The sequence below is a fragment of the Chlamydotis macqueenii genome, chromosome 6 (genome assembly GCF_036417535.1).
Source record: "Chlamydotis macqueenii isolate bChlMac1 chromosome 6, bChlMac1.mat, whole genome shotgun sequence".
Taxonomy (NCBI): Eukaryota; Metazoa; Chordata; class Aves; order Otidiformes; family Otididae; genus Chlamydotis; species Chlamydotis macqueenii.
In genome coordinates, this window is record NC_141561.1 from 43,522,897 (window position 1) to 43,591,498 (window position 68,602).

At 56.3% G+C, this 68,602-nt stretch overlaps 1 protein-coding gene across 1 annotated transcript; it reads left to right on the plus strand.

The window, feature by feature from the left end:
- The first annotated feature begins 20,029 nt into the window (after positions 1-20,029).
- LOC147600341 (axonemal central pair apparatus protein HYDIN-like) lies at positions 20,030-59,655 on the plus strand. The gene is made up of 42 exons (XM_086751231.1): positions 20,030-20,102; positions 23,152-23,215; positions 23,397-23,655; positions 25,568-25,711; positions 26,863-27,006; positions 27,842-28,155; positions 29,765-29,912; positions 30,616-30,825; positions 31,709-31,846; positions 33,525-33,702; positions 33,892-34,022; positions 35,081-35,214; positions 35,696-35,832; positions 36,688-36,815; positions 36,924-37,115; positions 37,502-37,651; positions 38,313-38,552; positions 38,831-38,999; positions 39,542-39,727; positions 40,567-40,743; positions 41,381-41,557; positions 42,731-42,924; positions 43,663-43,815; positions 44,115-44,298; positions 44,756-44,897; positions 46,160-46,310; positions 47,073-47,486; positions 47,589-47,816; positions 48,299-48,511; positions 48,773-48,975; positions 49,153-49,335; positions 49,582-49,701; positions 50,074-50,233; positions 50,339-50,515; positions 50,643-50,837; positions 51,765-51,872; positions 52,211-52,792; positions 57,347-57,412; positions 57,987-58,650; positions 58,751-58,964; positions 59,190-59,399; positions 59,511-59,655. Exons 1-42 carry the CDS (start codon positions 20,030-20,032, stop codon positions 59,653-59,655), a joined length of 8,199 nt encoding a protein of 2,732 aa, XP_086607357.1.
- Positions 59,656-68,602: the final 8,947 nt, after the last annotated feature.

The window sequence follows — 68,602 nt, forward strand, 5'->3', positions numbered from 1 at the left end:
TCCTGTCGTTTCAGATGATACCACTCCTGCTCTTAAGTGGTGGGGATCTGGAAGCGGGTTATTGGCAGAGGTATGCCGAGCAATGGCACTCGGACATCTGTATTCTGATGCATGGCCTGGCTGACCCAATCATCACCTGTGCAGTAGGTTTCCGCACGTCCCCTAATGGCACCTGCATCGAAGGCGATGCCAGCTACAAGAAATGCACATTGGCTGACATATCCAAAGCAGTCAACCTCTGGAACTGCAAATACAATTTCACAACGGTGGACGTTCAGGTCAATTTCTCAACGAACTGGAATGCCACGGTCCTCTGGGAAAATTCAAACAGCTTCAACATCACACTTCACAGTGACGTAAACAGTACAGCCAGCAAATGGACCAGGTCAGAAAAACGTGTCATGGGCGGCTGTTATCTGTGCGGCACCTTTGAGCTGCTAAGGAACGCTACTCCCATTTCAGCCGCGGAGCTCCAACCACCTTGGATCACGGAAGGCATGCTCCAGAATCGCTCGGTACCATGGCTCTGGATAGGACCGCCTGGTCTGTCGAAGTGCCCTATGGACTTTTTACTGACAGACGGCGTGCATAGATGGTCTTTTCCGATGAAAAGCTCTAGCAAAGGCAGTGAGGTGGAGACTTCTATGCTTGTGCCTGGGTACCAACCCCCACAGAACATCCGCCTCCCAGAGCCATGGTGGCTATTCTGTGCAAACGGCACTGGCTGGAAGACGATAGCGAAGAACACAACCTACGACCTCTGTTCTCTTGGGCTGTTACGTTGGCCTGACGAGCGTACGGCGGCCAGAAAAAAAGCGAGAGATTACAACACAGACAACAAGCATCGCGGCAGACTGCCAAGAGCGCGTCAACCTGCCGAAGTCCGGCCTCCGTATTTTCCTCTCCATGTTTCTGCCTCCTCTCCTTTCGGCCTGGACCGCCAATAATGTTGATAGCCTTGCCTGCATTGTGGCAAAGAACGCAAACCGTACGAAAGAAGTTATTGATGTGCTCACGACAGCGTTGCAAATCTGGAAAGATGCACATACACAGGCTATTGATTATGCTCTTACTGCATTGGGCTCTGGTTGCTCTGCATCGCTGCCGCCAGCCCTGGCTTCCTACTGCTGTGTTCGCGCTAACGGCACAGTCGAAAATCTCTTAGCTCGTGCTACGGCAATGGGCCAGGAACTGGGCGATACCTCACAAAAAATTAGGTACCTAAATGGATTCTCTTGGAGCTGGACCTGGCTCACAGGACTCATTGATACCATACTGACGTGGGTTATCATTGGCCTCCTCACTATTTGCCTTTTGCCTATGCTTCTCCGATTCCTGGAAGGTATGATCCACAAACACGTTGTAGGCATTCATTCTATGATGCTTCCGGTAGATGTTGACACAAATAAAGAGCGTGAAGAGTCAGAGGCACAAAAACCCGAGATAACTCTCACATACAAGCAGCTCTAATAAAGGCAATTTGCTCAATTAGGGAACTAGCAACAAGAATGTAGAGATTATGAAACGGTAATGGGGGTACACCGCAGGGCATAAAGAGGGGGGAGATGCGGGATACAGGGCCAGGCGGGTGGGAGGTGCCTGCGAGCACCAGGGGGCGGACCTAGGGATCACAGGGTCAGGGGGCGGTCGGGTGTACGAGTAGCGGGGGGGTATATAAGGCTTTGTGACGCAGCAGTAAATTGGCATTCAGAGCTAGACACCATGTGTCCGTCTCTTGTGTCCCTGCATAGGGAGGTGTGCAGATGGACGGGCGCCTAAGCCGTGTTGCCGATCGGGAGGCGACACTGACAGACAGCAAAACCACCTTCCCCGATGTCTCCGGCAGCCCGGCCAGCAGCACCTCCTTCAACCAAGTCCCTGACTTCTTGGAGTCCAGGCTGGAGGGGGGCTGCCCCAGGGACCGCCTGGCGAAAGCCATGCTGGGGGATACCGACCCCTTCTGGGGAGTGGCGGCCTCCCCCTCGCAGGACCCTGAGGGGAAGCAGGGCGGGCTGGCGGCAGACCTTCCCAGCTGGCTGCCACTGAGCCCCTGGGAGACTTCCCGGGAGAGCTGGCCAGAGACTTCTGCGGAGAGCTCTCCAGAGAGGTCTCCAGAGATTTCCGCCGAGACTTCAGAGGACAGTGCTGGGGACAGTCCCCGGAAGGCTCCTCTGAAGTACCTTTCAGAGGGTCCCCATCTAAGCCCCCTGCGCATCCCACTGCTGAGTCCCCTGCCCAGCCCCCCGGCTCCTCCCAGCATCACCCGCCATGCCTGGTCCAGCTGCTGGAGGAGGCGCTGCGGAGGAAGCCCCAAATTCGCTTGCCGCTGCTGCCGGCCAGCATCTCCTGCCAGCTGGCACCCACAGCAGGAGAGGCGGGCGGCAAGAAGGCCAAGCGCCCCGCGCCAGCCAGCGGCTCCAAGCCACAAGAGACCTCCCCGTGGGACAACAGCTCACCCAAGCAGAGGAGGCTGTGCCACGTGGGAAAACGCTCGGAAGCCCCGTGGGAGGGGAAGCCAGACAAGGACGGGGTGGAGGCAAGGAGCAGCAGGCAGCAAGCGGGCAGCAACAAGCAAAAAGCAGTGGATGGCAACAACGTGCCCAACAAGCCAGCCAGAACCCGGGGGGGCTGCCGGGGGGAAAGGTGCCCCACGCCCCCCTGACCGCTGCTGGTACCTGGACAGAGAATGAGAGGAGCACGAATGCCCCACAACACGTCACCTGCACTCACCCACTTCAGCCCCAGCCCTCTCCCAGACCTCTGCTTCTTTCTTAACTCGTTACAGGTTGGATGTTTGTTTCCTAGCACCTCTGTCTGCGGCCATTCCTGCAACAGGAGGGGAGGGGCTTAACGCAGTCCCTGCCGCACGAGTAGCTCTGACCCTCCACTTCTGCCCCCAGCCTAGGAGGAAACCCCGTAGGTCCGCATGCAGACGCTTGGTCAGAACCTTAATGCCCAGACTTGGGGTAAGGAAACTAGAAAGAGCTCTTAAAAATCTTCCGCTCCCATGGAACCACAGACCATTGCACAGCAGATGCCACTTGAGCCTTGCAGCAGGAAAATTCTTCTGTAGCCCTGAGAGTAGGACCGACCCCTCTGGGACTTGAGGTGCTCACCCTGCAGCAAGGAGGTGTCTGTGCATCCATTCATACCGCCTGCTGCACCCGCGTTAACAGCTCAACAAACCAAACGCTGTGTCCGGGCCATTTCAAACATCTTCAGCCCAGCTTCAGTTTAATCTCTGCTGTGAAAAGGCCCAGTAGTGGGGTCCTCAAAACCTCCTGCACTTTCCGGGGGACAACACAAATCTACAAGTGGGCTGTAAGCGCAGGCGGTGCCTAAAGGAAATGACAGGAATTCAGCTTCAGAGCTGTAGATTTCCAAGGACTGCTTCACTCCAGCGCCAGGCCACCAGGCCAGGCCAGTCGTTATTCATTTTAAGCTTCATCGCACTCTAGGAATTGCTAACTGCTGCTTCATTCTTTCCCCTCACGCTGCGGAGACCGCTGCTGCCACTCTTTCCTTCAGGAAGCCGTTCAGGTCACTTCACAGCCGCACAGAGCGACGGGATGAGTCAAGGCAGCGGCTGAAACGTAAATAGGCAGTCTCAGCCGCGACACGCGCTCAGAGCCAAACCGCTTCTGAGCTCTGCTGCACTGACTGAGCGCACTGGTGAGTCAGGGTCACCCTGGGGAAGCCACCAGAAGCCGGTACCTTCTGCTCCAGCCCCGCTGCAGCAAACCCCGCTGTCCCAGCATCCAGCCCAAGGAGCAGCGGCTGTCCTGGCTGTCCCCTCTGGAACCCACGGACACACTCGCTGTCCTGGTTTCGGACGCTGCGGGCGAGGAGAGAGCCCGTGGCGCGTGCCCAAACGTGGGCCTGAGCCATCAGCAGCCCGAGCTGCGCCCCCCTGGCCAGAGCAGGCAGCCCCCCCAACACGAGCAGCCCTCCCCGGGCCGGGCACCGCGCAGCAGCACCCACAGCCGGGCCTGGCGCCGCCGCCACAGCCCAGGCTCCGCCCAGAGCCGCCCTGGCCGCGGGGATCTGAGGAGCCAGCGCCGGCCTGGGGCACGCAGCCACCGTCGGGGAGCGGGCGGCTACAGCCCGGGGCCTGCACCTGCGGGGGTGCCGGCTCTGATTGGTGCCCTAGGCTGTCACTCTGCGCGCATCTGCCTCTGATTGGTACCGGGGGCTGTCATTCTGCCCTTAGCTGGCTCTGATTGGTCTGCTGGGCTGTCACTCTGCCCTCCTCTGCCTCTCATTGGTTTGCTGGGCTGTCACTCTTCTCTTTTCTGGCTCTGATTGTTGCCTAGGTCTGTCACTCTGCCCTCGTCTTGCTCTGATTGGATCCTTGGCTGTCACTCTGCCCTGGTTTGGGCCTGCCTGTGTGGATGCTGCCTCTGATTGGCCCCCGGGGGGGTCAGGCTGCTGGGCTGCAGTGCCCGCCCTTCACCTGAGGCGCTGCGTCCTCTGATTGGCTGCGTGGGATGTGCCCCTTGCCCCTCCCATCAAGTGATGGGTCAGGCAGCTTATCAATCGTGCGCGTGCTGCTCTCCCGCCAGCCGTGATTGGTGCCGCCGGCACGCCCCGCCCCGGCAGGCGGCCCAGCTCTCCGGGCTGTTCCCACCTTTCCTGTGGGCCTCCCAGCCTGAGCGGGCGTTTGGGTTTTGTACCCCCTGGCTCCCCGCGGCGAGAGCCGCATCCTCGGCCACGCTCCCTCCCTGAGAGCCCCGGGCCCTCCCCTCAAATAGGCAAACAAGTGCATCTGCAGGAGCCCGGGGGCAGCTGCGCCTGCGCTCCAGAGACGCCTGAAGCTGCCCTGAGCCCCAGGAGGCCCTGGCGCCTCGGCCTGCGCTGGGCCCTGCAGCCCCGCGGGGCCTGGCAGCGCTGGGGAGCCCCCGGGACAGAAGGGAGGGGCCGTGGTCGGCCCCCCTGGGGAGAGCGAGGGCTCCGTCCTTCCTTCTGGCCGCAGGAGGGTGCCCGGGGCGGGCACAGGGAACTGACTGCCTGCGAAATAGCGCTTGATTTGGGAGACCGACTGCGAAATAGCGCTTGATTTGGGAGACTGACTGCGAAATATCGCTTGATTTGGGAGACTGCCTGCGAAATATCGCTTGATTTAGGAGACTGCCTGCGAAATATCGCTTGATTTAGGAGATTGACTGCGAAATATCGCTTGATTTAGGAGACTGACTGCGAAATATCGCTTGATTTGGGAGACTGACTGTGAAATATCGCTTGATTTGGGAGACTGCCTGCGAAATATCGCTTGATTTAGGAGACTGCCTGCGAAATATCGCTTGATTTGGGAGACTGACTGCGAAATATCGCTTGATTTGGGAGACTGCCTGTCTGCGAAATATCGCTTGATTTAGGAGACTGACTGCGAAATATCGCTTGATTTGGGAGACTGACTGACTGCGAAATATCGCTTGATTTAGGAGACTGACTGCGAAATATCGCTTGATTTGGGAGACTGACTGCGAAATATCGCTTGATTTGGGAGACTGCCTGCCTGCGAAATATCGCTTGATTTAGGAGACTGACTGCGAAATATCGCTTGATTTGGGAGACTGACTGACTGCGAAATATCGCTTGATTTAGGAGACTGACTGCCTGCGAAATATCGCTTGATTTAGGAGACTGCTAGACAATGCCTAGCAATCCTGTTTGCCTTGAAACTCACTTCAGCTTGTCAGGGACTGGAATTTGTCAAGAAACTGGTATTTGTCAAGGACTGATATGTCTAGCAAAGGACAGAATGTCAGTTCAGATTCGGTCAGAAGTCGGAAACTGCTGAAATGCCCCAGTGAAAGGAGAGCGTGGGTGAACGACTGAAGCTCATCTCCAGGAAGATCAGACCCCTGGAGAAGGGAACGACCACCAGAGACAGCTCTGAAATGCTAACGCAAGTGGTTTTTTAATAGCCCCGCCTCGCTCAGGCACATGTATGTCTGTATTGTGCAATCCTATGGATGTGTGTACCTGCACCAGATAAATTTTGGATAAAATGTGCTGTCGGTGTGCGTGCTTTTGGAGGAGCGATCCCCCACGCACCCGGCGCCGAATAAACATGCCTGCTTTGTAACTCACTCCGAGTTGTAGAGTTTGATCCGCGCGTCACGCTGACCCGGGGTGTCCATGCAGTAAAGCCCCCGTTGCCCCACTGGAGCACAAGAACCCGGAGGGGAGGAAGGGGAGAGGCGCGTTAGGCAACCTGCCCCCTCCTGAGACAGCCCACAGCACGAAAAAGCACTCGCATCCTGCCAAGTTTGTCCCCGTGCACAGAGGTGGGCACCTCCTGTGTGCTCTGGGCTGGCACAGCCTCCCCGAGTCGGATCTGGAAAGTCTCATTTTTAAGGGACAATGTGTCTTTCATTACCCACAGCAATTTATTTCGCTGTCCCATACCCGCGGTGTCAAAAGGAGGGCAGGAAAGCTGGTGGCGGGGCTGACAGGCGTGTCCCAGAGGAGCAGCTGAGGGCTCTGGGTGGTGCACGGCGCAGAGCCATTGGGCACCAAAGCCAGCTCGGGTCGGAACCAAGAGGTTCCCCTCGTTTTCAGGGCCCAAAGCGCCATTTGTAGCACCAGCCCATCCTGTCAGTGCCCACCGCCCCACTTTTAGGGCCAAAATCCTCACTATTCGGGTCCCAACCCGTCTGCTCTGACCCCCGGCCTTTTCTGGGGGCCCAAATTCCATCCTGAGGGCCTAAACGCGGGAGGCCCAGCCCGTTGCCTGGCAACGCCCGCCCAGAAGTCAGGGGGGCGCCAGTGGGCCCAGGACAGCCAGTGCCATTTGAGTAGGCGGGGCCAAGTCACGTGATTGACAGTGAGCAAAGAGCCAATCCCAGGAAGCATCGCCCCGGGGCAGGGCGGGCACTGTGCCTGCAGAGAGTGACAGCCCGGGCCGCCAATCAGATGGAGGCCGAGCTGTGCAGCGCAGCGGCCTGGCCGGCAGAAGAAAGAGGATTTCTTGCGCGCTGAGGCCAAATTCACCCGCTGGCCTGTGCTCCTGCAAGAACAGCTGGGCGCAGTGCTCTGCAGCGCACAGTGTGCCCATCCGTCCCCAGCCTTTCCGTCTGCAGCGCCGTCGGTTGGCGTCAGACCAGGCCAGAGGCCGCTGCTGCTGCTTCAGCCCCAGGGAGGTGGGGTCCCTTGAAATGAGAGCGCTGGCGTGTGGGCAGTGCCAGCCACGGCGTCTGTGGGGACACAGAGCTGTGCCTGTGGCTGAAACGGCCGCTTCTGCCAAGCTCGTGGGCCCCGAAGGGCCCCTCTGGGCCTGGATTTGTGCTGTTGAGCCATCTGAATTCTCCAGGTCCTGGCCCAACTGCCCTTGTGTGAAGCCCTGCCTTGTGCCTACAGATCCTTTGGCTGTGTGACCCTGCCCCATGTCATGAGCCAGGAGGAGTTCCCAGGGGAATACTGCTGCCGTGAAGAGAAGAGGTGAAGGTGCTTCTCTCTGCTGCTAATGTAGCTCCCGGCCAGAAAGACTGACCTGCCTCAAGCTGCTGCAACCTCTGTCAGGTCTTGAGGGGTCTTCATCTGGATGAGAACATGCAGGGAAATAACCAGGCCGTGGTATCCAGATGGCAATGTCTGCCTGGTGAAACGGGGCTGAAGGCGCTGTCCTTTGTCTGCTGCTCTGAGGCTGACGGACGGAAAGCAGTGGCTGGGAAGAACTGCAGGTCATATCTTGCCCTGCTGACCCGACCTGGGAGCCCTGTGTTTCCCTGTGTCTGGCTCATCTCTGCAGCAGCGTAGGGAAGAGAAGGAAAAACGGATTGGCCCACAGGTAACATCTGACTCTGAGCTGAAAGGATGGTGGGCGGAGGATGAGCTCAGGCCGTGCTCAGGATCGCAGTGCACACGCTCCCAGGGGAAGCGCGTTAATGACTGCGGTGCTTCTCAGGGCCAGTTCTTGAGGCAAGGCCTTTTTGTCTGAGAGGAAACGTGGGGAAGATGAATAGCCGACACGCTGCTTTTAAGTATTTGCCGCTTGGACGTCCCGTGGGATTTGCCCAGGGCTCAGGGTTTGCAGTGTCGTGGACGGAGTCTTACTGAAATAGCGGCGATGCTCCCTGTGAAGCAGAAGTTAATCTGCAGAGACCTGGTTTGGAAGTGCTCTGGTTTGCCATCTTATGCAACTGGAGTTTCCCGCTGTGCTCGTGACGGCCAGCCAAGCAGTTCTGTTTCCTTAGCTGCAGAAGCATCTCTGGCCGTGAGATGAAGATGAGGGATCTGAGCCACAGTCAGCAGGCACTGACCTCCCTTGAGCCCCGTGCCAGAGCCTGCCCAAGAGCCCTGGGCAGGGGCACTCGGGTGAAACGCATCCGTTTGAAGGGAGCCCCGGTGCGCAGAGCGATGGAGCGCGGAGGCCGTGTGGAGCTCCTGGGTGAGGGAGTCAGGGGGAGCCTGGGTTCAGGAGAGAGTGGAGAGCTGTGTGTGTCAGGCTGTGCTTCTCGGGGTGCTTCGTGAGAGCGACAGGGCCGGCTGTGCTGGGCTGTGCGCGTGGGTGTCAGCCTGTGCCCAGAGCCCTGCCACGGGCAGGCTGGGAGGTGCGAGGTGCCAGCAGAGCAGGGCAGCGGGCTGAAGCAGGGTCCAAGTTATCACCAAGCGTGCCGGAGAGAAGAGCAGCTGGCCCCTTCTGAGGGCAGCGCTGGCACCTCTGTGGGCTGTGTGGGACTTGGCTTTTGGCATATTGGGCCAGAGTGGGTGTTTGCAGGTGGTGTGTGGCTCTGCTCACGGTCAGTCCTGCAGGCTAGCTGGCTTGGTCTGAGCCCTGGCACAGGTGATAGAGCTGGGAGGAAGCCTTTGGGTGCTGCCATGAGTTTCTCTGGCCGCTGCTGTGTTTCAGGGTAACACCCCGAGGGATGTGGCTGTGCTGGAGCGGGGAGGCTGTGCTGGCGGCAATGTCAGAGATGCCTGCAGTGGCCATTGTGTGCTTTCCCTGAGCTGCTGTTGCTGCTGTGAGATGAGGCCCTGCTAGCCAGGCGCTCTGGTGTGCGTGCCCCAGCAAAGGAGGGAAGAGCGGCTGGTTTCTGTGGCGCCGGGGCAGCAAGGAGCGGGTCAGAGATCCCTGCTGATGGCGTGCGCTGCTCCTGCGGGAGTGGGTGGGCGCTAGCGTCCCCGTCCCCTCTGCCTCCTTGTCCGCCATGGTGTTCCGAAGCCGCCTCCTCCCCTCTGTGTCCCTGCTGTCGCCATGGCGGTGTTGGGATGCCCTTGTTGCTACGGGAACGAGGGCAACAGTCCGGCTGAGAGCTGGGATCAAGCGGGTGAGTGTGCCTCGGTGTCCCCGTGGCGTGGGAAAGGTGAGGGATGCTGGTGAGCACCCCCGTGCTGACGTGGCTGCGTCTTGTCCCCTCTGAAAGAGGGAGGGCAGCCGTCGGTGCCGCTGAGCCCAGGCTGCTGAGGGTCGGGAGGAGGGGCTGGGGAGCGCGGCCGGGCAGAGACCCAGGGCTGTGGGGGAGCTCGCGGAAGGCTGACACCCCCTGTCCCACGCAGCGGTGTGGAGGCACCCCTTGTGTGAGAGGGGGGAGAGAGGCAGGGCTGCGCCTGGGCCAGGGCCACCTCGGGCCTGACAAAGCTCTCCTGGGAGCAGGTTGTGCTCCCGTCCTGTGGGATCCCTTCCCCTGCGACCAAGCTGCTTTTCTGGGGGAGGATTTGAGGGGTGAGGTGGCCTGTGGAGCAGAGTGGGGGCTCTGCTGCTGCCTGAGAGGCACCTGGGGGCGGCAGCGCTTTCCGTGTCAGGGCCTGGGAGCTGGAGCCCCTTCTTCCCCCGCAGAGCTGGACAGGGAGCAAGCTTTGCTCCCCAAAAGACAAACTGCCAAAACTTCTTCCTTTCTTCCCATGGGATGCCCTTGTGACTGCATCCAGGCTGTGGGTTAAACGTGGAGGGGACAGAGGCTGCCTGCCTCGCTGCTGCTGCTGTTGCCCTCCTCATCTTGCACGTGGCCTTTTGCATGTCCTGGCTCAGCCTGTCAATGAGGGGTGAGATTATTTGTCCTTGCTCTGTCTATAAAATGCGGTGAAGGCTTATGATGAGAAGTGCAACAGCTGGCCCAGCTGGAAGGGACTGCAAAGCTGACTCACCGCGACTCCCCTTGCGTTTTAAACCCGTGGGTGGTTTTCTGGGGAGCGGTTCCTGCGTACACCTAGGGAAAACAGCAAGGCTGGACTGCTCCAGGAGGGTGCAGATTGCTCGTACCAGGTTGTCCAGCCTTGCCCCCCGACTGAAGGGTGGGAACGGACTCGGTGAAGCCAAAGTGTGCTCTGTAACACCTGGGGCTTACAGCCAGTGCTGTAGCAGTACAGCAGTAATCCCGTACATCCAAGATTTTTCCTGTCCTGGCAGCCAGTAGTGTGTGTGTGCTGGAGAACTGGGTGCGAGGCTGGAGGCAGCCAAGGTGGGGCTGGGGGGTGGTATTCCTGCCTCTGCTTCCGGTGGGTTCCCTGTCGTCAGTCTGGCACCTTTGGATGCAATGCGTGGTTCTGTTCTTCCAGAGGCTGAAAGGCCTTTGTGAGAGCTGGGCATGAACAGGCAGAACTGTTTCACTGGGAAGGTTCTGAAGCTGGAGGCTGATCCAGCTTGGCTTGGGTGGAGGTTCACAGGACCATTTCAGACAACGGGGCTGATGCCTGAGCTCTCAGGGTCCTGGCTGGTGAAGGCAGCTGGTCAGGATGTGTGCGTCGTGCAGGCTGTGCTGTGCGCGTCGAGTTGATGCTGCAGAAGCCAAGAGACAGTTCAGAACGGGAGAGAGGGTGGTTTTTCAGGGTGCTGGCAGTGCCCCTTGTCCCAGCATGGCTGTGCAGTTCCCTGGTAGATTAACAAATCCTTGCGTGTCAGCAGAGCAGAGGTTCGTGTGCTGTAACCCCCAGGGAGTACAGGATTGGTCATTGCATCTGAGCTCTCCTTTGCAGGCCAGGGTAAGTGTCATGCCAAAGCATTTGCTGTGGAGTGAGATGTGTCCTGTGTGGAGACAATCTGATACCCGTAGTGTTCTTCTCTGGGCTCCTCTCCTCAGGAGGTCCCGAATACTAGGGCTCAGACCCATCTCGTCTGCCCTCCCAGAACAGGGACTCGCAGAGACGGACACATTGCATCTAGCTCCGAATGCCGATTTATTGCTGCGTCACACAGCCTTATATACCGCGTGCCACCTGTACACCCGACCGCCCCAAAAACCCACGACCTCCCTAACCCGCCCCCTCTCGCCCCTGTTTGGCTTTCCCCCTTTTAGTTCCGCCTCCCTACCGCCCCGCTTCTGCTATCCTGTATTTCCCCCCTCTTTATGCTTGGTCCTTCTGCTGTAGCGGTTGATAATTGGCCATAGCATAAGTGGTCATAGCTACTTTACTAGCGACTCCTTCCACCACGCGCATCAGCATTTTTAAGAGTAATGGCAGTAAACACATTGCTGTTAAGGTGATTACTAAAATCGTCAAGCCCATAGATGTTACGTTTGACAACCACCCAGGCAGGCTGAACAGCCCTGAGAACCACCCCCAGTCTTTTTGGATTCTTGCTTTGTTGCCTGACTCTGCTATCTGTTTTGCTTGTTCCCGCACCTTTTCGATGGCTGTCGAGGTGTTCTTGTCAAAGTCCAGGCAGCAGTATTCTCTTTTTATTTCTTCTGTTGTGTCTTCACAACCGATACCCAGTCTGGACAGTGTATAGTCCATAGCTAGTTTTAGAGTCATGAGCGCCTCGCCGTGCCCTTCCAGGACATCCGCTAGCGCGCTCACCGCACTGGCCGTGCGATTGGCATTTTTCAAAGCCCAGCACGCTGAGTTTTTCAGGTTGCCCGTGTTACGCACAATTTGCGGCCACGTGAAGAATGTCTCGAAGACCATCTGTGTCGTTCCGGTCAGGCTTATCTGGTCGTTGTAAGTTGGGTCTAATGGAATGCTTTCTCGTCTTGTTCTGTTGCTTGCGGCGCTTTTGGTCGCCCTTATGGTTGTTGGGGCTATGGCCAGGAAACCGCTGCTGCAGGGTCCGCCCCGAGGCCTCAGCGGAATGGTCGGATACACCATGCCTGATCCACAAATGAGGAACATCCCTTCCGGCAGTCTTAATGGCCGATCGTTAGTTAGTGTCAGTTGTATTATGGTGGCACAGCGTCTGTTTTTGTAGATTCCCTCAATTCTGCCGAGAAACTCTAAATCATTGGGGCCAATGTCTTCCCAACGGGCGTCTTCACTGATGGGGAGAGTTGTTTTCGCTTATGTGCTGTTGAACCATAGCCAGCCCACCGTGGAACCTTTTGGGCGCATCGTCCCTAGGGTCTGCCATCTGATGTTTTCTCCTGTTGGCACCTCTTTCCCACTGAGGATTAAGGCAGCCGTAGCGAATCCACTGAATTGTCTATAATCAGTCCATCCACTCCTATCGATCCAGCCTTTAGTCCTCTGAATCCAGCGATCCGAGTCTTTGAATATACATATGTCGTTATGATTGCAGTTTTCGTTTTTCATCTTCCAAACGCTAGCGAACCATTTGACATTTTTGTCTTTGCTGTACCGGTCAGACATATTTCCACTCTCCGACATTCTGATATTCCGTACTTGTATCTGTGGTGAAGTAAGCCATTGACTTGCGTTGCCTAGTCGGTCTGAGATGTTGCTAAAGCGTACCCCGATGGCACAAGTGGTGAAAGGTGCTCCCACGCTTTTCAGCGCCAGGCAAACCTAATGCTCATGAGTGTACGATGCAAACTCCTCCCAGAAATTTGTCGCTGTTGTTGGGACGATCATGATTGCTGGCAGTCCCAGCAGAAGGCGTTGGCTGCTCACCTGTCAAGACAAAACACACTCTTGGCTTTCATTATTAGGGCTTTTACAAATGCGTTCACAGGTTTTCTTAGTCGCTGGGTGTTGCATTCACAAGAGCTGGCCGGATGCATCTGGCCGGATACCGTTTCGGTCCTGATGCTGTTTGTACGCAACCATAAGCGCGTCCCATTACCAGCAAAGGCACCGGCTTCTTGTCCCACATTCCTGAGAGGGGGTCTCTTACCCGCACTATCCCTATAGGGTGCTGTGGGCCACCAAAGTGGTCTTTAATGCGTCCCTCCAGATGATTTAACGAGGACAGTGCTCTATGTAGCATTGCGTGAGGACACCGCTCCTCCCTCTATAGTCCTCCCCCCTCTTTAAGGCATTGTAGACGCTGTTTGAGTGTTCGATGGGCTCTTGCTACTGTTGCTTGTCCCTGGCTATTACCTGGGATACCGAAAGAGTGTCGTATCCCCCACCTGGCCAAAAATGCAGCAAAGGTCTGACTGCGGTAGCTGGGGCCGTTATCGGTTTTTACTTCTACTGGAACTCCCAGTACCGCGAATGCCGCGCGGAGGCCTCAAACACAATGTCATAGAATCATAGAATCATAGAATGGTTAGGGTTGGAAGGGACCTTCAAAGGTCTTCTAGTCCAACCCCCCTGCAAGGAGCAGGGACATCCCCGACTAGATCAGGCTGCTCAGAGTCTCATCCAGCCTGGCCTTGAACGTTTCCAGGGATGGGGCATCACCACCTCTCTGGGCAACCTGTTCCAGTGTTCTATAACTCGCATTGTAAAAAATTTTTTCCTAATTTCTAATCTAAATCTACCCCCCTCTATTGTAAAACCATTACTCCTTGTCCTATCGCAACAGGCCCTACTGAACAGCCTTTCCCCATCTTTCTTGTAGGCCCCCTTGAGGTACTGGAAGACCGCTCTCAGGTCTCCCCGGAGCCTCCTCTTCTCCAGGCTGAACAGCCCCAACTCTCTCAGCCTGTCCTCATAAGAGAGGTGCTCCAGCCCTTTTATCATCTTTGTGGCCCTCCTCTGGACCTTCTGCAACTCCTTCTCCAACATCTTGCCGTTTGCCCTGTTTCGGCCGTTGCCCAAATGGCTCCACGGCAGGTATCTACCACTACATGAAGGTAACGAAAGCGACCAAATATGGGGTATTCCGTGACATCTCCTTGCCAGAGATCTCCCGGTTTTAAGCCACGGGGATTTACTCCTGAAGGGAAAGTGGGGAGTGACGTGCAGGCCTCGCATTCTTGAATGATGTGCCGTGCTTGCGCTAAAGGAATATGGAACAAATTTTGCAATGCAATTGCGCTCTGGTGGAATTGAGCATGCGAGGCGCGTGCGAGATCTAAGGACGAGATTCCCACGGCCATGGCGCAGGCTTTGTGGGCTCTGCGGTTTCCTTTTGTTATAAACCCAGGTAAGGAGGTGTGACTATTACAGTGCATGATAAACACGGGGCATGCACGTTCACTCAGCGCCTGATACAGTCGTAGCGCCGTGGGGGTGCGAGCCCCACAGCAGTCTTTACACAGTTGTGCCATGCAAAAGCAGTATTGGCTATCTGTCACTGTATTGACCGGGCAGGCAGCGAACTGCTGGAGCGCTGCGCACACTGCCGCGAGTTCCAGCTGCTGTACTGAGGGGGTTTCAGGTGAATGTACCACACGTTGTTGCCATTGCTTCCTCTGCAACCAAACGACCCCATACTTTGGTGTTTTTCCTGCGGCGTCTGTAAATACCGTCGGCCCATTTACCGGCCGAGTTGCAATGAGTATTTTTGGTAAGACACGAACCACCGCCAGGATTGTGCCTACTTTTGTGGGCGCAGAGCCGATTAGCAGGCCAGGACAGTCGGCTAAGGCGGCTTGCACTGCCGTACTATGTTGTATAACATGGTGGAGGGATGTTGCCTCCATTTCTACCTGGATTTTCTGAGGTTCCTCCCCGCATAATTGTGTGATCTTTTTCCAGCCCCAGGAGATGGCTCCGGCCAGTACTGCTGACCACTGGGGTAACGCCACTCTTGGAATTCCCACATACCCATACATCAGGGGTGCTTCCGGCAAACCCTGAAATATGAGTACGATTGCTCCCTCTTTTTGCAGAATGATGTGGCGTCCCATCTCCTTTTGCGGGTCCCACCGCCATAGTCCGCCTTCCTGTAGTCAGCGGAAGAAGGTGGACAGCAGGTTTTTATGCCGAGCTATGCGGGGCTGCAAGATCTTGAGTCCCTGCCAGTTCGTCTGTGAACGGCTTCATCTCTTCAGGTGAAAAGAGGGTGAATTGCCGCAGCCATTGGATTGCCCCCACCAGTTTTTGCATGTCATTTAAGGTATGCACTTTAGGGTCTTCTATTACTATCTTTTGCGGAGAGATAAAGCATTGTTGAATGCGGGCCCCCAAGTAGTTCGTGGGACATACCTCTTGTCTTTTTCCGGGGGCTACTTGGAGTCCTGCTGACTCCAAGGTCCCTACAACCTCAGCACGCAGAGTGCTAGGCCAAGGGTCGGCTGCTGTCAGGATGTCATCCATGTAATGATACACAGTCCACTCTGGATGTTTCTGGCGGAGCGGCTCTAGTATCGCAGCAATGCATAACTGGCATAAGGTGAGTGAATTTGTCATCCCTTGTGGGAGCACCACCCAGTGATACCTTTTTGCGGGTGCCGCATTATTGGTAGTGGGGATGCTCATCGCAAATCCTGGAGCGTCATCTGGGTGCAACGGAATACTGGAAAAACAATCTTTTAGATCGATTACTAGGGTGTGCCAATTATCCGGTAACAGGGAAGGCCAGGGAAGACCAGGTTGTAAAGGGCCCATGGCTTCTAACACAGCGCTACCGCTCTCAGGTCATGCAAAAATCGCCACTGACCTGACTTTTTCTTTATAAGGAACACCGGGCAGTTCCATGGACTCGTGGTAGGGACTAAATGTCCTGCTTTTACTTCTCTGTCCACTAATTCGTGCAAAGCTGCCAGCTTCTCTTTTGTGAGGGGCCACTGGTCCACGCAGACCGGCTTATCGGAAACCCATTTCATCCGCTGGCAACTCACTCCAGTGGCCCCTAACAAAAATGTTCCCCAGTGACAATTTGTGTTTGCATTTGTGAGAGGACATCCCTTCCCACCAACGAAATGGACAAACTCGGGAGGACGTACGGCCGACATCGGCCCTGTCCCTTTTCTCCTTCTATCTGAATTGTAATCATTACCTCTGATTGCCTAGCAATCGCCATCCCGCCTACCCTCCCAGCTGTCGTGCTGTGCTCAGGGGCCAGTGTTTTGGCCAAACACTGGCCGGTACCGTGGTGATGTCCACACCCGTGTCGATCATTGCTGCAACGCGTGTTGTTGGATCCTTACAAGGCCCCGCTGAGCACGTCAGCTGTAGGAATACCATGGGTCGGGCGCCTTTCACCTGCATGGCTAGGCCTACTAACGGGCACTCTCCCGGTATTTCCCCTTCTAGCCCTACTGATTCTACTACCACCGTGTGTCCATTCGTTATTTGAGGAGGGATGTCCACCCCCCAAGCGTGTGCTCCCGCCCCATATACCACTGATCCAGGCTCCATGGGAGAGGTTATTCGCACGAGTCGAATTTCACCGGGCGCGACCGTGATAGGGGCACATGTTAGTTTTCCTCTTGGTTGGGCCCCGGCCAGGGTCCCCTCCAGGGAATGAGCGGTGCCGTCAGAGTCGTAGCTTGGTCTCGGTTCTGGGCCCGTGATCTTGTCGCAGCCACCTGGGCCCGCGGTTGGCTGCGGCTCCCGTTTCCTGCCACGATATTCCTTCCCTCTGCACCTTTCCCCACTGCCGAGGCCTGCTTTCGTTGTTTGCAGCTCCGGGCCAGATGGCCCTGCCCCCCGCAGACCCCGCAGCGGGCAGGCGATCGCACCCCGGCCTTTCCTTGTTGGGGCGTTCTCTTTGCAGGTGTCCTTCTCCCCCACACCCAAAGCACTTTGGTCCTCCTCCCCCTGCTGAGAGGCTGCAGAGATGGCTGCCGCCAACGGCGCTGCCTCTTGTAGCTTTTCGAAATCTACCCCAGCTTGTAACAATTCCCCGAGACTTGCCTCCCATGGGAGACGAGCCGGTGCCTGTTTAAAACTCTGCATGCAGTTTGTTCCTACGGGATCTTTTAGCACTGTGTTTTTGCCCCATCATCTAAATTACTCGCCTCTATAGCCGCAGACAGCCGATCAACGAAAGCCCCAAAACTTTCCGTCGGTTTTTGTTTCATCAGGGTATACGCAGGGCAACTACTTATAAGCGCTCCCATTTTGTCAAAAGCCTTGCGAGCGGCAGTCGCTGTCGCCATCAAAGTACCCACCGGCAGATGGCACAGGACCTGCGGGTCTGTGAAGGCCCCCCTCCCCGCTAGCTGCTCCTTCGTGGCCCCACACGCGGGGTGCGCAGGATTATGCTGTGCCTCTAAGAAAGCGCCCTCACAAGCTGCTTGGAAGGCGTTTTCCCAAAGCATACATTGTGCTGGGGAGAATATTGCTCTGGCCATCTGTCTGCAGTCAAAAGCACTCGGACAGTTTTGGAATACCCTATCTAGGAGCAGTTGAGCCGGCCCCCCTTGTATGCCCCCCTCCTTTATCTCTTTTCGCAGCTGAACCAGAATTTTATAATCTATAGGATTCCACACCGGCCCCCCCGGGCCCATGGTAATCGGGTATAACAAGGGAAGGTCCCCTCCCCCCGCTTCCAGTCTGCAGCCCGCCAAAATGCATTCCCGCGCTCGCAAACGCCAATTTTCTGCAAGATCCTCTAATTCCCCCAACTTTACCCCCTCTGCTGCTTCTGCTCTCTGAGCCGCTTGCTGGACACTCTGGGCTGCCTGTTCGGCCTTTTCCACCATCTCGCTCGGTTGCCCCATAAGATCTATCATTTTCCTCACCAAGTCCTGTCCCCCACCCGCTTCTCGCTCCTGTTGTTCCCCCTTTTTATCCGCCTGTTCCCCCCCCCCGGCCCAAATACGCCGGTGGCGCCGAGGCGTCTAACGGCTGATTTGTTCCCTCCTTCTGACTCTGACTCCAAGAGGAGAATGGCGGCGTGGGGAACGGAGTGGGGAATGGGCCTCCCCCCATCCCCCTTCCCTCCGCAACGGGGTGCGTCCACCCTGGGAATCCTGCTATTCCCCCGACAGAGTTATTTTTGTTGAACCCCTATACTGAGCGTGTTTTTCCTTTTCAGCCGGCGCTAACAGTGTCTCCTGCTCTCCGGGGTTTTCCTCGACCACCCCCCCTTTCCCCGACTTGTCCTCCGACTCGCCCTTCTTGCTCTCCTTTCCTTCCGCGGGTGTTCCCGTCCCTTCCCCCGGGTCAGCGAGGTCCACGACCGCGGCAGCTAGCGTGTCGCGGTGCTCTCTTGGCGCCTTAAAGGTATCTCGCACAGCTCCCCATGCCGAGATTAGCCCTGCAGCCTCCTTGTTTCCCGCACAAGCCGATTGAAACAACTCCTCCCCCGCCTTTTCTAATACGCTCCGGTCCAGGCACCCCCTGGACTCGAAGCCAGACCACGCCGCATCATCCACTGGAGTAGCGCGCGCGTCTGTTTCCCATGCACCTCCGTGCCTGCACGAGATGCTAATGTCTTTAACGTGCTCACCACCGCCTCCATGGATGCCATGGTTATCCCGGGTGCCACACGCGTTGCCGAAGAGCGCGCGCTACCCACTTCGAGAACCCTTCCTTTCTTCCTCTGGAACCGTCCTTCTTCTCTTGTGGCACACAGCTACCTCAAAGACCCCTTCACCCAGCCGGGCCTTTATCACGTCGGGGTCACCACTTGTAGCGTTCTTCTGTGGGCTGCTCTCCTCAGGAGGTCCCGAATACTAGGGCTCAGACCCGTCTCATCTGCCCTCCCAGGACAGGGACACGCAGAGACGGACACATTGCATCTAGCTCCAAATGCTGATTTATTGCTGCGTCACACAGCCTTATGTACCACACGCCACCTATACACCCGACTGCCCCGGAACCCCGTGACCTCCCTAGCCCGCCCCCTCTCGCCCCTGTTTGGCTTTCCCAATTTTTGTCCCGCCTCCCTACCGCCCCGCTTCTGCTATCCTATAGATGGAGTCTTACTGAAATAGCGGCGATGCTCCCTGTGAAGCAGAAGTTAATCTGCAGAGACCTGGTTTGGAAGTGCTCTGGTTTGCCATCTTATGCAACTGGAGTTTCCCGCTGTGCTCGTGACGGCCAGCCAAGCAGTTCTGTTTCCTTAGCTGCAGAAGCATCTCTGTCCGTGAGATGAAGATGAGGGATCTGAGCCACAGTCAGCAGGCACTGACCTCCCTTGAGCCCCGTGCCAGAGCCTGCCCAAGAGCCCTGGGCAGGGGCACTCGGGTGAAACGCATCCGTTTGAAGGGAGCCCCGGTGCGCAGAGCGATGGAGCGCGGAGGCCGTGTGGAGCTCCTGGGTGAGGGAGTCAGGGGGAGCCTGGGTTCAGGAGAGAGTGGAGAGCTGTGTGTGTCAGGCTGTGCTTCTCGGGGTGCTTCGTGAGAGCGACAGGGCCGGCTGTGCTGGGCTGTGCGCGTGGGTGTCAGCCTGTGCCCAGAGCCCTGCCACGGGCAGGCTGGGAGGTGCGAGGTGCCAGCAGAGCAGGGCAGCGGGCTGAAGCAGGGTCCAAGTTATCACCAAGCGTGCCGGAGAGAAGAGCAGCTGGCCCCTTCTGAGGGCAGCGCTGGCACCTCTGTGGGCTGTGTGGGACTTGGCTTTTGGCATATTGGGCCAGAGTGGGTGTTTGCAGGTGGTGTGTGGCTCTGCTCACGGTCAGTCCTGCAGGCTAGCTGGCTTGGTCTGAGCCCTGGCACAGGTGATAGAGCTGGGAGGAAGCCTTTGGGTGCTGCCATGAGTTTCTCTGGCTGCTGCTGTGTTTCAGGGTAACACCCCGAGGGATGTGGCTGTGCTGGAGCGGGGAGGCTGTGCTGGCGGCAATGTCAGAGATGCCTGCAGTGGCCATTGTGTGCTTTCCCTGAGCTGCTGTTGCTGCTGTGAGATGAGGCCCTGCTAGCCAGGCGCCCTGGTGTGCGTGCCCCAGCAAAGGAGGGAAGTGCGGCTGGTTTCTGTGGCGCTGGGGCAGCAAGGAGCGGGTCAGAGATCCCTGCTGATGGCGTGCGCTGCTCCTGCGGGAGTGGGTGGGCGCTAGCGTCCCCGTCCCCTCTGCCTCCGTGTCCGCCATGGTGTTCCGAAGCCGCCTCCTCCCCTCTGTGTCCCTGCTGTCGCCATGGCGGTGTTGGGATGCCCTTGTTGCTACGGGAACGAGGGCAACAGTCCGGCTGAGAGCTGGGATCAAGCGGGTGAGTGTGCCTCGGTGTCCCCGCGGCGTGGGAAAGGTGAGGGATGCTGGTGAGCACCCCCGTGCTGACGTGGCTGCGTCTTGTCCCCTCTGAAAGAGGGAGGGCAGCCGTCGGTGCCGCTGAGCCCAGGCTGCTGAGGGTCGGGAGGAGGGGCTGGGGAGCGCGGCTGGGCAGAGACCCAGGGCTGTGGGGGAGCTCGCGGAGGGCTGACACCCCCTGTCCCACGCAGCGGTGTGGGGGCACCCCTTGTGTGAGAGGGGGGAGAGAGGCAGGGCTGCGCCTGGGCCAGGGCCACCTCGGGCCTGACAAAGCTCTCCTGGGAGCAGGTTGTGCTCCCCTCCTGTGGGATCCCGTCCCCTGCGACCAAGCTGCTTTTCTGGGGGAGGATTTGAGGGGTGAGGTGGCCTGTGGAGCAGAGTGGGGGCTCTGCTGCTGCCTGAGAGGCACCTGGGGGCGGCAGCGCTTTCCGTGTCAGGGCCTGGGAGCTGGAGCCCCTTCTTCCCCCGCAGAGCTGGACAGGGAGCAAGCTTTGCTCCCCAAAAGACAAACTGCCAAAACTTCTTCCTTTCTTCCCATGGGATGCCCTTGTGACTGCATCCAGGCTGTGGGTTAAACGTGGAGGGGACAGAGGCTGCCTGCCTCGCGGCTGCTGCTGTTGCCCTCCTCATCTTGCACGTGGCCTTTTGCATGTTCTGGCTCAGCCTGTCAATGAGGGGTGAGATTATTTGTGCTTGCTCTGTCTATAAAATGCGGTGAAGGCTTATGATGAGAAGTGCAACAGCTGGCCCAACTGGAAGGGACTGCAAAGCTGACTCACCGCGACTCCCCTTGCGTTTTAAACCCGTGGGTGATTTTCTGGGGAGCGGTTCCTGCGTACACCTAGGGAAAACAGCAAGGCTGGACTGCTCCAGGAGGGTGCAGATTTCTCAGACAATCTGATCCCCACAGGAGTCTTCCTGTGATTTCCAGGAACTTGGAATGGGCTCTTGACAGGAGCCCCTCAGGAGTGGTACGGCTTCGCTCACCTGCTGCTCTGGATTCAGCCATGCACAGTCAGCTCTGACCGCGCGTCTGGCTGCTGGCTGCTGCCCTGGGGATCCACTCATAGTCCTTTGGGTTCTGCTCTTCCCTTCCAAAGTCGCCAGCTGCGTGGGAGCTCTGATGCATTGTGAACCAAAATGAAATGTGGGCCAGATGCCCGGCCAAGAGTGAATAAAAAGGCAGAGCTGGTGCAAGTTGGGAAGGCAGGAGAGCAGAGGGAAATGCTGGGAGAAGAGACAGTCGTAGTGTAAGGCCTTAAGGCAGGAGCCATAGCTGTACATGACAGCATGTGGAGCTGTGGATCTCCAGCAGCCTCTTGGAAGGGAGCTTGGTCCACCTCAGTGTCAGCTGAGAGTCGGCGTTTGTTTAAAGAGCGAGCAGGAAGGTTTAACACCAGGCTCCTGGTCATTCTCTCAGCTGTGCTGGAGCTTTTGCACTGAATTGCAGGGTGACAGTGCCGCAGGGAGAAAGCACAGAGGAACTGGAATAAAAGGTGATAACAAAAGGGAAATCGTGCTCCTGTGGAGTGGGCCGTTGGCCTGGCAGGGCATGGTGGTCTGCGCTGGGTCCCCCTGGGGAATGCAACGCCTGGCTCCATCCAGACAGCCTAGCACCATTCCTCTGTAAGAGTTTCTCGGGTGCAATGTCCTGCGCGGCTCGTTGGCAAGCTTTGATAAATGAGCTTTGCCAGTTAGCAGCCTTGCAGATTCACCTCTGGAGCAGAGCCATCAGGTCTCCTTTTCAAGCGAGCTCCCCTGTGTCAGCATGAATCCCAGGAGAAGTTGTACATTAATGTCAATGAAAACCTGCCAGCTGCCAGCTGGGTATGAAGGTGTTGGCTGGGTAGCCCTTGGCTGATGGCAGAGCAGTGGGTGCCTCTGAGGCTAGTGATGGGCTCCGCACGGGATGCAGAGACAAGAGAAGAGGGCTGGTGGGATCCTACGTGGTCGCTGAGGCCACTTCTCTTGTCTGCCTTCCTGGGGTTGTGTGGATCCCTGGCCTTTGAGACAAAACTGCATCTGGTGCTGATGTTTGGGTGGTTTCAGGAGGCTCAGTGGCTGTGGTCTCTCTGGGGGAGCAGGCAGAGCTCTGCTGACAGGTTTTGCTTTGGTTGTCGTCTTCCAGAAACAGAAGTGAGTGCTTCAGTCCTTCAGGGGCTGTTGAGAAGCGCTACCTAACTCTTGGGAAAGAAGACTTTGGTGCTTTTGATCAACCGGTTTTGCAGAGCTGTTCTTCATGCTCTCAGCAGTATCGCCCAGCCATGTGGCTGCTGTGGTGGGATTTGAGCAGTCCTGGCTTCCTCTGCCCTTGAGCCTTTGTGCAAACCTGGCCACCCTTGTTGGGGAGCCAGCAGCGATAAAGTAGCTTCCCTTGGCGCGCGCTCCAGAAGAGAGACTGGAGGGGGAAATAACCTTCTCCTGAGGATGGGCATCCCTTGGGTGGGCAAAACCGGGTTATTGAGGTGAATCTATTAAAAGACACAGTGAGTGTTTCTTGTACACGAAGGAATCCATTTCCATTGCATATTCATTTTGCTTTCTGTCTAGCTGTAGTTATTTATCTTACAATGTCACTGCAGCGTTAATCTCGGGGAAACGTCTGTTGATCCTGTGTTCTCACAGTGCGTCTTCCTAAAGCTCAAAGCAGCTGCACTGTTGAGGCAAAGGGCGGTAGGTGTGGGGCAGTGGCGGTTGGCTGTTCCCTAAGGGATGGGGGGCCGATGTGGATAACATTGGTGCCAGGGCAGGGACCCCACCACGGGGGCCAGCCCAGCATCCAGGTGGGCAGATGATGCTGCAAACCCTGCAGCTCCCAAATAGCATCTTCAGAGGAAGCCAGCTGAGGCAGCAGCTCCCAAGGGGAAGGTGAAACGGCAGCCAAGCTGTTCCGCCATCCAGGCAGCCAGGACAGGCCAGCTCGGCATCCGAAGCAGCGAGACCTGCAGGAAGCACCTTGGAAAAATGCTCTGGGTCTCAAGCACCAAAGGCTGGTGTTGCTCTGTCCACAGCAACTGAGATGATGTTCTTCACGCAGCTTTCCTTCCGTGAGGCAAACAGACCAGCTAGTGGATGGTGATGAACTTAGGGGCAGCCAAGGTCTGGCTTTTGCTGAAGCTCTGAGCTGGGTCAGCCTTTTTGGAGGTGGCTTTATTGCGCAGTGTGCAGTGCGCTAAGGCCGTGGGGGTGCTGAGGCTGAGGGACTCCTTGGAAATGGCAGCTCCCATGACATTTTCCATCTCTGCTTCTCTTCTAGCTTGGTTCCGTGCTGCTGTTACTCTTTCAAGACAATGAAGAAAGGAGGACACACTCATCATCTCTGTGGGACAATGGAAGGTTTTGCCCCATCTCACCGGTGTGACCGTCTGCCTGCCATCCCAAACACCAAGGGCAAAGCTTCCTTGCAGAGCCGCAAGCCTGCCTGCCCTGTGTTTAAGCTCCATCCTCTGAGGATGGAGCTGATGCCAGGCCAGAGCATGGAGATGGTGCTGGAAGGCTTCTCCAGCACTCCCCAGGTGAGGTTGCCCCGAGGGCTGAGCCTTTCCCATCAGATCACCTGCGCTGGGACTTCTTCTGCAGCCCCTTGACATTTCCCTGAGAAAATGAGCAAGTGCTTTCAAGGAACTGTTGTAGTGGCACAAGCAAGCTGCCACCATGGCGGTACCAGTTGCGTTCCTTGCTGGCCACCATCAGTTGCTAAGGCTTTTTCATGTTTCTGTAGCTACCATAAACCCACCTTGCTGCTAGCAAAAGATGGGCAGAAGGAAGCATTACTAGCTCAGGGGCAAACGGCAGGTTACGAGGTGTCACGTGCTGAGGTGGAAGGGAAAGGCAGAGAAAAGATGCTACACTTTGACTAGGAGCACAGGCAGAAAGTAAAGAAAAATGCAAAAAAAAAATGCAAAGCTTCTGGGGGAAGCAGCGAATAAAACAAAACACCGGTGAAGGGAGGGAGTGTCTGGGAACGACATTTTTTTCCTCTGTAGACAAAGATGGACAGAGGGCTGCTCTAGCTCTAAGTCCTGGAGGAGAAAAACAAGCACATTGTGCCAGCTCTGGTGATCACAGTGACGGTCCCCACGTGGGAAACTGTTCCCAGGGATCACTGTATTTGACAGCTTGACTTTTGTCAGTGTTTCCATAACTGCCTGCCCCAGTCTCGCAGCCAGCCCCGCTGTCCCAAGGGCAGCCAGGTCTTGCGGCACCCTTGGATGGCAGCTCAGAGAGGGAAATGTCAGCAGGATTGCTGGCTGTTCTCCTCCCAGGCCCCTTCTTTCCAGGGGAAATCCAGCTCCGCAGAGAAGCTGCCGGCTAACCCTGCTGCGCATTCCCTGCCTGCAGCATTCCTGGGCACAGATGTTTAAGCGAATGGGAACTAAATCTGCATTAAGCTCCTGCTGGTATGAGTGGTTTGAAGGTTGTTTGAAAGCGTTGCCTCAGTGGTAGCTTGAAGAAGACTTGATTACTCCCCTCGCTGACTGTGATGAGACTGTCCCAGTGCAGCTCTGAGCCCACAGGTTTAGCTGAAGAGGAGACAAAGGTACCAGAAAGGAAATAAAGTGCTCAGGGCACTGGTGAGGGTGTCTTGCCTGGAAAGCTGAAAGGGCATCTGTGGGCACAGCTGTGGCTTTGTGGCTCCTGCAGTCAAAGCCAAGACTCTGGGAGTGGGCTTTCCACCTTCCTTGGGTCTTGAGAACTTAATACTCCTCAGGCTGGTCAGAAGCCCAACTCCCTGCCTTGCCCGTGCGACACAGATGATTTGGAAGGCTGTAGGCTCAGAGGAGGAGTTGGGTTGTGGTGTTGTACAAGAAGGAAGAGTGAGAAATGAAAGGAGGAATTGGAGAAGTGAAACCATGGGAAATGAGGAAAAAGTCTTGAATGTAAGAGCATCTGGCTTAAGCAGAGGCTTTTCTTGTGAAGGGCAAGACCTCTCTTTCCTGGGGTGCTTTAGGAGGGCAGAGTACACGAGTGATCCCCTCTTGACCTGAAAGCAGGCTGGCTCCTTGGGTTTTTCCATGGATCCTTTCCACTAAGCTTCCAAGGCAGGGTCTGCTGGCGTTGGCCCTTCCAGCACCTCCTTCCCTTCATATGGTTCTATATTTTTAATCAGCTCCAACAGCTCTCCGTACGTATTGTGCTTAGCAAGGGGGCACATCAAAGCAATAATCCTTTGTGGCAGGGATTATTACGGCTGTAGGCAGCAGGTGACTCACAGGTGCCTTTTGTGGACGTTGGGGTGTAGCATTATGGACACTGGCGTGCAGAATAAATAGGAAGCAGCATCAAAAGAAAAGGGGGCTCTTGAGGAGACCAGTGGCTGTCACTTCATGGCAGCAGTACGGTCCGTGGCTGGGTGATGGTAAATGCAGGGTGTGTTCTGGATGCCGTGCTAGCACCCGCCGGGTGACCTGCGACTCTTGCACACAGGTGGTGAAGGAGCGGCTGCTGTGTCACGCCATCGTGGGAAGGGAGGGAAGGAAGAGGCAGATAATGCACATGGACGTCACGTGCGAGTTCATTGCTCCCGTCCTGCAAATGTCCTCCAGGGCAATCACTTTCCGGGTGGAGAAGGTAAGTCTCGGGACTGCATCCTGGCATTTAATAGCGTGGCCGAGGCCTGAAAGCCTGTGGGGTGCGTGTGCTTGTGCTCAAGGAGGAAATGAAAGAGCTTCTCCAAGTCAGAGACGGGACTTTTTTTTAACTTCAGCCAAGTAAAACTGAGATGACAGCTGCTGCGCTGAAGGGGATCATGGCCACATCCAGAGAGACACAAGGTTCTGCAGTCAGTGTGAAGGGAGGTTCTTGAGGATCCTCCAAGGCACGGTGAAGTCTGAACAGCAGTCCTGTAGGGAAGCAGAGGAAAACTGAGATTGCTGTCAGCTCCTCAGGGTGATGAGCAAAACCTGTCATCTCTTGTCTCTCTTTGCCTTCTCTGACGTTGGTATGGATGCTAGCTCTTCGCATTTCCCCAACACTCACCTTCTTCAAAGGACCTGCAGACGACTTCAGCTGCAGCGCTGAGAACAACCCAAAGCAGGTGCCCTTTAGTCTCTGGATCCCAACTCCTGCGTGAACTTTCCCTCTCCCATGAGGTGTCTGACAAAGATAAGATATTTCAGTGTTTAGTTTCTGTGTTTTCAGATGTCTCCTCTGGTTCCCAGGCATCCTGAGAAGCACAAAATCCTGTGAGCTGGCAGATTTAATTAGAAGCTTTTCAGCTCTCCCTGATGTCTGCCTGTGGTGTGCTTGACGCCACGCGCTCCGATTTATGGAGGGCTATGGCACTGCAGCTGTTTGATATCAGCACGCACAGCACTAGTTTCCCAGACACTGTCTGGTTTCTATAAACCATGCAGGAAACCCAGAGCAATGCCCCCTGTAGCAGGGGCCTCAGGAGACAGGTTGCTACCGGGCAGCTGAGGTTTCTCGCTGACTGTGTGTGCGTGTAAATGTTCCAAACTAACCTCAGGCTACTGCAGGCTCTCCACTACAGGGTAAATCCTATTCCCTCCGCTGTCCCCACACGGGATGCTGCAGTTTCTGAACATGGAGAGCATCTGATAGTCTTAGAGGAAAAACTTTTGGAAGGATACAAACTAATGAAAATCGTAAATAGAGATGTATGCATGTCTGGGGTTGAAAAAGTTGCAATGCGTCAGAAAGGGAAGGAGGTCCATGGCCACTTGAACTTGATTTTTTCCCCTTGTCTTCTGTTTCTGTAGCAACCCAGTGATGTCCTTTGCCTTCAGTACAAGTCTCTTTCTTTAAAAAACGACTCCTCCCTGCCAGTCAGCCTTGTCCTGGCCTTAGAGCAACCCTTCTTCATCTGCGATGCGCACCGGCAGCCCCTCCCTGCAGATGTCCAGGTGAGCAGCCGTGGACCTTCCTGCTGGTGGGTGTTGGAGAGGGAGGAGTGTGGTGGCGCGTTTCTGGTGGGAGGCCCTCCAGTAGAGAAGTTGATACTTTAGAGTCAGCAGTAGACTGGCCTGAACTAAATCAGATTTGAAACGAGCTGCTGAAGGAAACAGAATATCATCTGAATTGGGGAAACACACCTGGCTCTAAGACATGGAGAGAAGGCAGCAGGCAACTAGGTCTGGGCAAGCCGGGTAGTAAAGGCGTCTCTTGGAAGCCGTCCCAGCTCTCCAGCCGCCATCCTCAGACCACTTCTGGAGCTGCTTGCTCTCTTGGAGGGCAGCTCTGCCTTCAGCCTGGTGCCTGCCCTGCTGTTAGTGGAAGGTGTGGGACGTGGACCCTGCTAAACACGTGTTGTTGTAGGCACGGCCACCACTTCTGTGCCGTGCTGGTGACTAGCCCCGGCAAGGGTGAGGACGCAGTGCTGTTGTGTTTGTGTTGAGTGTGAGGATAAAGGAGTTTTTCTAGAGTCAGGGGAAAAGGCCCTGGCTTGCTAGAGTGCTGCTTTGGTGATGTACTCAGCATACAGCTTTGGTGGGTTCCGAGTACAGTAGAACAATATTTCTTTCCCCCTTGTATCGCTATCGATGCAGAGCACAGAGATGTGAGCCTGAGGCAGTCTCAGAGAAGACTGCTGTGGTGCTTGCGGTCAGGTGCACACTGTCCAGAAAATGAAGCATGACCTGAAGCCCACGTAGGGGTCACACTTTGAGCATTGACACGTTTTATGCCCTCAGACCTTGGGACTTCATCAGCTGGTGGTGAATGCTTTTCATCTCCTTGCAGCCCATGAAGCTGGAGGTAGGGGAGGAGCTTCATCTCTTCATCGGCTTTAACCCTGCTTATGAAAAGGATTTGAATAGCCGGGTAGCAGAGAAGACTCTGAAGATACAGTTTCTAGAGCACCCGCATGTGGAGCTGGTCCCCGTTAGGGGAGAGGTCTACTTTCCCAGTCTCCGCATCCAGACCACGGCCCTGGACTTTGGCGGCATCTTGAATGACACCGAACAGGAGCGTTACGTCGAGATGACCAACTGCAGCCCGCTTCCTGTCCGGTACCACTGGATGCTCCTGCCAAACAGCCACGTGAGCCGGAGGAGGTATGTGCACCTCTGCCCTCTCCTTGAAGCTCTTCTTCCTGATGTCCTGCCTGTCCTTGGCAAAGACCAAGGCTGTTTGCCTGGGACCTGACAAATTGCATTCCACTTTGCCTTGTGGAAATAACACCTGCCAGCTGTGGTCAGGGGAGATGCTCAGCAAACAGGTGATCTTCACCAGTTTGATGCTGGGAAGGAGACAATGTTCTCCAGCCAAGCTGGGGCTGTAGGATACTACCAGCACGTTTTGCCGAGCCGTAAGCTAGAATCCTGCTTTATTTCTGGAGCTACAAAGCCATGCTTAGGCCCTTGGACAAGCAGATGTATCATGTGGCCTCTTTTCCTTCCCTGCCAACTCTGTTTGTTGTCGTCTCGTACTAAGAAGCTACAACGGCACTGCCACCAGCACGCTGTGCTGCTGTCCCAGCCTCTTGCTGCTGTTTGGCTGTAGCCTCTGTACTGGTTCCCCTGGGAAGGAAAGCTGGCGTGGAAAGCTGCTTTCTCAGAGCTTGGTGGCCTGAGGCAAACAGCACCTTGGTGAAGTGAGTTTCCATCTGTTAACGTGCACGTCACCTTCACGAACCAGCTCTTGAGTGTTTCACAGCAAACGGCAGGTTCTGCTGTGGCTTCGGGTACAGCTGTAGATGTTGGCGGGAGGACTTGTCTGAGCATCCCTGGCGAGCAGGGCTGTCCAGCGCTGGCCTGTGGGTTCCAAGCCCAGGACCAGTCTTCCAGTTGCGCTGGAGCCCATCTCTCAACACATTGCTAGCAGTTCCTCCCGCTGTGGCCTCTCTGCACAGGGCAAACGTCTGGTCTGGACAGTTTTAATTACAGCAGCAAACGATGTTGCTGTAACGCTGTAGGAAACAAAGCCAAGTTTACCATTGGACATGGAAGTGCTGCTATTCCAAATACAAGAGATCACCACGAAACAGTTTTGTTGAGGGAACTGGGATCTGGCCCGGAGGAGACGAGCTGTTGGAACTGGAAATGAGCTGTTGCTCCGAGCAGGGCTTGGGGGAGAAGTCCTGGGAACTGGGGTAGCCCGTTCACAGCTGAGCCTTACCAAGTAACAACAAGTCTTCAGTGTGGCCCTTCTTGATGCAGGGCGCCTTCAAGAACAGACCCTAAAAGGCAGAGGGAGGTCTGCAAGAGCAGGTGGAGGGAGGTGGGCAGGGAAGGAGGAGCAGGGCTGTAAGCTCTGCTTGGAGGCCTCTGCCATCTCCTGCTGAATTAGACTAGGCTAGTTTAAGTACAAGCAGGCTCCATCCCTGCTCCGGCCTGATCGCACTTAGAGAACGCTACCAGCACTGCTGCTTGTTTGGACGGACCTACAGCTGTGGGTAATTGTCAAGGGAAATTTCAGGAGAAATATCCAGTAGAGCTGCAGATTCTCTCACTTAGGCCCTCTGGGTGTGGAAGGCACGGTCTGCAGGGGTGGGTGCTTTCAGGAGGGCACTGGGGGGTCTGTTGTAGCTCATCGCTGTCCAGATCTGCCCCTTTGTGTCTCAGTCTCACCTTTTTGCACAGTTCATGTGTCTTTTCTTGCTGCGCTTCTTACCTCCCCACAAGGCGTTCACCTCTGTCCTCTTCCACTTCTCCTTGCAACCAGTTACCAGCTGCCCGCACCAGCGCTATTCCAGCAGCGAGGCGCGTCATCCCCGGGCAGCGTGGCGAGGATCAAGACTCAGAGCCCGGTGAGGATGAAGGAACTGAGGCAGCTGGGGGAGGCAGACCCCCTCGCCTTGAGAGCGGAGGATGTAAGTAGGAATGTGTCTCTCTCCTGCATTTCCAGTGTGGCAAGCAGTTACGCAGCTCCCGCTCCCACGGATGGCTCTCGATGCTGCTCACAGAGCAGCTTTGCACCCCTCCAAGCACATCCCACAGCACTGCTGCAGCGACTGGTCACTGGAGAGACTGTGCGGGATGTGTCATAGGATTGATGGAGGGCATTACCTCTGCTGCACCCATGGAGGGCATTATCCATCTTGTCTCTAATCGAGTGGTCAGCAGGAAACTTCTGCAGTAGATTTTGCTGTAGCGTCTTGAGAGAGAGCAGCATGCAAATCAGAGAGAGAGTGCAAAGCATCAGGAGTCAGAGGAGCTGGGCTGGAGTCTTCCTAGGGGCTCCTAGGGCTCTCACCTCCAAGTCTTTGTGTTTCTCTAAAGGCAGTAAAACCTGTTTCTAAAGGCAGCAGAGAGAATTTGTTGCTGCCAGGAGACCTCCAAAGTACTTCAGTGTAGTGTATTAATGAATGCCTTAATGAGTGAGCAAGGGAGAAAATTTTTCCCGTGGTTACTGTGCTGGAAAGTGGAATGGATGCAGGCTGAGATGAGGATGATTTTGCCTGTGTTTGAGGGAGAGGTCCCTCCAGCCATGTCTGTCCTTTTCTCCAAGCCACGGCTCCCCTTCTGCACCCATTTCAGTGCTCGACATCTTGATCTCTCCTCCCTCGCTTCCAGGTTTTCGACATCCTGCCTCTGCATGGTGTGCTGCAGCCAGGCGAGAGCCAGCGAGTCACCTTCACTTTCTTTGGCCACGCCAACATTGTTGCCCGCGCCATGGCGCTGTGCAGGGTGGAGGGAGGCCCGACCTACAAGATGGCGTTGAGTGGGGAGGCTTCGCTCATCAGCTACCACCTAGACGTCATGGAGATTGACTACGGGCTGCAGGTACCGTGCACTTCTCTTGGCAGAGGTCCTTGTCACGAAACCACCACCGGCGGGTTGCTGCCCACCTAGGTCCAGGGCTCTCTCCCCTTCCCAGCTACTTTTTGAGTGATACGTCCTGCATCCAGGCTGGGTTTTGATGGCCATCTCCACACCTGCTCCCCCAAAATTGGCAGTTCCTCCTCTTCAAGGTCACTCATGCTGCCTCCTGGGGCAGGCAGGATCCCAGAGGTGATCTCCAGGGGGACATGCCCCAAGACATCCATCCACTGATCCGCTCCTAAAGCCTGAGGTCCAAGGAGATGCTCTCTTTCCATGCTCTTGATTAACCAACACAGTAAACCAGGGAGGAAGTGAACTTGGGCTTCCCGTCACTGTAGCTGGAGAGAATGTCCCACAATGATCCCTGCTTTGCTTCTTTTCAGCTCAAAACCCCCCAGATATTTCCAGCTGTTGGCCCTGTACATGTTGCACGTCCATCTCCCTTTGTCGCTGTCACTGCAAGCTCTGCAAATACTTGCGTGCGGGTGCCTGTTCTTCTGAAATGTCTTGGTGCCTCCTCCTTTCTTTCAGCCAGCTGTTAGATGACACCTTGAAGTGCAGAGGGCTGGCATCCTCTTTGGTTTCTTGATTACTGATCTGTCTATGGTTGGTATTGCCCCTCTGCATGCCGCCATCACTCTCTGTTCCTGTGCAGGGCTAAGAGCTACCCTGTGGCTGTGGGCTCCCCAGCCTGACCTGGGAGAGTCAAGTGCCCGTATCTTCTCTGCAGTCCCTGCTTCTCTCTTGCGTTGTGTTCATTTGCTCTCATCCCAATGCAAGCAGCAGGAGACTCCCAGCAGCAGGCTGGTGTGTGTAACTTCCCGCTCCTCTGCCCTCTCTTCAGCCGTTTCACAAAGTCGCGGAAGCAGAGCTCACCCTGCAGAACAGCGGCAAGGTGGGAATCACCTACGCGGTGCTAAGCCCCAGCACGGCCACTGCAGACAGCCCGCTGCCCGGCGTGCCCCTGGTTGTGCCCAGCACGGTGAGTAGCACAAGCGATGAACCCTGGGCCTGTCTCAGGCTGCCCAGGAGAGGGTGAGAGGGAAAAAAGGGAAAAAAGACAAGACCCACAGAAGCAGCCAGGAGAGACAGGGCTGTAAGCAATTGCTGCTGGGGGGCAGAGAGGGTCAAGCAGGTGCGGGCCTGAGAGAGTTCCTTAACGGCCGCTGCTGGCGGGTGGCCCTGCTGTCACACAGCACCCACCGGCGGGAGGCACGAGTGCTTGGGGAGCTCTCTGGCCCCCAGCTGCTGAGCTCTCTGCTCATGCTGGCGCTGGAGCCGGATGGCGCAGACTCTGCTGAGGGTCGCCTTCCCCCGGTTGTGTGATTGGACAGGACTTATTCCTGGTGCGAGCCTGCACAAACCCTGCCTGCCCCCTGCCAGCACTAAGCAGGGGAGACTGAAATACTTTCTTGTTTGGGCGTGAAGGTCCTTTGCCAGAAATGGTGACAGCCCCTGTACTGGTCCCTCACTGCTCCAGCTTTGCTGCTCTGCAGCAGCTTTGTGGGGCAGTGAGGGGGGCCAGGGAGGAGCGGGGCTGTGGAATAGCAAGGAGAGGAGTTTGCAGCACCCCACCATCCCAGCTTCTCCGTTCTGCGTGGGTGTCTTTGAGCTGAAGCAGTGTTCCTATCTATGTCCCTTTGTGCAATGGGAAGAGGAAGCCAAATGGCTTTCACATTTCCTCATGCCTGTCTCCGAAAAGGGCTGAGACGCTGATGCCCCCTTCCCGCGAGCTCCCGAAAGCACAGCTCTGCTTGGGCCCGGGCAGTGGTTGCTGTAGTTGCTTCATGGGCCCGGGCAGCTTGGCAGGGCTGGCTTTCGCTGCAGCTGTGTTGTGTGCTGCAGTAAGGGCACAGGAGACCAAGTGGCAGGATGTGTCCCGCTCAGCAGCTTCTCCCTGCAGCGTGGAGGGGAGCCGGGAGCTGAGGGTCCAGCCCAGTGTGCAGAGGGCGAGCTGCAAAAGCTGAGACCATGTCCTGTCACCTCGAGCAGTGGTGCTGTCTGCTTGTAGTTGCTCCTGACCTGGCTGGCGTCAGCCCAGCCCGGGACTCCGACAGCCCTTCTGGAAGCCCAGAGAGGAGGTGGCCTTCCTGGCAGCACCTTCTTCCCTGGATCTCCTCCTGCACTGGGCTCCTGCTTCTCCAGAGATGTACGTTTGCAGATCACTGTGAGTCTGGAGAGACTCGAGCACCCTGGGTGCAACCACACAGGCAGGAGACGTTTGGTTGGGATCTGTGAATACGTCGGCGCTCAACACCAGCCTGGGCACCACTGACGTGCTGGGACAGGAGCTGCCGGCCCGTCTGAGAGTGCGGGCACTTCCCTCATCTTGCGTAGCGGCTGGCAAAAGAGCCTTTCTTCCCTCAGCTTGGCTCTGGCTGGCAGAGGGCACACCTCGTGAGCAGAAGAGCTGTGCTCACGCTGAGCAAAGGGCAGGCAGTGCTGTGGGAATGCAGCCTTAGGAGCCCTCTGAAGGACACAGTGCATCCTGGTGCAGGAGATGTGAGCTTTGGGACAGAAGAAGGCCAGAAGGCCATGTTGTCTGACCCTTTCTGAGCCTGGAGAACATGCCTTCTCTTGGCAGCATGTCTATCGTCTGAGCCATCCCTCCACCAAAGCCTCTTTGGTGCATTCCCTCCCTCTTCTCCCGCGCTCTGCAGGGTTACGTTGGACCTGGCACGCGGAAAGTTCTCAAAGTCTATTACCTGCCGGGAGTGCCTGGAGGCTTCTGCAGGACTTTCCAGATCCGAGTGGCTCACCTGGAGCCAGAAGAAATTTCCCTGAAAGGAGAGGGGAGCTTTCCCAGGATCTGCTTGGACCTGCCCAGGAACGTCAAAGGTAAGCACTGCCCGTCTGCTCCCCAGGAAGGCCCTGGGGTTTTTTTCCCCCATGTTATATGTCCCTAGGGCATCTTGCTTGAGGAATGTGTTTCTGGGAGAGGCCAGCGTTAGGGGAATGGGGCTTCCCAGCTTGAATGGGAATGGCGCTGTGCCCACACTTGTATTTGTGGATGTTCTCTTCCTTCAGGAAATGAAAAATATGAGAAGCTGCTCAAAGAGGCAAAAGAAAAGGTGGAAAAAGACAGCCAGAGGGACGAAGCAGTTGTTCTGAGGGAGGCTGCGGCAGCGGAGCCACCCATGGACAACTCGCAGAGTCTGGTGAGGAACAACTGCTTCCCTCTTTGGCACAGGGTGCTCCCCCTGTGTCCTTTGGGCCCCTTGCACCCCACAGCAGGCTTCCTGGGGTCCTGCTGGCACTTGGGACCTCCCTGCCCACACCTGCCCATGGTCATGCATCAACTCAGCATTGCCCATGGGCTGCCCACCTCGGGGCATTGTCCCTCCCATAGATGCACCAGCTTCCTGACTGCCCCAGGGAGGGATCCTGAAGACCCTGCTCAAGGCATCGAATTGATGGTTCTTTGTGCTGGCGCTGCAGGTCATGGCTGGGGTGTCTGTGGCTCACAACAATGGGGACAATCTGTTTAACAGGGCCTGCAGCATGACAGGACAAGGGGTCATTGTTTTTAACTACAAGAGGCCAGATTCACACCAGGAATAAGGAGAATTTTTTTTATGATGAGAGTGTTGAAGCAGTGGCCCAGGTTGCCCAGAGAGGTGGTGGATGCCCCATCCCTGGAGACCTTCAAGGTCAGGCTGGACAGGGCTCTGAGCAAGCTGATCTGGTTGGAGATGTCCCTGCTCGCTGCAGGGGGTTGGACTGGATGATTTCTGAAGTTCCTTTCCAACCCAAACCATTCCAGGATTCTAGGATTCTCTGAACCCAAGCCCTGCCATGTTTACAGAGTTAATCGCAGCAGCCTGACTTGTGCCCTGGGGTTGTGCTGTCGGTGCTCAGCTCCAAGTGGCACCGGCCCAACAAAAGGTTCCCTTTTCAAGAGAGCTTTTGTCCAAGCTGCTTTGGCACCGGCTGGGCGCAGGCACTCGGAGCACTGGAAGGTTCCTGGCTTGTCCGTCTGCCTCTCTGACGAGATCAGCTTTTGTAACAGTGACGGGCAGGCGAAGGCGCTGGAGTTCATTTCCCTAGAGATAAGGTCCTGGCTAAGAGAGCAGGAGGTGTCACAGACACTGAGCAGTGAGCCAGGAGGACCCCATCACCCCTCTCCACAAGAGCAGGCTGGGATCCTGTTTCAGAGACAGGGTTGTGCCTTGGGAAGGACCTTTGCTAACCAGCCACTGTCTTTCCTTGTCATCAGTTGGACACTCGGCTGCAGATGCAGATGGAGCAGATGCTGGTAGAGGAACACGCCCTGGCACAGCAGAAAGCTCTTGCCTCCCATCCCCCGGAGCAGACAGCCTTTGACCAGCCTTCTCGTCAGAGCCTTCTCAAGTCAGTGGGGACTCTCATAGCCTATCTCCAGGCACCCCGAGGGTAACAGCCAGAGGCGCAGCCCTGCTGCTGCTGTTTTGGGGACAGATCTGGTTGCAGAGCGGTGGGGGCAAATCCTATTTCAGGGTCCTGAAGCAAGTTCAGGCTTGGGCTGTACCCCTGGCTCAGCAGTTCCACGGAGACCAGTGGAGGTCCAGTGAACTTGTCTGCAGTGGCTTTTCATAGCACACGAGCGGTGACCAGTATCCATTTTAAAGTAACTTTATTTTAAGGTCCCTTTGCTAGTTGAGGAAGCCTAGAACCTACACTCCCTGGGACTTGCCAAAGTCTTACTACCAGATAGTCAGGCCTTGGGATTCACTGACTAGAGCTGAGTTTCTACAGCAGTGGACACAGAAATACCCACATTTTTTGCATCGTCCACCCACTTGGAAACGTAGCCAGGCTGTGGTTTAAGAACTGTCCTTACTCGTCCTTTCAGGGCTCAGCTGCCCGAGTACATCCTGGACCTTGGCTCCGTCATTCCTGGTGACATCCACACGCACAGCGTGAAGATCACCAACACTGGCCACTTCCCTGTGTCCTTCCACGTCGATGGACAGGTCCTGCGTGACACAGGTAACCAGTGCTGGAGAGACTTCTCGTGGGCTTGAAGGAGCCTTGTCTGACAAAGTAGCTTCAGCTGCTGGCCATGGGGAGTTTTTTGAGTGCTTCTTTGTCTAGTTCTTCCTCCTTGCCACCCTCTCTACCTGCTGCTTTGGAGCCTGACTTCTCCTGGCCAGCAGGACCCAGAGACCTGGCCTGCCTGTGACTGCCCTAACACTTCCCTGGGGGCTAGATGGGCTGATCAGCGTGGTCCCCTCTCAGCAACCTCTGCTCTTGACTGCCAGGAGTGTCATCTGAGTTTCTTTGTGCACTCTGGGCTTGTGTTACAAGCAGACGGACTCTTTGGGGTTTGGAAGTGCTTTGCTTAGAGTTCATAAAGATAAAGGCTTGTGTTCAGCCTTTATTGAGAACGTGGCCTGTGAGGTCCTGTGTTGTATGGAAACAGGCTTCTGAAGCAGGCCTTTGAGGTAAGGCTGCACTGCCATCCAACGGTGACTCGCTGTGTCTGAGGGGTGGTCAGGTGTCTCCTCTAAGTTGTTTTCCAGGGAGCACCATGGCATGGAGGGATCTTAGTTGGAAATTCCCCTTTGGAGAGGTCTGTGCATCCTTCCGTGGGATGCCTGAAGAAGAAATTGCTGGAGGTCCTGAAATGATAGATTTCCTTTTTACCGTGTGGACCTTGGATTCTGGCTGTGAAAACCCTTTGTCCGTGTGTGGTGAGAAGGGAGAAAGAGTGGCAGGCTTCTCCGGAGAAGCCAAGGGGTCCTTCAGAGAGCCAGCAGCCAGGACACTCGTATGGCCTTAAGACGCTTGTGACACATTGATGTGGGTTGTGCCTCTCAGCTGCTTTATTTTCATCTGTTCAAGGTTTCAGTGTGGAGCCTGCCCGTGTGAAACGTCTGCCCTGCTGGGAGACAGAGACTTTTGAGGTGCGCTTCGACCCACAAAGTGCCAAGCTGCCGCTGGGAGAGGTGGACGTGCTCCTGCCCATCAAGGTACCGCATGCTTCCTCACCTCCCTCACCACCTTTCAGGGCAGGTGGCAGCTTGGGACAGCAGCAGATGTCACCTGGGCTTTCAGCGGGATGCTCTGTCCTTCACTAGGTAACAGGGGGCCCCACATTTCACGTCCGTCTCCGTGCCAACGTTGCTGTGCCGTCCCTCTGCCTCTCCAAGGATACAGTGGAGTTCTCCACTGTCCAGTGCGGACAGTGCCAGGAAGAAACCATCCAGCTCCACAATCCACTCCAGGTCCCCTGCAAATGGTTCACCACCAGGAGTGAGCCTGTTAAGAAGGTAAAGCACAGACTCCGTGGAACGCGTAACGTCGTGGTTGGGCTTTCTTTGCCCCTCTTGCCCTTTCTGCGCCTGTGGCTGCCTGAGCCCTTGGGCTACAGCCCACCTGAGGAAGCTTTAGAGGTACAGAGCAAATCTGGTTTGCCTGCACCTGTTCACTAGCTGATGCTTCACTTCTTTGCCAGCTTCACCCATTGCTCCTCTTCTGACAGTGCATCTGCGCACCCTGCCTGCACATTTTCCCTCCAGTTCTAGGCCAGTGGTGGCTGTGGCTGGTTTGGACGTGGGTGCTCGCAGCACCATGACAGTATCTCAGAGCACTGCAGGAACCGAGAGTCTGTCCTCACAGACCAAGGAGACCTCACACGATTGGTTTCTGTGCTCAGGTGGACAAACGTTTGTCGGTGCGCATGCATCGGAAGCTGCTCCAGGAGTTGAAGGCCAAGCCCTGTGTCTTCGAGGTGCTGCCCCCAGCTGGAGTCCTCGCTCCAGGACAGCGATGCCACGTGCAAGTCAGGTTTTCACCTGTGGAAGAGGTGAGATTGGCGAGGCAGAAACACCTGATAGACCAATTTAGGTCCATCTGATAAACAAATATGCGGTTCCCCTGCACACCAGGACTCATCCTGCTCACTCACCCCCAGGAGGTCTGTCAGGGCAGTGTGGTAACGAGAGCCCAGCGTGGGGAGGAGGAGATGAGGTCTACCTCCACATGGAGCTTTCTGCAAGCCCCGTCCCCACTGTGCCTCGGTTTCCCTTGCAGCACAGCCTTCTGAGAGGGGCTTTGAAATCCCCATGGGGAGCTTGCACAGCGAGCATCAGGGCACTGCAGTGTGGCTACCTGTGGGTGCATGATGGGGAACTCTGCCTCTTTCCCATCATCTTCCCCCTTGCCAGGACGTATTTGCAGGCTGCATTGCCCTGGTGCAGAGCACGTGGCGTGCTCACAGGGGATAACGCTGGAAGGGCCCATCGAGGCTAATCCCGCTGCTGGTACCAGCAGACAAAACAGCCACCAGACACCCTCCTGGGCACGGCAGGACAGTCACCTGCAGTGCTGTGCTGCCAGCAGTCCCCATGGCCCTGGCCCAGCCTGTCTGCATGTTCCCAGGCAGTCTGACCTTGGGGAAGGCTTGAATGGGAGGCCCTGTCACCTGGGGCTTCATGGAGGAGCTTTCTGTGCTTCTCTCTTTGCAGAAATCCTACAGAAGCAAGGTGAAGATTAACATTTGCCAGAGCAGCCAGCAGCTCGAGCTGCAGATGTCGGGGCATGGGCTGCAGCCACAGCTGGAGTTCAGCCCCTCGGTGCTGGAGCTGGGACCATCGCTGCCGTGCAGCCACGGGGCAGAGGGGACAGTGGTGGTGAAGAACCCGTGCGATTTCCCCATCGAGTTTTACTCCCTGGAGTTCGACCAGCAGTACCTTGCTGAGGAGCAGGTGAGAGGGAAGGTCTGGTCCCATGCGCACACTCCCGTCGCTTCCTAGCGCTCCAGCCTTCCCAGGCTCGTGCCAGGGGGGTGGAGGCAGTCCCCAGGGCAAAGCCTGGTGGCATTTCAGGGTTGGCCACCTCTGCTGGCAGGTGTGTAGGGGCTTGGATAGTCCGTGCCGTTGGGAGGAAGGAATGAGGGAGAAGATGGGTTGGCTGGGGAGTCTATTCGTGTGATGAAGGTCAAGAATCACATCCCACCTACGTTTTTTTTTCCCTATGCACACAGATCCTGCGGACGCTGAAGGATTACGATCGCCACAACACCTTGTTGCTGCCACCACGTGCCCCGGGTGAGAAGCTGCCCCCAGAGGTGCTGGAGTACTATGAGGACCAGAAGAGGCTGGAAGAGGAGCAGGCACAGTCCAGGACTGGGGAACCAGCAGGCCAGGACAACGGTGAGGGATTGGCATTGGCTCTCCTGAGTGTGGCCACAGCAGGGAGCTCAGCCCACACACCCTGAGCTCCCCATGACCTCGTTGTCCATGGAAAGCCCATGCTTTTAGCAGCTTCCCATTCCCTAGCTTGGTGGAGGAATTTCCAGGTGGAAATCTGTGGCTTGTAACACGCATCCTCTGCCAGCCCTGAGTGCAGCCAAAGCAAGCTCGTATCTGCCTGCCGTGGACTGGGGCAGTAGTCAGGATGTCCCCTTGTGTCCCTCATCCACAAAGAGTAGGATGGGATGAGTTCTTCAGACAGTCGGACCAGGTCTAATACCACCGGCTATGTCCGATTTGTTTCTTCCCAGCAACAAAAGCACAAGCTCAAAATTCCCCTGAGGGCAGCCAGAGCCTGGACAGACTTCCCTGTGCCTTGGGAGTCTCCCTCCTTGGGCAATTTTGTGTCTTTTGCATGTGGCTGCGCAAAGTGTCAAATGGCAAAGAGCAGATGCCTGAGCATGTTCACTCTCTTCTTCCCTCCCTGTGTCCTTCCTGCTGAGCAAACTTTGAAAGTGTCCGGTCTCTGTCAGCTCAAGGAGGGAAGCACTCTGCTGGGATCATTCACACCATCTCATCCCACAGCTCGGTCGTTCCCTCCTCCATTTTTGATGAAAGCCAGTCCAACAAGGTGGACTCTAAAGCTGAATGTGGAGAAGAGGAGGAGGAAGGCGTTGAGAAAAGATGCGGGACAGATAACAACCCTAAGCTCGTCACCTGGTTTATGTCCATTGTGGCAAAGGGGTCTCAGTGGAGGACTTGAGTGTCAGCTCCATCACTTCCCTGCAGCCTGGGGCCACCTTCACTCCTGTAGGCCCGGAATGCGCTCTTCTCTGGGAAGTCTGCAGGATCCCGGGAGGAGTCTGGGGCAGGGACAAGGGAGAGGCCAGGGAGGTTTTCCCCAGCTTTGCCACATGAGCATGTTTGCCCCCAGGAGCTGCTGGGATCAGGATGATGCTGTTCCCTTTGCTAGGCAGGGCAGGGCAGGGCGCTCGCTGTCCTACGTGGCATTGCAAGCTGAGTTGTCTTTTGGTGACCTCCTGAGGTCAAAGGTGGGAACTCGTTGTAAATGCTGTTCTGGTGAATTCAGAGCCCGGCCAGATGTCCTGCTAGTAATATTCCTCAAGCATCCGGCTTTTGGATAATGGCTTGATCCTCAGCTTGCGATCTGCCTTGGGACTGAGTAAGATGCCTGGTTCTGCCTGTGTCCCCTTACTCAGCAGGACCTGAGACCAATCTCCCATGACGACAGTTCATGAAAGATTTGGCCCAGGCCTTTCAGGCATTGCTGGCTGCTTGCTTTGTTCTCTTTCTGCCACCCCATTCTGCCACCCCATTTCCTGTACCCTGAAGAGGCACCTTCACCAGCATCTAGGGCAGACCCTGATCTGCACAAGTCTAAAGGAAGGGCATGGTGAGATCTTGGGTGTGACGTTGGTTTCAGCAGTCTCCTCTCCCAGGACCTGAGGGGATGGGAGGATGATCAGGATGACAGGTAGGCAGGAGACCGACTTTTCTACCTGCTTCTGCACAGGAGAGCATCAGCAAAGCACCGCCAGCAGCAAGGAGGCAGCGGGAGAACTGGACAACAGCCCTGTCACTAAGGCCATTGCCCGCCACCTTGGCATCGATCTCTCTGCAGAAGGGCGCGCAGCCCGAAACCGGAGAGGGATCGTCGTCATCGTCCATGGGGCACCCCTGACAGGTACGTGAGCGGCAGGCCGTGGCTGCCAGGATGGGGGGCAGCAGGAGAGACATATATCTCCTGGTGGACCATGGTGCTTGGTTGACCAAGTGCAGTGAAGCAAGGTGAGCCACAGCTCTGCTGGTACATGAAGCAGCCTCAGGCCTTCGCCTAGCTGATGCAGGTGGTGTGGCTCATCTTGTGTCCCTGCTAGGAGCTGGGCTCTCATTCCCGCAAGCAGTGTGGCCATGTTCCTGTTGCTTTGTGGGACCACAGTGCCTCGGGTCCATGTTGCCTCGTGGGAGCAGTCCCTAGCCCACACTGACCCTCAAAGTGTGCCCAGAGGTTGCCTGAGACAGCAGCGAGCAGCACAGGCTAGCGAATAATAGTCTGAGTGGTGGTGGGACAGGGCTGGAAGCAGTGTTCTGGCCCAGGGTTGAGGTCACCACAAGGGACAAAGTCCTCAGCTGAAGATGAGGTGGAGATGATCCACATTTCTAACCATGCTCAGGCTGCCTCCCTCATGGTCTCTCCTTAAGGGGCACGTGCTTTCCCCCTGCCCTTGAAAATGTGAAATACTTTTTGGGGCATTTCCAGAGCCTGTCCCTGACAATGCCTCATGTGCAAGTGTCACCAAGCAGTCTTCCTCTCTCTCAAGGCAAGACCACGGCAGCGGTCGCGCTGTCCAAATACTATGGCGCTGCCTGCTTGTCCATCGATGCCGTGGTGGAGGAAGCCATCTCGAAGAGGAGCAGCTCAGCAGGGCTGTGTGCCCAGGAGCTGTGCATCAGGGCTGCCATCGAGCAGAAGAGCCGCAAGGAGACAGAGCGTGCGGGTAAGGAGAAACGCTGGACCCCCAGCAGCGCTTCAGAAACCCACCATGACCATCCACCTCCCTTGCTCCAGAGAAGCAGCTTGACAGCCCTTGGGTCTCTTGGGGAACATGGCTGCAGCGTGTAGAAATGCAAAGCCGTTTCTTCAAACATCTCTGGGTATTAAAAAAATTCTCCATTTTCCGGGATCCGGCAGGGGCACTTTTCCTGCTCCTGAGCTTCTTGGCACGGGTTCCTTTTTCTAGGAGCAGTGAAGCACACTTGTTTGTGTCTTACTGAGAGTTCTCCTGTTTCCTCAAAGCTGAATCCAGCTTGCTCCTCAGGGCCGTCAGGCAGAACTGCTGCCCACTTTAAGAAGGAAAAAGGTCTCTAAAGTGGCTCATGAAGCATTAGACGACTGACTTTGAGTGTGGCTTCACAAACATGAGAGGAAGGGAAGGATCACCTTCTGGGGCAGTTTCAGATGAGAGAGATGCTGCAGATGAGCTCTTTTCTCCAGAGATGTTCCTATACAGGCTGTCAGGTTAGGCAGCTGGTGCCAGTTGTGCTGTTCTCCGTTGTGAGACCGGAGACTTTAAGGAAACTTTATTGGGCAGCTGGTGCCCCAAGCTCTGCAGGGTGAGGCCAGACCCTGTCTGTGGTGGGGGCAGTTTTGCGTTGCTCAGCTTTGAACTTGGCTGGGTTGGGAGCTGGTGGAAGGAAGAAGGGCCTGGGTCCCCGGTGGGGTTATCCCATGTGGAGGATTTAGCTCCAGCAGAGATGGGTGATGCAGCTGGGGCAGGGCTGCGTGTTACGGTCTCTATCTGAGAATGTAGGATGGGGGCAAGGTACAGAAACAATAGTCCTGGAGGACAAATCCTTGGCTTGACCCATAGGGGGAGTGACTGTGGAAAAGGTGTTACTTGTGTGCACGTTTGTTGGGACGGACACAGGGCTGTGAATTAAAAGCTCTCTAGCTTTCCAATCTAGTTTCAGGTGGTGTGCTTTCTCGTGCTAATAAGAGAAGCAGGGAGGGAGCTGCTTCTGGGAGCAGTGCTGCCAGTGCCAGGCAGGCTGGGGGACAAGTGCTGTGTCCCTACCAGGGCACAAGGCTGTGCTCATGGAGGTGCGAGGTGCCTGCTTGCTCCCCACAGCGCCCGTCGCCAGCCCCACTGAGCCGTTTGTCCCCTCCACAGGTCAAAACGCAGATGCCTCCCGCCGCCGGCAGTTCCGGGCCCATGGCAAGCGCAGCCCAGACAGGAGCCAGTCGCCCTCTGCCAACAAAGTCAGCCTGCAGTCTGTCGGTTCCCAAAGCTCTGCAGCGGCCAAGACAAAGAAAAAGGAGCGCCTGTCCCAGAAACAGCATGTAATGGACCTGACAGGCTCCCGGGTGAAGCGTGATCGGCACAGCTTAGTGCATGGCACCTTTCTGTTGCCTTTGAGAATCATAGAATCTTAGAGGGGTTTGGGCGGGAGGGGACCTTTAAAGGCCACCCAGCCCAACCCCCTGCAGGGAGCAGGGACATCTCCAACCACATCAGGTTGCTCAGAGCCCCGTCCAACCTGGCCTTGAATGATTCCAGGGATGGGGCATCCACCACCTCTCTGGACAACCTGTTCCGATGTTCCAGCGCTCTCATCATGAAAAATGTCTTCCTTCTGTCTAGTTTGAATGTCCCCTCTTTGAGTGTAAAACCGTTACGTGTTTTCCTGTCGCTACAGGCCTTGTTAAAAGTGCAGGGGCTGCTTACCGTGGCGGGGCTCTGTGTCACCCAGAGCCTGGTGTGGGGAACGATAGTGCAGAGAGGCAGCTGGGCAGGTTGGGGATGGCGTGGGGTGGGAACAAAAACCTGTGTTCTGCCAGAAAAACTCGACTGAGTCGTATGGTTTGTTGGCAAAGTGGCTGCAGGTGGTGAGCAAAGCTGTGGGACGCTGTGCCAGGGGCTTGCAAGCTTGGGTCTCTTGTGGCCAAGGGATGTGACCCCCCAGGGTTGTCCCCTGGAGCTGCTGGCCTGCCCTTTGGGTCTATTGTCTTGCGAGCGAGAGACCTGAGCTGCAAGCCCAGCAGCTGGAAATGTTCAGGGGGTTCCAAGGTGGTTTATTTCTCTCGTGGTGTTCAATGTTGCAGGGCTCATTGAGTTCTGAGCTCAGCACAGCCCTTCCCTGCGTTCCTGCGCAGCGATGGCTGAGCATCAGTGACAGCGCAGCCGGAGAGCTGGGCTTGATGAGCTGCGTGCTGCCTGAGGACTTGCTGGTGGCCATCCTCTCGGAAAGGCTGCAGGTACGTGGGGTGGGGGCAAATGATACGTTCCTGCTACAGAGAGACAGGCGGTGAGGTACAGTTTGCAGAGGAGGGGATCTGTATCTGCTGTTGGAGAAGTCCTGGGCTGCGTGCAGGCACGCCTGGGTCAAGCTGCAGATGCTAAAAGCCGGCAGAGCGCAGGGAAAGATCAGAGCTTGTCTGAGCCGATGCTCTTGGAACGACGACGCGCTGCCCTTTGCCGTTTGGGCTGACTGAGTAGCTGAGAGCCCAACGCGTGCCATCGCTGACTTTCTCTTCCTTTGCCACTTGATTCACAGCTGAGCGACTGCTTCCAGGGAGTGGTGTTTGATGGCCTGGAGACCTGCTTTGCATGCAGCACGGCATCTGCGCTCCTCTGCCTGCTCAAAGCTGTGGGAAATCGGCCTCACATCTATTTTGTGAACCTGTTCCGGGATTATGCTTCTTTGAAAGCCAGGGAGACAGCCGCGAAAGAGCAGGAAGGTAAGAATCTTCATCTCCGCGCCTTTCCAATCTTCTCTCAAGCCCTCAACCTTACCCGTGTGTATCTGTGTCACCAGCAGAGCTTGTAAGAAACGGTTTTATGAATCCTTCCGCCTTTTGCCTCAGTGTAGCCAGCACTCAGCTCACAGTTGCTTAAACACAGCAGAGCTGAGGCTGTAAGATTCCCCTTGGTCTCTGCCATTAAAGCTTGGGCTCAAGTGCAAGCTGTTGTGGCTCAGTAACTACCCACCCTCCAGCTGTCCACAGCGCTGGTGCACGTGAGCCAGGCAAGGTACAGGCGACAGTTTGGGGGATTCTCTGAACGCTGGAGCAGGGATATGAGCTCCCCAGGATGGCCTGGCAGGATGATAGGCTGGGTCGGGACAGAGCTGTGAATCCTTGCAGCTCCGCCAGAACTTGCAGTGGCTAATGGTTTCACCTCTGGTCTGTGCTGAAGAACGGGAGCGGGAAGAAGCTGCCAGGAGGGAGGAAGCACGTCTCTGGGAGATGGATGAGGACGAGTACGATGCCCTCATGGAGGAACAGAAAACTCAATTTAATCAGAGGCTCCTACAAGCCCGGCGTGAGAGGAGGAGGAGGTCTGTAAGCCTTCCATGGACAACTCCCCAGGATAGTGTCCCTCAGGGCCTTCCCTGCTCCAGAGACCTTGGTTGAGCTAAGAGGGCTTTCAGAGCAAACGCCAAAAGTGTCTATTCCAAGCCGCACAAGGATGGCCAGTTCCACCTCCCTGGCTCCCAACAGGGGAGGGACTTTGCGCTGGGAGAGAAGAGAACATCTTCTCTCCGATTCAGCAGTGAGCCCTCTGGCGTAGACGCTGGCTGCAGGCAGCTGGGCTCTGTGCTTGCCTTGCCGCTGCACCCACAAGTGTCTCTGAGTTAATGCTGTTGATGGCCATCTTCTTCATCCCCCTTCCTCACCAAACCAGAGGGGCTGTGGTGTGGGCTGGTGTGAGGTGCAGCTGTGCTGCCTTGGTGTAGAGAGCAGTCCTGCTGTAGGTGAAGCCCGTGCAACGCTGATCTCCCAGGGTTTTCCTGACTGAGCGCCGCCAGCCATAGAAGCTGGTGTCTCTTCGGCTCCCCTTCGCCTGCAGCAGCAGGGGCGCCTGGGAGAAGCTGTGATCCAGCAAAGCAGCCCTGTCCAGGAGGATGCACAGGGGAAGTGTCAAACTGGGAGGGGGACCTGCTTCAAGTGAGCATGCGTTTCAGCTTTTCTGTCAGCACAGGCCCCAGTTTGTTGCTCTGGGAGGAGATGGCTAGGGCTGCTTCCAATCTTGATTTCCAGGAGAGACGGCACAAGTTTCCCGTGGTGACGGCTGGGTTCCAGCAGGAAGCCTGGTTGATGAGAGCCTGTTTTGCAGGAGGGGAGTTACCTTTGCTTTCTGACTGATGTGAGTGTCCTCAGTAAGGAGCAGGCTATGCCCAGGGAGAAGGGCTGGATAAGCCTCGTAGGTGTTGGCGCAGGGATAAGGAGGCGTTAGTGATTTGTGAGCTGGTTGAAACTGGGAGAGCAAGAGAGGGCTTCTGGCATCAGTGCGCAGAGATGGTGGATCCGTCCTTGGCAGTGTGCTGGAGGGGTCCAGGTGGACCTGATTGGAGAAGCAGCACAATTTAGACTTTAGGACAGCAAAGCCTAGATTTGGCTGGCCCTGGAGGACCCCTCTCACCTTGCCACCCTTTGGATGTTCCCAGGCTCCCCAGGTTGAGGGAAGTCCATGGCGATGGCCTAAGAGTTCTGTCTGGCCTCAGGGTCAATGAATGGCGTGCAGGGCCAGCTGGGATTGCAGCGAGCCCACATTTCTGGTGGTGACTCACAGGGCTGTTTTCTGTTTGGCTTCCTGAAGGGCGATGAAGCAGCCTGACGAAAAGCACCGTCAGGAGCTGGAACCCCTGAAGGAGGAACAAGAGCTGGAGAATTCCAAGAGGAGTAGGAGCGAGCTTGGAAAAGACCAAGTTAACGCTTCAGGGAAGAAAATGCAGCCTGGAGTCAGACAGGTGGGTGGCTGTGTTTGTAGAGATGAGTAAAAGCCCTGGGGAGCTTCTTCCCACGGAGCTGTACCATTCCCCGAGAAGCCAGCAGCCACACGCGGCGCTGGGCCCAGGAATGGGCCTCAGTGAGTAACACGTGGGGTTGTGCTGGGAAACAAGAGCCGGTGTTTGCTCATGCTGCTGCTTCGCCAGGGATGTTTTCCCATGGGTTTGCTGGCGAGCTGCTCTTGTGGGATCATGCTGCCTTTGAGTCTTGGCTTCACATAACTCCAGACATTCACTGTGAAGCCCTAGATAGTTTTAGTCCAGCATTTCTCCCCACTCTGCACATGACTTACACCTCTGGGCCATGATCCGTCTGGGATGGGGTGTCTTTTGCTACATGCCTGGCAGGAGATCCCGCCAGGCCTTAGGTATTCAACCAGACTTCCTCAAGGGTCAGCCAGGCACAGGGACGCTCAGCACACCAGAATGGAGCCCAGAGGACTGCACAGGAGTACGGAGGTGTTTTAATTTCCCGGTTTGGTTCGGAGAAGCTTTTCTACTTTTCATCTGGTGGGCAGGACTCCCCATCAGTCTGGCACTGGGGAGTTTGGTTTCAGTTGAGCTACCCTGGGTACCAGCTGTGTTCTGGATTGGGATTTGTGGAGCACCCAGCACAGGTCTCAGGCGAGGCTTGGGGTGCTGTTGCAAAGATCATCACTGCCCTGCAGCATCTGAGTTGGTGCTTTGAAATGCTCACTGCTTTTTCCTGCTCCTCCTGCCCAGAACACGAACGCATCCGCCAGCAACACCAGCATTTCCACCAGCAACCAGTTGGATGCCACCAAAGGGGTAGACAAGAGAGGATCTGTAAAGAAGCACTCAGGCGCTGTTGGGAGTGACAAGGAAGAGAAGAGAAAGCAGAGCAAGGTTTCCCTGATGGATGCCTGCCCAGCCGTGCGTGTGCAACACTCAGACGCAGAACAGGGGGCTCTGAGTGACAGCGAGAACTTGGCCCTGAGGTTTAAGATCTATGAGGCATCGCAGAAGTATGTGGCGCATATCTTGTCATTCTGGGACAGGGTTCAGGGTATCCTGCTGTCCCCTCTGAACCAAGCGGAGGTGCGGCACAAAGCAGAAGCCCGGCGCCAGCCTGCCTTGAGCCACAGGAGCCAGCAAAACAGAGGGAAAGAGAATCGGGTGACACTGGAAAAGGAGTGCAGGAAGAAAGAGCGCCTGGAGGAGTCTGTGAAGAAAGAGCGCCTGGAGAAAGAGGGTGTGAAGAAAGAGCGCGTGGAGAAGGATTGCTCCAAGAAAGAGCGCGTGGAGAAGAAGCGCACGAAGAAGGAGCGGCTAAAAAATCTGGAGGCTCTTGAGGACTCCGCGTTATCTGAGCTGGAAGGGGAAGGTGCAGAAGGGTCAGGCCGAGGCCAGCGTGGCAGGGTGCCCTGCTTGACCATCGAAGCACTGGGCTCAGAAGATGTGACCAGGAAGATCCTGGAGAGCAGCAAGCTGCCAGTGGCAGAGCAGGTAAAGCCCTGTGAAGCTCAGGTGCTGAGCCTGCCATGCTCTGCCCTGGTGCATTGTGTCCCACGGACAAGGGCACAGAGCCTTGTCCAGGCCACTGTTCCACAACGGCTCCGGAGCAGCCCCGTGGCTGGAGAGGTTCTCACCATCCCTCAGACGGGTGCAAAGCGGGAGTGCTCTCTCTTCAAGCATCCTGTCCGTTCAGTTTCCCAGTGTGGAAATCATTCCAGATGGTTCCAGGGCAGGGCAGCTCATGGTCGGTGTTGCCTTCAGCTGAGTCACTCAGAGGAGAGATTTCTCTCTAGGTCTCAGCTGTAGGTCCTGGCACTGCTCTGGAGCCTGCCCACCCCACTGGGCATAAAAAAGCACTGTACTCCCTAGAAATAATAATTTTAAAAACCCCATTGCCAAAAGCTCAGTGCCTTTAAGGAAGTGGGAGGTTGAAGGTGATGGGAGTATAAAGAGAGTTTTCTCTTCTGCTTTAGATCTTGGATGAGCTGGGACTGGGTCCCTCTGGGCCTCCCATTCCCCCTCCTGCTTTGTACTCCGTGATCCGCTACCCGGAGAAGCGAACGGCCCCTGCAGCAGGAGAAGCCCTACAGCACTTCCAGCTTGTTGTGCCAGAAGGTGCTGTTGCGGAAGGAGAACAGGCGGCGACTGTAAGTGTCGTGGATGCCCCCGCTGTGCCCGCAGTGAAGGTTTCAGGGCAGGGGCCAGGCTGCATGGGGGCAGGCGAGATGGAAAAGAATCACTGTGGAAGGGCGGTCAAATCATGACGGGGCCACGTGTCTGCAGGCATCCCTTCTGTCTGTCCAAAAGAGACAGCTGTGCTGTCTCTGCTGAAAAATAGGATGGTTCTTTATCATGAGAGAAAAGAGCCACAGATTTCTTTCCAGGGTGGGATGTCTCCAGGCAGGTCTGACCTCTCTCTCTCTTCTCTCTCTCCCCTTGCTGTTAAGACCTCCAAGAAACAGGTCACTCCAACAAGGGGGCGGTCGAGGAAGGAGAAAGCTGTGGGTAGCCCGGAGACTCTGAGGAAGAAGCGCAGCTCCAGCCGGGGCAGCAGAGATCTCCAGAGGCCGGACACAGGAGCACCCACATGTCCTCCCAGGTTGGACCAAAGTGATGTGGACACGGTTCCATCCCCAGGGAGACCTGTCAGGTGAGCTGTGAGGCAGGAGGTGACCCCTCTGCTTCGCAGCCATCTCGCCAGACAAGGTCCCTCATCTCCAGCTCTGCAGCCACCCTCGGCCGGTGCCTCCATGGCATGGCAAGTCCACAACCCTCCGTTCCTCATTTGCTTCTTCCCAGTGTTTGAAATCTCCTTTTTAATTGCCAGGCTGAGCAGCTGTCGGTGGATAGTGCCTGCCCACGGTGAGGTGCAACTGAAGGTCCACTTCAGCTCCACGGAACTGGGCCAGTTTGAGCAGACGCTGCATTTTGAGATCCTGGGGACAAAGCGTCTGTACCAGCTGCCCTGCAGGGGCACCTGCCTGTATCCCGCCATCAGCCAGGACCCGCGGTAAGGCTGGCGCGTGGGAGCCCTCACGCATGGCTCCCCCTGAACTCAGAGCCAGGGCTGCCCCTTGTACCCCTGTGACCTTCTGGCTTGGGCACAGCGTGCTGCCTGAGCAGCCCAGCATCTTCCCGTGCTTGGAGCTGGGAACCAGTCCTGGTACCTCAGCCACCCAGAAGGGTTATGGCTTTCTGACCAGGTTTCCTACCTAGGAGCATCTCACAGCTCCTCATTCCCTGTTTCTCTCCCCAGGCTGGTGTTTCCCCACCAGAGGGAGAGCAAGGAGGATGAGGACATCATCTCCAAGAAGTATGTCATGGACACGGGTGTTTTCCACTTTGGACCGCTGCTGTGTGGGAAGCCAAGAGACGGGTACGTGCTCCCAGCCCTGAGTTAGCAGCTGATGCTCACACAGAAGGCGGAAGAAGCCATGTGCCTGGCATACTGTTATTTTTCCAGGTGCCTTTCCACTTAGATTTTGTAAAACGCTCTTTGAGTGCGTGACTGCATCGTCACACCTCTGGCATGGAGGCACCAAGTATAGGGGCAGACATCAAAGCAACGCAAGGATGAACCCATATTCCGTGCAATGTGCCCCAAAGTGATCCTTTTTCTTAGCCTGCTCGTGGGAACATGGTCTTCCAGTGCAGCCTGCCGCTGCCCGGACACGGTGCTTTCCTCAAGATGTGATCAAGGCTGTGGTCCTGGCATCTCCTCTGCAGCCTTTTCCCCTTTTGTGGACAGGTACAAGGAGCTGCGCTATCCCAGCAACTGCGAGAAGATAACCATCCTGAACGTCAGCCCCTTGGAAGCAGAGGTGCATTTCTCCTTTGAGCGCGATCTCCAGGAGAGCACGTTCCTTTTAGAGCCTCCCAGCATGAGGCTGCAACCGAACGAGAAGCAGGTAGGAGACAGGCAGGTAGGACAGGCAGCGGTGGCAGTGCCCAGGAGCTGTTTCTCTTGCTGACTGAATGCTCTTGTGTGTTTGTTCTTGCGGGGACGGGGCTAGGAGCTGAGCGTTTGGGCGTACCCCACTTCAGCCGGCCTGGTGGAAGACAAGCTCATCTGCTGCGTTCAGGGGAACCCAGAGCCGGTGGTCTTCCGCCTGTGCTGCCAGGGGGTGCAGGTGGAGCTGGGGGTCAGCCCCAAGGAGCTGTCGTTCAACACGCTGCTTCTGCCCAGGTCAGTCACCCCACAGCCCCTCGCCGGGGACGAGAGCTGTCAGCCAGGGCTGCTCCAAGTTCCATTCAACTGCAAGACTAACATGCCCATCAAGCAGCTGGTGCTGAGTGTCTCTTTTTGTCTGCAGGAAGGACAATGAGACCCTGGCCCTGCAAAACCGCACACCGCTGCCCGTGGCCTGGCGGCTCATTGGGCTGGAAGACCTGGGCGAGGACTTCTCGGTGTCAGAAGACAGCGGCATCGTGGGTCCCCACACGGAGTTTGCTGTGCAGCTGCGTTTCAAGGCCACAAAGGCTCTCAGCATTCTGAAGACCATCCAGCTGGAGGTGAGGGGGACTGTGCCCTCCCTGGCAGAGCAGGGCAGAGTGATCAGCCCTGTGCTCTTAGGGATGGAGGCTGCTTGAAGGGTACCCTGCAAAGAGGGCAAAAGGATGAGCTTCCAGAGATTCTTTCCTTCCTGCACTGCTGGGGGGCCGTGCCCTTAGCAGCAAGGGGCTCTTGGGGACGAAGTGACTGCTCGGGTGCCCTGGTAGCTGAGCTCCATGGGGCAAGTATATTGGGGAGTCAGGAAGAGATGGGCCTGACAGGGACAGGGGTGCTACGACCCCAGCTTCTGCTGCCTCCAGCTGGGTTTGCCAGCACACGCGCTGCATCCCCGGGCATCCATGTCACCCCAGAAAACCAGCCGCTGCCTCTGCAGGGCTTACGGCTGGGTTATGAGGCTGCGCCCTGAGCCCGCGCTACAACCACCTTGCTGCTGTGCCAGGTTGAACGCTGTCCTTGGGTTGTCCAGACTTTGGCATGCTCGCTGCACCCGTCCTGGCCTCTGTCTGGGGCTCTTGACAGAGAGCGACAAACTCTCGCCCTGGGAGGCTGTTCCCCATGGTTTCGGGGATGCATTTCAGTGAGGACGCTGGGTGATTGAAGAGGAGAGGGTTGGTTGTCGATGCCCCCTGCTCTGGGACACCTCACGCTTGTGGTGGCTTTAAGATCCCTTTGCTTCCCAGGGTGCTTTAGCAGCCACGCGGCTGCTGGCGGAGAGAAGAGTTGGGCTGACAGGGTTTCTTACTGCGGCAGAACCCCGCTCGGTCAGCCCAGGAGATGAACAGGTTAGGAAAGCTTGTGTGCTCACAGCGCTTGTCACGCAGGGGAGGCCATGGGGGAAGCAGCCTGTAGAGACAAGGACTCAGATATTGTCTAGCAAAAGAATGGAGGAGAAGGGGCTAAGCAGTGCTTGTTTCTTGTCACCTCAGGTTTCAGATGCAGAAGACATCTTGGGGGTCGTTCAGACCGAAAACATCAAGATCTCTGCAGAGGCCTGCGAGCCTGCTCTGAGCACCAGCGTTTCTCAAGGTCAGGGGGTGCCCCCGAAACAAAGTAATGCGGGTGCATGGCAGTGCCTTTGCAGATGGGCAACCAAAGCACTTCTCCACTGCTGCCAGAGCTGGGCGCTGAGGTCCCCCAGCATTTGGGTGCGGGGTTGTCCCTGCTGGGCACGTTTGGGCAGCAGCCCCTATGGCCATTCATCACGAGCACTCCCCAGGGCTGTGGTGTGAGGGGTGGGAGGGTACAGGTGGGTGATGGGCAAGGGAAAGGGACCCCAGCCAGCATGATGGCAGGGGACCAGCGGTTCCTTCCCGAGCTGCTGGCTCTGCTTTGGTGATCAGCCCCTCCACTGTCTCTTCTCTCTCCTCTGCAGAACAACTGGGCCAACTTCCAGTCAGCGAAAACCATCAGCATGGCCCGTGCCAGCCAGAGGAGGTCAGAGAAGAGCATGGAGGTGACCTCCAAGCCCCACCAAGTGTGCAGAGCCAGGGCCGGGCTGCAGCTCTCTATCCGGCTTGGTGGGGAGTCCGGCGTATCCCTCTTCGGCCTCATCCTCCTGCCCAAGGCCCAGGGACCCCTCACCATCAGCATGGCCCGTGCCAGCCAGAGGAGGTCCGAGAAGAGCATGAAGGTGACCTCCAGGCCCCGCCAAGTGTGCAAAGGCAGGTCCAAGCTGCAGCTTTTCCCCCAGCTTGGTGGGGAGTCCGGCGTATCCCTCTTCGGCCTCATCCTCCTGCCCAAGGCACAGGGACCCCTCACCATCACAGCCGGCGGCACCACTACCTCCGTCCCCTTCAAAAACCTCTTCCCGCAGCCCCTGGCCTTTCCAGACCCAGTGGAGCACCTGGCCTTCACCATCAGGGGCCCTGAGAGCTGGCGTGCCAGGAAGACCGCCTCCATCACCATCTCCTTGGAGGGCGGCCTGTACGCTGACGAGGCCCCTTTCACCAGCAAGGTGCTGCTCTCCTGCCCGGGGAGGGGCAGGCATCTCCTGGGTCTACCACCTCAGGGGCCTCCCCCCTCCCCAGTGACCTGTGCCCCCTTGGGAGGTCCCTGGACAAAGCTGCCCCTCACCCATAGTCTATTAAAAGAGTTCTCATTGGTGTCTATTCATCTTAATTTAAGCTGGATCCATCAAATTAGTGGTTGTAAAAGTAGAGTATGTTGCAGAGTTGCATTCTAATAGAGAAACAATTTGGGACTTAGCGGCCAGAGATTAATATTGCCCATGTAGAAAATCAGAGCAAAGAAAAACACACCTTGATTTCTGGCAGCTGAGCTGGGTGCGCTGGGATGCAGAATAACACCAAGTCCTTGACTCCCTGGCAGCAAGGGTTGACCGGTAGCGGAAGCCCCAGAGCCCTATTGCTTCCTGTGACCATCCCGAAAAACTGTCTTTTGAGATCTCGTTGATTTATGGTTGCTTTTCAGCATGTTAGTCCTTCATGGTGAAGCGGGGCCAATCCTGGGTGCCTTGCCTTACCGTTCTGGGTGGTATGAAATGGGTTTGTTTGTCAGCACTTGCCCCCTTTTCCCAGTTGAAAACACAGCCTCTCAACATCACTTGTAGCCTTTGCGTGTCGGTCTCTTCAGGGGTTTTTAGCACGTTACTGAGTGAAGACTGAGATCAAATTTCCTTGCCAAAGGCTGGTAATGGTTTTCCCATCTCATTTGTGCAACTATCCCCACGAATGCCGTGCTGATCTCCCGAGTTCCAGTTCTTTGTGCCCTTCAGGCACTGACAGAAGGATCAAACGGAGCCGTTTCTGCCAGCGCTGCGCTCAGCCCGCGGCTGTTCAGTGCTCACTCGTTAGGCAAGAGTTTGGATTGCCATCGAGCCCTCTCTTGTGACTCCTGATGGGAGCAGAGCTGGCTTCAGCTCTTAAGAATGAAATTTGCTAACAGAATGAGCCGGTGGCTGTAGACGCTTACACCCAGCAGGACCTTCAGGAGACATTCAAGCGCAGGAACCCTTTCCACCAGCCAGGAGAGGCCAACAGAACACGCAGCTGACGGGGTGTGCCAGCCGTTCCTTGCTAACAGTCCTTTAGAAAAGGCTTTGGGGCACAGCCACCCCAACAAGCAGTTCACCAGTTGTGTGCCGCCTTTCTTGTGCACACGGGTGTGTTCGTGTTTGCGTGTGTGGAAATCCCCAGGACCGAACAGCTTTTGCTGTGCAGCTCATCCAAGTGCGCTTTTGTTTTGAAGGATATCTGTATTTTTCTGAGTAGATGAAGGGATGTTGTTTTGCCTGGCTATTGCATATTTTCATTTGGCCGGCAAATGAGTGCAGGTTTTACATGTTTCTGTTTCTGGGTTTCTGTACCAAACATGGAACAAACGTGTGAGGCAGAGGAGGGAGAAGTCTGGGGAGGTTTGAGAGTTCATTCTCCGGAGCCACGGCTCCCTCGTCTTGCCGTGAGGGTCCGTCCTTGGTGAGCGACAGCTACAGGGGCACGGGAACAGCCTGTTCAGCGGGAGTGGTGCTGGGTTCCCACCTTCTTGGACGGTCTTTACCGTTGCTGTTTCCTGGTTCAGAGAGAGACTTCAGTTGCAAACGTGGTCCAAGCCGCGCGTGGGAGGCCTGCACGCAGCTCCCTTGGCCTTGTCACCGTGTGTGACAGTCCAGGTCCCCTTGTGCGGTGGCTGTAAGCTCCTTGAACAGCAAGGGCTTTGTCTGGAGGATCTGCAGTTTCTCCTGGCCGTGACAGCCACTCTGGTAGGACAAGCCTGTCACACACTGGACTTTTATCTGCTAGCCTGTTATTAATCCTTACCCAAACGTTTTCATTCTCAGCGCTTGCCGTCACGGATTGGTATTCTTCAGAAGAAGCTGTGTGCCTTTTTCCTCAGGGTTGGCTCTGCTGCACTGACAAGGGTTCCAGCTGATGGGCTGTGGCTCGGCTTTCTGATCTATCTTGAGACTGCTTGCTAACGAATTTTGATTGCAATTATTCATGCCAAGTGTTTTTTTCATTGCCTTCCTGCTTTGGAAGCGAGCTCCAGATTCGGGAGCTGGGGGAAACCCTTCTGTGTCCTAGAGTGTGGTGGTTTAGCCCAAGTCACCACACAGCTTCTCACTCACCCTCCCCCTGCCCAGTGGGATGGGGGAGAGAAGCTGGGAAGAAAGGAAGACTTGTGGGTTGAGATAAAAACAGTTTACTGAAATACTAAAAACTACAAGGATAACAGAATATAAGGATATTAATATCTACAAAATATACAAAATGGACAGTGTAGGATTTCTCACCACCCGATGTCCGAATGACCAACACAGCCGAGCAGCGATCACGAAAGGACACCGAGCAGCAAGCAAAGGGGGAGAGCAAGCCAGCAAGGGAGAGGGAACGATGCCAGCAAGCAAGAGAGGGGGAAAGAAGATGGATGCCAAGGGTGCATGCCAGAATGGAATGCCCGAATGGATGCCCCCTCCCATGGGCAACCCCCACTTTTATGCTGAGGATGACGTTCATGGCATGGAATACTCTCTTTGGCCAGCTTGGGCCAGTTATTCTGTCTGTCTTCTGCCCAGCTTCCCACATCTGCACGTTAACGAGACTTTAACGAGACTTGGCAAGCCAGACAGTGTCCGTGGTCTCCTTCACAACAGCTCCTATCATCAGAGTGTTTTTGCCAACAGTCTTCACAGATGAAATCCAAAGCACACCAGCTACTGAGACGAAAATTAACTCCATCCCTGCTGAAACCAGGACACAGACGTAGGAGATGACGCAAGAAATACTGCTCAGATACCTGAATTTCCTTCCAGCTGGAAGGTCTTTGTTGGGGAAGTCTTTACACTGCAGGCAGTGTTCAGTGAAGCTGATTTTAGAGATGCTCTAGACTGTCCGCATTGGCTGTTGGTGCAAGGAGTTTGGAAGTCTCATTCAAAGGTCTTTGACATGAGGGCTGGGTTGGAAGGGCCTGTGAGAAGGACTGTCAGGTTGCTTTTGGTGGAAATAGCGTTGCATGTGGTTTTACTGAATGACAGGGAAATGGCAATGCTCAGAATTGTATTCAAACTCACAAACAGTTCTATGAAATGTTTGTGTTCCCAATATAACCGTACAAAAACAGCGCCTAAAACATCGGGAATGGCAGGTTAGAAAGGAAAGGGAAAATGTGGATGTCTGCGTTTTGCTGCTACAGACCTCAAAAACGGACTTCTTCAGTCCTTCCAGTCAACTTAGACACTGCCCGCTGGTGATGATAAACCTTATTTGAATTTGGATAGATCCTAAGATGCTAGCCTGCCTGCCCGTTTTTGAGTGTCCATAGTTGGTGTTGAAAGCCAAGCCAAACCACTGAGCACAAAGCAACTCAGCTCTCTCTCTGTCTGAGCAGGTATTGAGCAAATTCTCTCTTCCCGTGCTGTGCCACGTTCTGTTCTGGTTTTGTTTAGTGAGGGGGGACTACGCTGGCAGCTGCTCTAAGAAGCTTCTAGAAGTTTCCCCCTTGTCCAGAGGACTCGGCCGGGCCTAGGGCGGACCTGCTGCTGGCCAGGGCCTAGCCAATTGGTACCAGAATGTTCCGTGATAACGCCTCTGCGATAACGTATTTAAGAAGGGGGAAAAAAAAAAAAAAAAAAAAAAGAGAAGATGTGAAGGAGCTGAGCGGGGGCAGGGAGGCGGAGGCACGAGCCCTGCACCCCTCACCCTCTGGCCTCCCGTCGGGCGGCGTCTGGGCCTGACTCGGCCCGGCCCGGCTGCAAGGAGCGGAGAGGAGATGAGATGGGAATGAGATGTGAAGAGACCCTGAGAGGCGTCTGCCTGCCTGTTGTGAAGGATTTCTGTGAGAGGAACGGCTGCAGGTCAAGGCACGGCCGGGGAGCTGCAGCTAGGGCATGAGACTGTTCCAGCCTGCTAAATAAATGCCTCAGGAGGTCAGGATGGGATTCAGACAGCAAGAAGAGAGTAGGGTCAGTCAGCTCTCCACATCTATATTCTGACGTATTTTATGGAAAACCGGTAAAGGTCAGGGAGATGAGGACAAGAAGGAACGCAGACACTCACCTGCCCAAAAAAGTAAAAACCAAGGACCGACAACTTCCTCTACTTGTTTGCATGAGGGTCCCAGTTTTAAGCAACCCTGTTACTCTGGCCAGGACAAACAATCCTTCAGGATACACATCCTTGTTAGGTTCAGAAATGTTTGCAGCACGAGGTTCTCAGAGGAGCCAGACAATTCATTCTCTGGGTCCAAGAGGGTCCAAGCACTTGCTCTACATTTTTAGGGCTTTCTCTGCACAAGAAGGTCTGTTCTGGGGGCAAGCTGCTTCAGGTCTCTACCAGAAGAGAGACAAGGACAACTCCCAGGTGCCTGAGCCCTTCTCTGGCAGCAGAGACAGGGAACTGCAGCAAGAGCGACTCCAGGGATGCCTGGATCAAGAAAGAATCGGCTGACGATGCCACAGAATTGGAGTTGCTTTGCAGAACAAGCAGAGTGTGGGCGCGCATTCAGATGCACAACTGCAAGAATTCCTCTTGTGATGCCGTACTTTGCGCCCCAGCCTCTCTGCTTGGATGGCACGGGCCAGCTGTCGCATTTTTGTGACAGCTCCCATCGTGTCCGCACAGTACCGGCACCAGTTCCACCACAGCTGTGAACAGCAGTTGCCCCACTGGGGCAGAGAGGGACAGGGTCACAAAACCTCAAAAGTGCCAAAACCAGCCCCATCCCCACTGCCAGGGCAGGAGGGAGCAGCACACAAAGGTGGGCATGGCCAGGCCACGGGTGCTGGCCCCATCCCTTCCCCTTGGACAGAAAATTCACCTCCCCGCAAAAATCACCCTTGGGGTGGGAAATGGTGGGGATGGGAGACTGTTGGAGTAGGAAACCGTGACAGGGCTGAGAAGTCATGGCTGGGTTGGGAATCCATTGTGGGGATGGGAAATGAGCACTGGGGACAGGAAATCATCAGCGGGACAGGAAATCCTTGAGCTGGGGAGTTGCTGTGGTAGGAAAAGTCAAACCCTAGCAAGGCTGGCTGAAGCAGGTGCTGGCGCAGTGTTCGCCATAGGGATGCAGGCTGGTTGTCCCCCAGAAACCTGACTCTGACCAGCTGCCATGGCAGGTACAGCAGCAGGCTCCAGCTCCTCCTGGGGCTCCTGCCCTCCAGGTAACCCCCTGTCGGACCCACCTGCCAACAGCTCACCCCATCGCCCCGCTTTGCTTCCCCCACAGAGAAGCTCCCTCTCCAGCTGTCGATGCCGCCCAAGGTGCCCGGTGTGAGCTTCATGGTTCCGGGCGTGCCGCCGCCGGTCCCCGCCTGTGTGCTGCCCTCTGTTCCAGAGCTGCCGGGGTCCTGTAAGCCTGCCCAGGTCCACCCCGTCACCTACCAGGTGCCACAGGCCAGCGTCTGGCACGGGGTGCCAGGGCCCCTGGGGGCCGTGGGGAAGTTGCAGCAGCTCCCCGAAAGCTGGCAGCTCCCTCCCGTGGTGCAGCTCCCCTCCATGCCTGCTTCCTGTCCCCGTGCCCATGGCTGGGAACAGCAGGTGGTGAGGGGGACACTGGTGTCCCACCAGCCGACGGGGCTGGGGCTGTGGGCTGTGGTGCAGGGGGAGCCCCTCTACCCCACAGGCTCCTGCCCGCTGCATATCGCTGCCTGCCACGGGCCCCCGCCACCCTGCCGCCCTGCAGCTCAGCATTGGGTGCAGGGCCCCCCTGCGCTCCGCACCCTGCCCGGCAGCACCCAGAAGCCATCACAGGCCTCCAGCGAGGACGGGGAGACCACCAAGAACAGCGTCCCTGCCGCCAGCCCACGCCAGCCTGTCCTCGCTCTGCCCACTGGCAGAACCACAGCAAAGCCCCAGGGTGAGCTTTGCGGGGTGACGGAGCCTGCAGGCGGGTGGCCAAGCCCAGGAAAGCTTGCATCGCCCCGCGGCTGGCTCGGCTGTGTTTGCTTTTCCTGCAGCACTGAGCACGCTGGAAGTTTTGGGCAAGCCTGCTCATGTGCCCGAGAAGGGGCCAGCCGCTCTCACCCAGCCCTTTCTGGAGCAGCCAGCGCACGCCACCAGCAACAACACGCTCAGCCGACCCCACGCTGCGCACCCTGAGGACACTGTCCCCAGTGTCCCCGGCAGCCCCAGCTTGGCCGCTTTCCTCCACGAGCTCCCCGACCTCTCCCAGTACGGGGCGGAGGGCGGCTGCCATCAAGAATGAGTGGTGCTGGCAGGCCTGGGGGACAGCAAGGACACCATCCCTCATGTCCCCGACTTTACCGCCTTCCTCAAGGAGCTCCCCGACCTCTCCAAGTATGTGGCTGAGTGCAGCTGCCCACAGGAGCAAGTGGCACTGGCAGGGCTGGGGGACAGCCAGGGCACCGTCCCTCACGTCCTGCTTTTCCCCAACAGCCTCGCCAGCACTGCTTTCCTTCCTGAGCACCACAACTTCTCGGGGGACGTGGTGGTTGGCGACTGCCCCCAGGACCAAGCTGTTGAGACGCAGCGAGGGGACAGCCAGGACACCGCCTTGACTGCCAATGTCGCCAGCTTGACTGCCGAGGCCCTCGCTGAGCTCCTCGACCTCTCTGAGTACGTGGCGGAGGGCAGCTGCCTCAAGGAGTGAGTGGGGGCAGCGGGGCTGGGGAATGCTGAGGACGCTGTCCCCGATGTTGCCAGTGTCCCCCGCTTGACCACCTCCCTCAACAAGCTCCCCCACCTCTTGGAGTGCAGGGCAGAAGGTGGCTGCAACAAGGAGCAAGTGGTGGCGGCGATGCTGACTGCGGGATACAGGGCCAGGCGGGTGGGAGGTGCCTGCGAGCACCAGGGGGCGGACCTAGGGATCACAGGGTCAGGGGGCGGTCGGGTGTACGAGTAGCGGGGGGTATATAAGGCTTTGTGACGCAGCAGTAAACTGGCATTCAGAGCTAGACACCATGTGTCCGTCTCTTGTGTACCTGCGTAGGGAGTTGCGCAGACGGACGGGCGCCTAAGCCGTGCTGCCGATCGAGAGGCGACGATTGGTGACCCCGACGTGATAAGGCAGGCCAGCATTGGTGAGGGAGGCGCGCAGTAAGGCGGAAGTAAGGAGGAACAGGGTGGGGGAACAAATTGTGAGAAGGTTTGCGTCCCAGCTAAAGTCGTGGAGGGAAAAGAAAATGGCGGCGGGGAAGAAGATGGCGGGAGGGGGGCCGGAGAGCCGTTACTGGAGCCATTTACAGTGCCGCTCCACATGCTCCCCTCTGGCCCTTCAGCGCCGTCTGAGTGTCAGATGTGGGGAAGAGAGGGTGGTGGTGCGTACTGGGGTTTGGGAAAAGGGGGATTGGTCCGGATTCCCGAGGCGCCTCCAGAGGGCACCGGCTCCGGAGCCAAGGGGACGAGTCCCCTCTTCAGTGCCCCCGCCATATGGGGTACCGACAGCAGGGCGAAAGGATAAGGCGCTGCTCCCAGAGCGAGCAAGGGAAGAAATACAGGAGAAAGAGGGAAGAGAGAAAAGGCTTGAGGAAAAGGTAGAGGAGTTACGAGAAGAAATGAAGCGCTTGGTGTGCAAAGAGGGGGCACCGAATAAGGACAGGAAGCGAGCAGCAGCAGAACGCTGGACGATCACCGCACGGGAGTGCGTGCTTGCTGATTGCACGCTGCAGCCTGAGGAGGGGCCAGCGCGAACGGCATATCCAGGGCTGATCCAACCAGGGGGAAACCGTGCTTGGAATCCGCTTGATTACAAGCTTTTAATGCAGTTGCGGAAAGCTGTGACAGAAGGGCGTATCATGGGACCCTCTGCACAACTGCTGTTGGACACCATCGCCATGGGCGGCCCATTAATATTTGATTGGCGACAATGCGCTCGTGCTTGCCTTACTCCTGCTCAAGTCCCCATCTGGGAGCAGATGCTGCGAGAGGAAGGGGAAAAGCTGCTATTGCAGGCGAGAGATGAGCCAGACCATCCCATTTATGGGGCCCACATAGATATGTTGCTAGGCACGGGACCCTGGCTCGCTCCGCAAGATCAAGTTGAGTTGCCACTTCCTGTGCTGATTGCTGCAGCTGGGCTCGGGCGACAAGCCTTTGAGCGTATGAATGCTGTGCTCTCAGGGACACCGAGTTATCTCCATATAAGACAAGGCTCAAATGAGACTTTCGGCCACTTCGCAGACAGAGTGCAAACTGCAATAGCAGGGTCCTCTTTCCCAGCAGCTGCACAGGAAGTGCTAGTGCGAGACTGCTTGCGTACAAGCTGCTTAGCGGCGTACACGCAAGCTCTTGCAGCGCTCCTGGCTACGGCTAGTGTGAGGGATATCATCCAGCGAGGGTGCGAATTTGGTCGCACATAGGAAACAGCACCGCTAGCTGAGGCCTTGCAAGCTTTTGCAGCGCAGTTGACTGGCTCCAGCGGGGGGGGGGGGGGGTACTTGTTTTAATTGTGGAAAAGCAGGTCACCGAGTAAAGGAGTGCCCAAAGAAGAAAGGACGAGGAAACATCGTTTGCTGGGTGTGTGGAGGCCCTCATCGAGCACGAGAGTGTCCGCAGAGGTTCCGAGGTGATCAGGGAAATGGGGGGGCCGGACGGAACAAGGGGTCGCCTGCCCGGCAAAACGCCTGGACCCCACAAGCAGCCGCATGGACGGGCCCGTGGGCGGGGCCCGAACCCGAGCAAGAATAGCAACAAAGGCAGCCCAGGTGGGGGGTGGCTCCTCTACACTAGGGCCCCTCACCAATCAAGTTGAGGCCGGGGCATGGGTGGCGGGACATACGGCTCTTGAACAGGGGTATGAAATACCACCACAAAAAACCGATGGACAGAGGGTGGCAGTTACATCCCTGCATACAGAGACTCAAGAGAAAAAACCCTTACCCTTGATTGCACTGACATTTGACATGACTACTCGACCCAAGGTACAGGTTCAGGTTTCTCTGGTAGGTTCACGACACCACAAACCTGCTCAAGCTACGATCACCTTCTTGGTAGACACTGGGGCTGACGTGACTACCATCTCAACTACTGACTGGCCCCGAGATTGGCCTTTGGACACGGGATCAGTAACGGTGGGGGGCGTGGGAGGAAAATCCGTGGCTCATCATAGTGCTCTGCCCCTCACCCTGCGGTGGGAGGATGGCGGGGTGTCACGCACCTCCGGCCCATTGCGTCCTTATGTTCTGAGCATACCGATCACCCTTTTGGGCAAGGACGCCATGGTCGGTGCTGGCACTGTCATACATCTTGGTCCTCCGCAGGGTTTTCGTGGGGGCCGCTGGGGACATCCCTTGTTGGCGTCTGCAATGGCGATCGGATGACCCTCTGTGGATTCCTCAGTGGCCCCTACCCCAAGAAAAATTGACTGCCCTATGGGACCTTGTACAAAGAGAAGTGCAGCAGGGGCATTTAATACCATCAACTAGCTCCTGGAACAGCCCGGTATTCATCATAAAAAAGAAATCTGGTAAGTGGCGACTTCTCCACGACTTGAGAGGGGTCAATGCCACCATGGAGGCAATGGGGGCGTTGCAACCAGGCTTACCTCTTCCATCAATGTTACCCCAAGATTGGCAATGTCTTGTGATTGGCCTGAAAGACTGTTTTTTCAGCATTCCTCTACATCCAGAAGAGACGAAGCGGTTTGCCATGACCATTCCTGCCGTGAACAACCAGACGCCGGCTCAGCGCTTCGAATGGGTGGTGCTGCCACAAGGCATGAAAAATTCCCCAACTATTTGTCAAATGTTTGTACATGCTGCTTTGCAGCCGGTGAGAGAGCGTTATCCTGATGTGGTTATCATCCATTATATGGATGACCTCCTCTTCGCAAGTGCCTGTCTGCCTCCGGCCCTGTTGACCACAATCAGACAGGTTTTGGCCCGTTTTGGCCTTGCAATAGGAGAAGAAAAGACGCAGACAGTGCCACCGTTTAAATATTTGGGTACTGAGCTCTCTCCCCGCATAGTAAAACCACAAAAGCTCTTAGTACCTACAACGACTGTGACCTCCCTCCATCAGCTACAAACACTGGTGGGCGGTATACAGTGGTTGCGGCAGTTTGCTCCCTTAAGTCCGCAGGAAATGCGTGAATTGACAGATCTCCTAAAAGGTGACACGGATCTGGCAGCTCCACGAAGACTGACAGCAAAACACCGACAGTTGTTAGCTGTTTTCTTTGAACGCCTACAACGCAGTGCCTTACGGTGGCGGGATGCCACACGGAGCATCCCAGCGCATCTCCTACTACAGGCGGCGGGAGCTGTCATTGAGCTGCATCAGGGGGAGGTTCAAGCCGCATTGTTGTTTGGCTATGTCGCTGCACCTAAAGTTGCTTTGCCTCAGTGGGATACGCTACTTGCCTTAGCGCTTCGCTGGGCTAGGGATCGGGTGCTTGCTGTTGCAGGGTCAGAGCCTCAACGAATCACCGTAGAGGTAGACCCGATCTCCTTAGACAGCATGCTGCGATACTCCTTGCCTGTGCAAACCGCTCTTGCGGGATATCAGGGCTGCTTCGCTGCCTCACCACGCACACCTTATGCAGACCTGTTCTCCCTGGCGACGGTGATGCCCATACTGCCTGTCTTAGACCAACCGGTGGCAGGCCGCACGGCGTTCACTGACGCTGCAGGGAAAACAGCACGCTATGCTGTTACCTGGCTCGACCGCGGCAAGTGGAGATCTGTGGTACAAGAAGACCCTTCCTGTTCATTGCAGCAGCTTGAGCTAAAAGCAGTATGCTTAGCTTTGGAGGCTTTTCAGGATGAACCCCTTAACCTTGTTACCGATAGCCAGTATTGTCTTCGCTCTGCTCGTCTCTCTTGTTCCTGCACTGAACCCCGAACACAGACGGCAGTATTGCTATACAATGCCTTGTCGCGCCGGCGACATCCTGTCTTTATTATGCATGTCAACAGCCACACCCAACTCCCAGGTTACATTACAGCAGGGATTGCTCAGGCCGATGCAGTCTGTTATGTGGCCCTTTGTGACTTGCAGGTAGCCAAGCAGTCGCATGCTCAGTTCCACCAGTCGGCCCTTGCTTTACACCGCATGTTTGGCCTCCCCCTGCCTGCTGCCCGGGAAATAGTACAGGCATGCCCAGGATGCCGTACGGCACCGGCATTTGCCCCGGCAGTTAACCCAAGAGGATTACACCCCAATGAGATATGGCAGATGGTCGTCACAGATTACCCAGAATTTGGCCGCTTTCGCCATCTGCATGTAGCAGTAGACACTTGCAGTGGAGTGATATGGGCGTCCGCCTTGACAGGGCAAACAGCGCATCTTTGTGTAAAGGCTCTTCGCATGGCCATCGCGGTTCTGGGAGCACCACAAGAACTGAAAATGGATAATGGGCCCGGGTACCGCAGTGCCACCTTTGAGAATTGGTGCACTGCATGGGGAATCCGGCACGTGTTTGGCATTCCTGGAAACAGCACGGGTCAGGCCTATGTTGAGCGGGCACATCAGACCCTGAAGACACGGCTACGGGCTCTTAAAGAGGGGGGAAACCTGACGGGACCTGAACTTTGTCCCCATGCGGTACTGCTACGTGCCCTGTACAGTCTCAGTCACCTAGAACGCCGTGCCCAAGACCATCAGTTGACGGAGAGGGCTCCCATGGGCATGGTCTTTGTCCTCAAAGAGGACGGGTCGTGGACCACAGACCCTGTTCCCCTGCTGGTCCTAGGACGAGGATATGCCTGTGTGCAGACCCCTGCGGGGCCACGGTGGTATCCTGCTCGATGGGTTAAGCCGGCACTGGGTGACCGCCACTGTCGTAGTTCAGCCCCGAGTGGGACCAGACTACGCAGTTTCTCTCTCACTCCCCCCACCCTCCGAGAGAACAGGGAGAGATGATATAAGAAAAACGGCTCGAGGTTTGAGATAAGGACTGGGAGAAATCATTAAACTTACCGTTACGGGCAAAACAGACTCAACTTGGGGAAAACTATTCATTTATTACTACAAACAGCAGGATAATGAGACAGAGAACAAGATAACCTCCCTCCACCCCTCCCTCTTCCCAAGCTTAACATTATCTCTACTACCTTCGCCCCCCGCCCCCCCCCCGCCCCCGCGAGCAGCATAGGGGGGAAGAGGGAATGGGGGTTGCGGTCACTTCATCACACGTTGTTTTACGCCACTGCTTCATGGTCGGGGGAAGAACTCCGCACATTCCTCCCCTGCTCCGTTGTGGGGTCCCTCCCACGGGCCACAGTCCTTTGTGAAACTGCTCCGGCGTGGGTCATCTCTTCCACAGGGTGCAGTCTCTCCAGAACGGCTGTCCCAGCAGGCCCTTCACGGACCACAGCCACCTTCAGGCATCCACCTCCCCCGGTATAGGGTCCTTCATGGGCTCCAAGTGGATCTCTGCTCCTCCGTGGACCTCCACGGGCTGCAGGGGGACAACCTGCTCCACCATAGTCGTCACCACAGGCTGCAGGGGAATCTTGGCCAGGAGCCGCGTTACTCCTCCCCCTCCTTCTTCACTGACCTTGGTGTCTGCAGCCGTTCCTCACAACAGGCTGGCAGATGTCTCTCAGGATCTTTTTACATCTTATTCACTTCTCATCTCCTCTCCACTTCTTGCACCCAGGCCAGGCCAAGTTGGGCCCAGTCGGCTGCCTGGCGGGAGGCCAGAGGGTGAGGCCTGCAAGGCCCACAAGGCTCGCGCCTCCCCCTCTCTGCCCCCCGCTCAGCTTCTTCACATCTTCTCTTCTCCCTTTTTCTTCTGTTTTCCCCTACTTAAATACGTTATCGCAGAGGCGTTATCAGGGAACATTCTGCTACCAATCGGCTCGGCCTTGGCCAGCAGCGGGTCTGCCCTAGGCCCGGCTGAGTCCACTGAACAAAGGGGAGCGACTTCTAGCAGTTTCCTACAGAAGCTGCCACCTTAGGCCCCCCTCACTAAACAAAACCACGACAGCCACTCATAATGAACAAGGCTGTTTGCTACTAACATATATTCCTGTCGTTTCAGATGATACCACTCCTGCTCTTAAGTGGTGGGGATCTGGAAGCGGGTTATTGGCAGAGGTATGCCGAGCAATGGCACTCGGACATCTGTATTCTGATGCATGGCCTGGCTGACCCAATCATCACCTGTGCAGTAGGTTTCCGCACGTCCCCTAATGGCACCTGCATCGAAGGCGATGCCAGCTACAAGAAATGCACATTGGCTGACATATCCAAAGGAGTCAACCTCTGGAACTGCAAATACAATTTCACAACGGTGGACGTTCAGGTCAATTTCTCAACGAACTGGAATGCCACGGTCCTCTGGGAAAATTCAAACAGCTTCAACATCACACTTCACAGTGACGTAAACAGTACAGCCAGCAAATGGACCAGGTCAGAAAAACGTGTCATGGGCGGCTGTTATCTGTGCGGCACCTTTGAGCTGCTAAGGAACGCTACTCCCATTTCAGCCGCGGAGCTCCAACCACCTTGGATCACGGAAGGCATGATCCAGAATCGCTCGGTACCATGGCTCTGGATAGGACCGCCTGGTCTGTCGAAGTGCCCTATAGACTTTTTACTGACAGACGGCGTGCATAGATGGTCTTTTCCGATGAAAAGCTCTAGCAAAGGCAGTGAGGTGGAGACTTCTATGCTTGTGCCTGGGTACCAACCCCCACAGAACATCCGCCTCCCAGAGCCATGGTGGCTATTCTGTGCAAACGGCACTGGCTGGAAGACGATAGCGAAGAACACAACCTACGACCTCTGTTCTCTTGGGCTGTTACGTTGGCCTGACGAGCGTACGGCGGCCAGAAAAAAAGCGAGAGATTACAACACAGACAACAAGCATCGCGGCAGACTGCCAAGAGCGCGTCAACCTGCCGAAGTCCGGCCTCCGTATTTTCCTCTCCATGTTTCTGCCTCCTCTCCTTTCGGCCTGGACCGCCAATAATGTTGATAGCCTTGCCTGCATTGTGGCAAAGAACGCAAACCGTACGAAAGAAGTTATTGATGTGCTCACGACAGCGTTGCAAATCTGGAAAGATGCACATACACAGGCTATTGATTATGCTCTTACTGCATTGGGCTCTGGTTGCTCTGCATCGCTGCCGCCAGCCCTGGCTTCCTACTGCTGTGTTCGCGCTAACGGCACAGTCGAAAATCTCTTAGCTCGTGCTACGGCAATGGGCCAGGAACTGGGCGATACCTCACAAAAAATTAGGTACCTAAATGGATTCTCTTGGAGCTGGACCTGGCTCACAGGACTCATTGATACCATACTGACGTGGGTTATCATTGGCCTCCTCACTATTTGCCTTTTGCCTATGCTTCTCCGATTCCTGGAAGGTATGATCCGCAAACACGTTGTAGGCATTCATTCTATGATGCTTCCGGTAGATGTTGACACAAATAAAGAGCGTGAAGAGTCAGAGGCACAAAAACCCGAGATAACTCTCACATACAAGGAGCTCTAATAAAGGCAATTTGCTCAATTAGGGAACTAGCAACAAGAATGTAGAGATTATGAAACGGTAATGGGGGTACACCGCAGGGCATAAAGAGGGGGGAGATGCGGGATACAGGGCCAGGCGGGTGGGAGGTGCCTGCGAGCACCAGGGGGCGGACCTAGGGATCACAGGGCCAGGGGGCGGTCGGGTGTACGAGTAGCGGGGGGTATATAAGGCTTTGTGACGCAGCAGTAAATTGGCATTCAGAGCTAGACACCATGTGTCCGTCTCTTGTGTCCCTGCATAGGGAGGTGTGCAGATGGACGGGCACCTAAGCCGTGTTGCCGATCGGGAGGCGACACTGACAGACAGCAAAACCACCTTCCCCGATGTCTCCGGCAGCCCGGCCAGCAGCACCTCCTTCAACCAAGTCCCTGACTTCTTGGAGTCCAGGCTGGAGGGGGGCTGCCCCAAGGACCGCCTGGCGAAAGCCATGCTGGGGGATACCGACCCCTTCTGGGGAGTGGCGGCCTCCCCCTCGCAGGACCCTGAGGGGAAGCAGGGCGGGCTGGCGGCAGACCTTCCCAGCTGGCTGCCACTGAGCCCCTGGGAGACTTCCCGGGAGAGCTGGCCAGAGACTTCTGCGGAGAGCTCTCCAGAGAGGTCTCCAGAGATTTCCGCCGAGACTTCAGAGGACAGTGCTGGGGACAGTCCCCGGAAGGCTCCTCTGAAGTACCTTTCAGAGGGTCCCCATCTAAGCCCCCTGCGCATCCCACTGCTGAGTCCCCTGCCCAGCCCCCCGGCTCCTCCCAGCATCACCCGCCATGCCTGGTCCAGCTGCTGGAGGAGGCGCTGCGGAGGAAGCCCCAAATTCGCTTGCTACGGCTGCCGGCCAGCATCTCCTGCCAGCTGGCAACCCACAGCAGGAGAGGCGGGCGGCAAGAAGGCCAAGCGCCCCGCGCCAGCCAGCGGCTCCAAGCCACAAGAGACCTCCCCGTGGGACAACAGCTCACCCAAGCAGAGGAGGCTGTGCCACGTGGGAAAACGCTCGGAAGCCCTGTGGGAGGGGAAGCCAGACAAGGACGGGGTGGTGGCAAGGAGCAGCAGGCAGCAAGCGGGCAGCAACAAGCAAAAAGCAATGGATGGCAACAACGTGCCCAACAAGCCAGCCAGAACCCGGGGGGCTGCCGGGGGGAAAGGTGCCCCACGCCCCCCTGACCGCTGCTGGTACCTGGACAGAGAATGAGAGGAGCACGAATCCCCCACAACACGTCACCTGCACTCACCCACTTCAGCCCCAGCCCTCTCCCAGACCTCTGCTTCTTTCTTAACTCGTTACAGGTTGGATGTTTGTTTCCTAGCACCTCTGTCTGCGGCCATTCCTGCAACAGGAGGCGAGGGGCTTAACGCAGTCCCTGCCGCACGAGTAGATCTGAC

Bases quoted from the DNA above. Each gene is read 5' to 3' on its own strand.
- LOC147600341 (XM_086751231.1), top strand. From the start codon at position 20,030: ATGGCGGTGTTGGGATGCCCTTGTTGCTACGGGAACGAGGGCAACAGT. The intron at 23,656-25,567 runs GTGAGGTTGCCC...TCTTGCACACAG, and splicing joins GCTTCTCCAGCACTCCCCAG to GTGGTGAAGGAGCGGCTGCT. The intron at 38,553-38,830 runs GTGAGAGGGAAG...CTATGCACACAG, and splicing joins AGTACCTTGCTGAGGAGCAG to ATCCTGCGGACGCTGAAGGA.